This window comes from Mercenaria mercenaria, chromosome 8, assembly GCF_021730395.1.
Source record: "Mercenaria mercenaria strain notata chromosome 8, MADL_Memer_1, whole genome shotgun sequence".
NCBI classification, from domain to species: Eukaryota; Metazoa; Mollusca; class Bivalvia; order Venerida; family Veneridae; genus Mercenaria; species Mercenaria mercenaria.
The window spans coordinates 76,399,598-76,464,199 of NC_069368.1; the positions used below are offsets into that span (position 1 = coordinate 76,399,598).

At 33.8% G+C, this 64,602-nt stretch overlaps 1 long non-coding RNA gene across 2 annotated transcripts; it reads right to left on the reverse strand.

Annotated features, from left to right (window-relative positions):
- Positions 1–24,563: 24,563 nt before the first annotated feature.
- On the reverse strand, positions 24,564–36,658 carry LOC128559191 (uncharacterized). 2 transcript variants are annotated; one of them, XR_008372272.1, is made up of 6 exons: positions 36,441–36,658; positions 34,865–34,972; positions 30,917–31,137; positions 29,187–30,006; positions 27,829–27,977; positions 24,564–27,123 (listed from the first exon to the last, which is right to left on the reverse strand). It is a non-coding gene; the product is annotated as an uncharacterized LOC128559191 (long non-coding RNA). The 2 variants fall into 2 exon arrangements; XR_008372271.1 differs by having other exon boundaries at positions 29,187–31,137.
- Positions 36,659–64,602: the final 27,944 nt, after the last annotated feature.

The following is a 64,602-nucleotide window of genomic DNA, read 5'->3' on the forward strand; positions in this document are numbered from 1 at the left end:
ATATCAATAAACGCTTTTGAACGTTAGCAGTGACTTTGTTTACAACTTATCATTATATTACTTTTTTGAATATCGTACACTTGTATTAGAAATCAGTTTCATTAAAATCCATCTACGTGCTTTCGAAAGTTTTAAGTTCTACATAAATTATACCACCATATCATATCATCAGGTAAAACTCTTTACTTATCTGGAAAATGATTAGGTAGCAAATACACAACACATTTAGATGCTTGTCATTGACAATTTCAAAGGGTTCATCCACGTTGGCTGAATAAAGTAAACTATTTCGTATTTCAATTGTGATAGTTTACTACACACATAATTGACCAAAATCCTACACCTATCATGATAAAATCGTGTTACTTTTAAATACATTTAACAATGTTTAACGGAATATTCGTTTGATTGTTTCACATTTCGATGACTGCAAATAAGTAATCAAATCAAGTTAAGTTTTACCATAACTTCAATTCAAGGTATGTTTTATGTTTAAGAATTGTTATAAGTGTCAGGAACAGCAGTTTCATGCTAGAATTGTTATTATTACATAAAACCACATAATGAAATATGTTTCTTACATATGAAATAAAGTTGTAAGAAACTTTTGGAACTGTCATCCTCATGTTCAGTGATTACAATACACGATGGAATATAAAGTTAAAACACATTTAAATGAAAATTCATCAATCGTATTGTCAAGTAATATTATTGAACGTAGAATCCCTTACTTCATTCATTTCAAAGAAAAATAGTGTTATTTTGAATTTGGTAAATAAATAACGCCCTAAACATGTTTGCAATTTTACGGTTTCTTACTAACATTTTCTATATGATAAGAGTTTTAACTAAATGAAGCCTCTTAACAATTAAATTGGACACATTTGCGTTACCCTAAAATAAGGATTCACCCATTTTTATAATTGGCTGCTGTCTGCTATTTTGAAAGTAGACCAACCGCATGATAGAATGCTTAACAGCCAACATTATCTAGGCTGTCAGATTTGTATCAAGGAATAACCATGAGTTTTGCAGTGGATATATTACGTGACTTTATGACCGTGTGTTATAGTCCTAAGAGATGCATTCATTATGTGGTGTTTCTTTAGTTGTAACCTTATTGTAATTGTCGCAATGAAGTAAGGTTTTTATGTTAATTGAATTAGAACGATTACCTATTTTTCAGTTCAATTCCCAGTGGATTTTGTCCGATCAGGCACTAATGCCAACAAATATATCAGTGAAAAACAAATGCTTATTAAATGATTTTGATAGAAATTAGCAAAAACCACACGCCAGTGATATGTTTAAACGAAAGGAAATTTGTAGAAGACATATTTAATGTAATAGTGATTTTTTGTAATAGTACTATATGAAATTTGTCTAATGATAAGGTGCTTATCATATAATAATATTAGTACGTACTTGAAGTTAGCTATTGTGTCAATTATATAGTTTACAAATTTAAGGTTAAATGGAGTGTGAATGAATGATGCATTTCATACTACAAAAAGCTTTAGCAATTTGCATCAAGGTAACGATTTATAAAATGTGCGCAAGGTACACAAAATGTTTACAAACCATACAGAAACATTATACATATCGACATTTGTTTTATAGGTTGTATTCAATTATCATTGTTCACATATTTATTTTATAGGGTTATTCCTCACCCTTCCCTCACCCATACCCTAAACCTGGGTTGGTGATTAAATATCCATGTATTAAGATGTTTAAATTTATGTGCAGGACGATTTTATCGAAATTTGATTGCGTTAATTTACCATGTAAAATGTCGGTATAGATCAGGTTCTTATAATTAGCTTTGAGGATGGAAATAACATAAATAAATGACACGATCTTGTCCACACAGAATGCTGTTTTGATTTCAATTAATACGTGTTATATGCTATTTTTCCGTATGTGATGATTTTATTTTCTACTTTCGTTTTTGTTTGTTTACTTCCGTTTTTCATCGTACCTATGCACTGAAAGTACCAACGGGCTGTTAATCTATTAAAACACTACTATGTACTAATAAAGGGATCTACCTTGTCAAGAACATAGCCTAGATGCTTCAGCATCTAATAAATATCCTTCAAACGCTTTCCAAACGCTGTTATAAACGTTTTTCATTCAGGAATTACCCCAGCAACCGTAATTTGCTCTGAGCTTTATCCGGGGAATCACAAAGATCAAGAAACAATCAAAACAGTCTTTTCTAATTCTAAAGCTAATCAGAATTGTTCTTCCTAAAAGCAGTAATTCATTCAGTCTGGAGATGGCGCTTTCGTCATTTCAGAGAAGCTTTCATAATAGATTTTCAATACACATCAAGCGTCAACAAACCAAAACAGCCTTAGTAAATAATTATTCATGAAAGGTCACGAACTTTCCCAATAAATAGCTGAGTTCGCTGTTACTCCAGGTCTTTTTTGCTTAACACATCGGACGATCAACATCACACTAAAAATATGAAATATATATAACAAAGTACATTTCAAGCCAAAGAAAACCATCTTGTAGGCAGACCATTTTGTCCACCGGTCATTCTGTCTTAACAGATAGTCCATAGAGCATCTTATCATTGAACACTCTGTTCGTAGAGCATTCTGATGTAGCATTTTTGTCAAACACACATCCTACCTAAATGGTGTTTCATCTGACATTTTTTCATTAGACATTTTGTCCGGACACATTGTTAAACACTTGTCCATCATACATTTTGTCATTAGACAATTTGTCCGGACACATTGTTAAACATGTGTTCATCATACATTTTGTCATCAGACATTTGTTTGGACACATTGTTAAACATTTATCCATCATACGTTTTGTCATCAGACATTTGTCCTGACACATTGTTAAACATTTGTCCATCGTACATTTTGTCACCAGACATTTGTCCTGACACATTGTTAAACATTTGTCCATCATACATTTTGTCATCAGACATTTGTCCGGACACATTGTTAAACATTTGTCAATCATACGTTTTGTCATCAGAAATTTGTCCGGACACATTTCTAATCATTTGTCCATCATACATTTTGTCATCAGACATTTGTCTCAACATATTGTTCAAACATTTTGTTCATCATACATTTTGTCATCAGACATTTTGTCCAGACATATTGTTTGAACATTTGGTTCGTCAAACATTGCGTCAAAAGACATTTTGTCTAACATTCTGCTCATCAGCAGACATTTTCCCGGACACATTGTTCAAACATTTTGTTCAATAGAAATTTTATCTCACATATAGGCCGAAAGCTTTGATTTTGGGAACATTTTGTCGAAAGAGCATATTTCCTAATATCTTGATTCAACTTTGCGTTTGACACACATTTGTTGTTGAAGCAACATAATAGCCGAGCGGATTGTTCATTGAGCATCTTCTCCTGGAGAGTGCTCAAACGTCTTGTTCTGCAACATATAGTAGCATCGTTCAATTCATTCTTACACAAAGTATCATTTGCGACCCAACATGATGCAGCAGCTCGTATCCCTACATCTTGTATGCGGACTGTTAAAGCATCTTTAAAATAACTAATATCATCCTATCATTTATCTACAACTTACGTGTTCACAATCTGTGAATACACATCTGGTTTACCTGATAGGACTTCACATACAATCCGTTGTACTTTCATGCTTAGTCTCTGTTATTTACATAACTTAGTAAGTTGGCAGTACAACATCATCTTTCGGACAGATCCCTCATGTTCTGTAAGGCATAATCATTTCTAAAAGACATTCTGGTGTATGTTACAAGTCGTCACCTTTGCCTTCCTTCACCTCTCATACGCACCGACTCCCACATAGACTATCTTGCACAATGCAAAACCATTGTTGTACGCTCATTTGCATAGGCTACATATTTCTAGAGTACAAGTGTGCTCCTTAACAAGCCTAATAGTCCTCACAGCTTCGCTGCCGTGAAAACCGACACAGGTAAGCTAAATCCTGTGAGTACCAATCCCTAGGTGTGTTGCACCACGGTAAATAACATATACACTCGGAAAAAAGGAACGGAAGTGTCCATCTTCACAACAGTTAGCTTTCTGAAGATTTACTAAGTAACTACATTGATCATCTGAAAACTGATCCACTTACTGCTCAGTACCTCAGCAAGTTATCTGAGGCTTACCCACATAAAAGAAATAGCGCGCTTCCATTGTTTGTTTCATTGTATATATTTATACAACCATATGTTCATCACAGATCAATCATTATTTTAGAGTCATTACATACTCTGTCACAAATTGAGAAGTTGTTCTATTATTTTGTGTTAATTATATTAACTCTAGTTAGTACACCTTACCATAAACCTGCGACACGTTACACGTATAACGGATATTCATTTGTGTGCATTTAAAAGGTTCACTTCTTTATTTGCACAATTACCCAATACTAGACACACAACCATTGTTTTTGTATACCCTCATTCTATAAACTATACATTTGTTTTAAGGCAATCATTTGAAAAAAGTCCTCACTAGACTGGCAATGTTTGCCATTTTTATGTCAATAGTTTCTGTCCTACAACTATTATGTAACGCGTTTTTGCAACGTAAATGCATGGGTTGGCAGACTAGAATGTCGAGTGATGAAGTTTTAACTGTAATTTATATTTCCGTTGTTCCCTGATTTTTCATTTTGTCTCCTCTTTTACTGTCACCAATATAAAACGTAGATTGTGTAAAGCTTAAGATATGTATTAGTACATACTGCCTTAGAGTCCGCGAACAATTAACGCAGTATGATGGAGCGTATACATGAATTTGATAGCAAAGTTTAGACTTCAGCGATGTAGAAAATGTGAATCCCATTTTAAATACTTTGCTACATCTCATAGTGTACGTGCTTTAGCAACATGGATATACATTTTAGCATTTGACACTCTCTGAAGGACAATATGTATAGTATGTTAACTGAAAGTACAGACCTAGTTTTACGAACCTTATTTAAAAACAAAATTTTGAGTGGTCCTCAATTCAACTAACGGGCATAATGAAGATATAATTTAAATATCCTAGCACCGAACCAATGAAATTAAAATAAGCATTTCTATCTAATTCTAATCCCGGTATGAAAAATAAATGACATGCACTTACCTATTCGATTTCATCAAATGAACTATTAAACGCAGTTAAGGGTAAACAGTCCTAACCAGTATTAATTAATATGGTATATAGATTGATTTTAGCCGAAACATCGGGACCAGTTTGATATCAACATTTTCCCAACTTGAAAAAGAATAAAATATATATAGGTTTGGAAGTGATCAAATGAAAATCTTTGCATGGTTGAAATATTTTTTTTCAGTATTATTGTTGTGCTTTAAGCCGAAACTAATGAATCGTGTTTTATTTGTGTCTACGTATATAAATATTTCCTAATATATGTACTTGGCTTATATAACTCCTGTTCGCAAATGACAAATACATATATATACACATATAAGATTTCCAGACAGCGGAATCATTTACACACTCTATAGTACCATAGAGCGTGGTATATAAAGCATAAATTTTGATTTTTTAAATGGACTTTTAAAGCAAAACTGTAAATTTGACAAAGCATGTACTCAGTGCCTTTGCTAAACGGAGGGAAATCGTTTTATTTACGCTATACTGTACAATTTGCCGCCTTTCTCCCTTCCTTAAAGCGTTATGCAACATCTCGTTTCTATGGTGTTTTCTGGCATATTGTACTTAAACGCTTTTGTGAAATGTGGCAACCGAGTATCGAGGGCTTAGAGCGAAACTATTATATTTGCTTCTATTTCTATATACAGATAGTCCACGTTCGCTCTAAGTCCTCGATATAGTACGCTCAATGAAATATGCTAAGGGTAGAAGAAAAGTGATGTTATTTGCTTACGATCGTTTATCATTTATAATTGAATGATCCAGTTGAACGTCAAGGTCTTTCAGTTTAAAGAGAAATAAAGTGTTATTTTAATTTTTGTTTTTGCTATATTTGCATGTGTGCGTATTATTTGCACCTGTATGTATACAACGACCGTTTGATCTAAACGGGGATTTTTAATAATATCAATTGGTCTTCGATTAATTTTCCAGTGATGGTATTGTGGCAGCAAAATAAAGAGTCACATTCGTTTGCAATTTGCTACTGACTGCTTGCCGGAATGTAGTCCGTACGATTGAAGTATTTTATAGACAGTCTTAACAAGAATACGTCCTTCATCTGACTGACATGGTATAGTGCTTTACAAATGTACATCTAACAGTTATCAGATAAACTTTTGCGGCGAAGATATTTACGCGATTTTAAAGTAAATTTTTGTCTATTTTTTCGTAAATTTTTATTTTGGCTGATGTAATGGTCAACTCCTTAACAACCACCACAATTCGTGTTGTCCCATAACTGTTATTTATGTACACATTGATATGGCTAAAACACCAAATCAACCCGTTCTGTGTATATTAAAATCTTAATATACGTATTTCTATTTTATGATCAAATCATTGTAACTGTTTCCGTTACAAGAATCATTATAGTCATAACAGGTTGGGGCGGCGTAGAATGAGTAGTGATATTTCAATAACTTTCATGAACAGTCAATCAAACTTCGTCTGCTACAGTTTTCATTTGGTTGCGTTATATAGTCAATAAAATCATGTGCATACGTACATTAAATGGATAGGAAATTAAAGATGAAACAAAAATAAAATCATGCAGTCCAACAGAAAAAAAGGCTTTTAGTGAAAAGCTTTTCAATTTCTAAGTAAAGATATATTGAATAGAAAAACTAGGAAAACAACAGGTCGCTAAAGACGACACAAATAAACTTGCTGCAAGCTAGATGAATGAGCCTGTTCGAGGGCAGTAGGGGAAACGCAAGCTACCGTTCAGGCACTCTAGTCTCTACAAGACTTGACAAAACAGATCAAACATTAAGCTAATAGATCCGAATTCAGATAAAGCTGATAAAGGTCGGATGTTGAGGTCGGATGCAGAATATACTACTATTTCTACGTCTACTTTTCTCTACGGAATAAAACAAGTGAAAATTTCAAAGGTTATTCAACACAACAAGAAAGCAAATGTTGTAGACTCGGTTTGATTGAGCCTGTTCATGGACGGTAGTGTAAATGAATGCAACCGTCCACGCCCTCTGGCCCCGGTTTTAACAGAAATCAACAGTTGCACATGTACCAAAACACAATATAGAGATATCGTCAGATGAGTTTATACGGAGGTGCACATGCAATCTTCAATGATACACTATTTGGTGATACTGCAAATGAATTTCGCAGACTTTCATTGATTGAAATACGCGATGTATAGAACCGCATATTCCGTGAACGAGTTTCCCCTTTAGCGGGCCGTTCTTCATTAGAAACCAAACGGCGGACTTCCTTCAATTCAAACATTAATACATTGAATTATCCTTATTAGCGATGCTTTTATATCTACCAAAATTATTTTATACTTTAAATAAAATATATGAGCCGCGCCATGAGAAAACCAACATAATGCTTTTGCGACCAGCATGGATCCATACCAGCCTGCGCATACGCACAGTCTGGTCAGGATCCATGCTGTTCGCTTTCAAAGCGTATTGCAATTAGAGAAACCGTTATCGAACAATATGGTCCTGATCAAACTGCGCGGATGCGAAGGCTGGTCTGTATCCATGCTGGTCGCAAATTTGTCATTTTATAAATATCTTTAAAAATCAAAGCAGCATTAGTTAAGGTTTACTCCCATCAACTAATATTCACCAATTGATTTAAACAAATACTTGGCTTGTGTACAAATTGTGAATAGAACGACTGTTCACTTTAGTATTTGCAAAGTATTTGATCAGAGTAAATTACAATGTAAATTCTTATAGTAAATATGCTATATAATAAAATCCCCATTTTAATGTCAAAGCATGTGTTCCCAAAATCTTAATTTCTTGTACTATTACATATGCTTAAACTTTACTTCTACTTAAGAGATCTACAGTATGAATTCATCAGATATATAATTTTTTAAGAAAGAAACGATTTATTATAAGAAAATGCACACGCACCAAGCAGTTAAAATACTTGCAACCAAAAGTCTCTAACATACCCTTTAAATTAGTTTTAAACTTTAAGTTTGATCTGTATAAGAAAAATTGATTTTAATGTGTCGGCTTCTTTGGTGGTCCGTACATATTCATCGCCTTTTCGAGGGTATGTATTATTTTAAAAAAACTGTAGATTATTTAACACTATAGAAATACAAATTTAAGTTATGCTGAAAGAAACGGATGTCATTACGTGTCCTGTTATCCTTGTGTGTAATGACTACCGATTAAATGATGTTATTATTGAAGACGATTTCTTAAGTATTATTACGTTTGCCAGTTTTCAATTTTAGTTTCATTTCAGTTTGGCATTCTACTGTTTGTTATAATCAATTTCCATATATCTATTGTTCGAATATGGAATTTACTTGTACAAATTTAGATAAATGTCCGACTAGAGGATTTATGTACATTGATAAAAATAAAATTAAAACAATTACTAATTTTTCGTTATGCCTCTATTTGAACAAAACGGTTGGGGGTGTGGTTAAATTTTATAATAGTGTTGTAGACCAAAAGATAAGGATAAATATCAAACAGGCAATGCCATGTTCAAAGTACGCAGCCTCCTCAAAACGAAATTCAAAGGACGAAGTCTGATTAAGATCAGTCAGGATCGGTCAAGCTTTCAATGAAATAAAGTCATTTGAAGGTATTTCTATTTTAACGTTTAGTGGCCCGTAAAAAGCCAAACACACTTTTTTCAATACTTTGGAGAATGACCTTATATTGATGCTATCCATTCAGTTTGACCAATCTAGTGGTGTTCATGGGACAAAATTGTTTAAAGGTACATTTATTTTGTATATCCAGCAGATCAGAAAAGGATCAAATGTCATTCATTTTAACAAAATTGAAAAGTACCTTATTATGTTGCTACAGACCAAATCTAAGAAGGACGACGGACGGATGACGGACGAATGATGAGCAATCATAATAGCTCAACCTGCAAGGCCATTGGAAAATGCTTTTATCTAAATTGTTGAAATGCAAATTTAAATAATAATAATGCCATTTTATGAGAAGAGTGATCGTGATATTTCTTCTTATCGTAGACTTATTTCACTAATATTTTTTTGGACATAAATGGAACAAGTCAACGCCACATGATGTTTTAGTTTTAATTTGTCGTAGACCAATTCAAGTTAATTATTTTCTGGCTACTTTTCTGGCTCGTAGTTTTTCATCGCCTTTGGTACGTATCAATATAGATTTTTTATCGAGTAGAAATAAATAGAAATAACTTTGTTTAAATTCCAAACAAAACATAGTGATACGCTCACCGTACCCCCATCCCCACTAATAACCATGAAAATCATTCTAATAATACGGGTATAATACAGCTGTACTAGAGGAATACATGAACATAATATTGACCCTCCCTGAATGTATGTTATTTTCTGAATTTTATCTGCTGTCATGAGACGATTCCGCAGCTATTTGTGGAGCAGGAAGATCTCAGATGCCATCCCAGCATTATCTAGGTAACGGCCATGCATCTGTGATGACCCAACGACCTTCCGCAACTCACGTACGTGGATTCAGCGTTGATAGATGTTCTTGTCATTTTGGATCATGGATCCTATTCCGTGCTAGAAGGCGTGAAGAGTGTTGCACCTCTCAGTACCTCTCATGAACAAATTCAGTCATTTATTTTGTTTGTTTGAATTCGAATGGATATTCTTATTGATTTTATTTCTTACGTCATAGAAATTTTCAGCAAATTACAAGCGAGGATTTAAACGTACAACGGTGATGGACAAGTTATTTGAAGTCAGTGTCTTGAATTACTGGGATGTCTCTCATGGCCTCAGGAAAAACGTGAACTATACTGAAGTTCATCATTCTGAATGTCTGAACAATGCAGCCATTAGTTCCTGTGGACGTTGGTTTGTTTTGACGATGACAGTTCGAATGTTTGTTTCTTCTTATGATGTATCTGACTTATAGCAAAAACAATAATGGACAACAGTTTACAGCTTTGCAATAAGTCTTATAGAGTGTTAGAACCTAAAGCTATTTTTGCTGCTGTCTCTACAATCACTAAAAGTTGATACGTTTATACATGGACGATTATTTTGTAACTAAATTAAATGCACACATATTTGAACATACTTATAACATATGTAAATGTTGAGTTCTGCTCAACCAGGGGCTAGAGTGCGTAGGCGGTAGCTTGCATTCTCATTACCATCCATAAACAGGCTCAATCAAGCCGAGCCTGCAACATTTTCGTGTATGTCTTGTTGGACAATCTGTTGTTTTCCACATTTTTTATTTTGACATAAGTAGACAACTTTGTGATATTCAAAGAAGTGGACAGGCAAAGGACATTCTTTAATGCTGCAACAACTTGTTGCCTACCCGTTTTGCCCTTTTTGTATATGTTGAAAGTGTTTTTGTAACATCTTTACATCAAAGAGTAATAAGGTATAATTCAATAAAATGCAATCTTTAGGAAGTGAACTATCAGGCTATTTCATAGCCAGTAAATATTAGGTGAATAAATTAAATACTGTTTTATTATTATTATTATTATTATTATTATTATTATTATAAATATTATTATTGTTATTATTATTATTATTATTATGAAAAATTTATATTGCGCCCTTTTCATGATAAAAACGTTCAAAGGCGCTTTACATATAGCAAACACAACTACACAGGGCGCGAAATTCATCGTCTACCAGTACAGACACAGAGCGATTTGACCAGAAGGACAGATAGAGATAAAGCCCCCAGAACAGATAGAGAGGTATCGTTTTATTTAGATACATACTTGTCCGTCTAACTCATCCTAGCTTTTTGCGAATAGACAGTCTGGTTTTAAACGTGCCCTGTGTTTAGCACCAATACACGCGAAACCGTCTTTCCTAGAAAAAACCAGTACAGGCATCTAAGTTAGGTGGGAGACACTCAAGAGCATTTCAGAAATTTCCAGTGCCTGGACTGGGATTCGAGCCCCGGACCTCTGCATTGACAGTCAAGCGTGTTACCACTAGGACACCGGCCCACCATAAACACTAACATAGGTATTGAGGATGTGTCCAATAAAGAGAAAACAGTAATTAAATTTATTAAATAAATACACTTATCCTTTACTATTTTTATTATAACAATATCAATAGTGTACATATTTTACTTTACAAGAGTCGCTTACAGAACAACTAGTAAAGAGTCGACTGATTTGTGTACTTGCTAAGAAAAGAAACTAAAATAGAGGTTTTAAGTTTAATTTCCCTCCTTATTTAATGCGACTTTTGAAGTTAAATATATCATCGAGGAAGGACAGAAAACCATATAATAAAATGCATGAGAAATGTATGAAAGAAATAAATGATATTCTGGAAGACAGGTTATTTTCAAATTATTTTGAGGAATGCATGTCTGATCAAATACAGTCGAGCAGCAGAGGTAATAACTGTGATTATAATCGTTTGAAATTTGTAACAAGTTTGAAACATTGTAATCTCTACATTCAGTTTACCATGGAATTCAAATCCAATAAACAATTTGTTTAACAAATAAAATATGATATTGTCAATGGATTAAACATCTAATTTTCTATTCAACGAAGAAGCAAATTAGTATTATTTATTAGTCCACTTCTCGTTGAAAATTAGCTTTGGGGACTATATGATTGCGCTTTTTCGTCCGTCCGTCCGTCAGCAATTTCGCGTCCGGTCCATAACTCTGTCATTTATCAAGGGATTTTAATATTACTTGGCACAAATATTTTGCATGATGAGACCACGTGTCATGCGTAAAACCCGGACCCCTAAGTTTAAAGATCAAGGTCAAAATAGAATGTCAAATGTCAACGGTTTTTTTTCCTGTCCGGTCCATAGCTCTGTCATCCATGAATGGATTTTGATATTACTTGGGACAAATGTATTATAACAGGACGATTTATCATGCACAGTTTCAGATACTTACCTCAAAGGTCAAAGGTCAATAGGATCTATTTCCCTTTCTGGTCCATACCTCTGTCATCAATTAAGGGATTTTAATATTACTTTAACAAATGTTCTCCATAATCAGACAATGTGTCATGTGCAATACTTCTCGATGTACATATTTGAATATAGCTCATACATATTTTGAAGATAGATTCGTCATAACTTATACAATCATGGTATTAAGGTACTGACCTACTGGCGAGTTTTGCATAAGGCTGGAAGTATCAATAGGAATATTTAAGGCAGTTGTTACCGTACTTTGGGATATTTTCGTGCCGACAAATGTTCGCCCTTTTAACCCAAAATGTAGTGGTTTTATTTTGGCATATGTATTTTGCCCGAAAATTTCATCAAAATCCAACAACAGTACCGGCATTTTTGAAGAGTATCCAAGGGAGGTTACTTTTCTGCGATTATCCAACAACATAAACTGCGCACATTGGACTTTATTATATCTGGTATATACATACTGAAATTTATTGCAAACTGTATTAAAATATAAAAGCAATAAAATTCGTTAAATTTTTCACGAATATCTCGGGATAAAGTGTTGTACTTCCAACGTTGCGGCCGGGTGTTTCATTGTATATTTCTTGTGATTCCACAGTACATACTTGCGTAAATTACAGTCCTCCCTGCTTTTTTCTACTGGAAGAAGAATTTCTTTTTCGTTCGGTTGAAAATATTTGAGAATAGACATGTTTGTTTTCACACTGTGACAACCATGTACAGTGAGTGTATCAAAGTACTAACTGCCGATTATCAACTACACATATCAATAAAAATTGGTCAAGGTGAGAAAATCTTGGGTTTCACGTTTTTCTAACAATACAGGTTATACAAAAGCAATTATCATTTCATACCCGATGTCAGGTATTCTAGTGTTAACAATCATATGGTTTCAAATTTTGGACATAGGGATATTTTTGAGTGTTAAATTTTGGCCACTTCATAAGGGTGGCGAAATAAGCGAAACATTAACCATGACGAAAATATCTCAAAGTACGGTAATGCGCAACCTATTGTCGTTAAATTATTTTCAGATGGTATCAAACTCTTAATGGAAAGACATTTGGTGTGAACATGCTTTATTCGGTGAAAAGGGAATTGGCTGGTAGTTACCTAAAAGAACGGCAAAAGAGATGTCGTTTATCTAATGAAACAATGCTAAGTGAAGCAAAGTAGCTGTGATAGCAGTAACATTTAATTTATACTTCCTGTGTTTAAAGCCTGTTTAAATGGTCCATATGAAAGTGTGTAAATAACGACTTTTCTGAATCAAACACCCAAGGAATGAAACAATGTAGGCTGATAATACTCTCATGGTCCATGGCAAAATGAACCAATGCTTGAGAAATTTCGAAATATCGCAGAAAAAAGCACTGATGGTTTCTTTCTGATGCATATGATATAAGATACTTCTGCAGAAATAAAAAGAAAGCTTTCCGTTGAAAACGATGACAAAAATATACAGTTTCTGTTACATTTATAGTATATCCGAGAAATTTTCTAGAAATTAAAGGTACCATCTCTAACTTTACAATGTGAGATACAATCTGATTTAGTCGGTAGAGATACTGGCGTACACACAACGGTAACAAAGTGGTAGATCCATTGTTTGTGTGCAATATACACAGTGCATGTAATAAACATGGGACTTACTACAGATTTACCTTCGTGGAACATTTTTTCAATTGAAAAAAAAATACAATTTTTACCCAAATACTGCATTATGCGCTATGGAAATGAGCACACCCATTTTTCTGGTACGTATTAGTCGTCTCCGGTAGCCCGCCTACAAAACAGTATTGGTAATGGAGAACCCCAAAAATATAGTCTGCATTTGGCGGCTCAGGTAGTGCGTCGGTGTACGATAGCGGTATTCGAAAGGATATGTATATAGTGAAAACTTAAAAAATCTTATGTTAAACTGCTGGCCCGGTTTTAGAATAATTTTACACAAATATTCATTATGTCTACCGTAATTAAAATTATTGCCCTAGGTTCAAAAGTGTGTATGACATGTATGTAATATAGGTTAACAAAGAAGAAACCAAACTCTGTACTTATACAAGCACACTTGAAGCCTTATACACAGATGAGCACTTTGGGGTCAATGACCCTCTTGTTACACAGTATGTCTTTATAATTTGTAATGTTAATTTTACAAAGGCATGTCAGTACAATTTCAGTGTTGTACTGCCTTGTTGAGTCGATATTCATATTTGGATGGTATAACATTGTAATTTCTGTGTCGTTGTGTTGTACTGCCTTGTTGAGTCGATATTCATTTTTTGATGGTAAAACTATGTCGTGAATAGTACAAAGGCATGCCAGTATTCATTTTTTGAGCCAGTATTTATTTTTGAGTATATTATGTAATTATAACTTCTATGTCATAAATGTTACAAAGGCATGGCATTATTCAGTTTTTTAGTCAGTATTCATTTTTATACGCCTGTTTGTAAAACCTATTATGAGTTTTTGGTCTCCGAAAAGTAAAGTAGATACTAATACCTCTCAAATTACTGCCATGCATTTGCAAAACGGCTGCATTTTTTTATGTTGATTACGTCCTACGATGTTTATATACAGCTGTCTACTAGTAATGCAATTATAATTGAGCCGCGTCAAGCATTTTCATGTCTTATGGTAATTTTTTACCTTTTTTAGATTTTTACAGTTTCAAACTGCCCATTTCATTAGCTTTAAGAAAATGTAGACATCACAGGGTACAAAAATGTTAAAAAATAATATAATTTTGGCAGTAAGAATGCCTAGTGACGTTACGTGGAAGTACATGACGTCGTTTAAAACGTTAAACGTCTAGATTACGTTCTTACGACGTTATGTTTATCTTTGTTCAATTAAGTCCATTCAACACCATTTTGTCAAACTAAAACTATGTAAACCTTTTGTCTTTATTTAATTTGATGATCTAAATGCATCATTCATAGCGACATAAAATAACACATGTTTACTTAATTGTCATTTATAACTGTCATTTATAAAACTAAACTAAAACAATCCGAACACTTTACGACTCTTCTGGAGCAGGGCATAAATCATCCTGAAATGGTCGTCTGACTAGAGGACGCACGTGCCGGTACAGGTAACGCACACGTTCAGCAGAAAGACCGGGAGGAACTATCTGAGACGGGACGTCATCTCTGGCCATCTCCAACAGGTGCGTTTTGCAAATAACGAAGCGCACCTCGTTTTCATCAACAGCTGACTGCCTCATGTACACAACCCCTGGCTCCTCAGAACTAAAACGGAAGAAGTGATATTTTGCGACATTTGGCACTTTCTTAAATCTATCACCTATGAAAGATTTCCATGCCCTCCAAACCCATCCACTACCTCCGCCATATGTAACAGGCTGGTTACTATAGGAACTGTTGCTAACGACTTCAGCTATATGTTGTAATGTGTCACAATCCTTCCTACGGTACAGTGTCTTAATGTTCCCAAATCCTGCATCGATCAAACACCTTAAAGAAAAAATAAATAGCATTTTGCAACAACATACAGAAGCAACCAGCTTTGGTGTTCAAGACCGACATTGAAGGAATATGTAACTGAATTTCAGGAATTGATTCGTGACGTTAACGTTAATCGTGTGATTTATTGTTATATTCAAATATGTCTAGTCACGGCTCACTGCTTAGCATCGTTCTGATTATTGAATATATAACCACTGGGCTAACACCCTTACGCATTTGAACTCTTGACCCCGTTATACCCGACTATAAATAACCCGAATGCATTGATTATTTCACTAATTAATCAAAAATATTTTTAAAAAGGGTCAGCATGCTAATTACTTTGATTTAATCAGTTCCACATACAATCACTAAATTCGCCGACATCCGTTTCGATACTGTTACAACTCTGTCTTTAATCTAAAATTAAAGCTTACCGTGTGTGTCCAGGAAGTTGCATCATGAACGTGATTTTCTGGTGACGCTGCGTCATAATTCTCCAAGACAGGTAACCGAGGACGTAACGGTTCTTGTTTTGACCTGTAAAAAGGATAGCCATAAGCGATTAAATACATGTTTTGAATTAACTATTTAATACATATTTCATTCTCTGTCCGTTACAATTTGAAAGATCGAAACAGAGACACTATACGCTAATAACCTATAATTATAGCACTACTTTCGAATATAGGTAAAAAGAAGGCTTACAGCAAGCTTTTTCAATAAAATTGTTATTGAATAAAAACAGGACAACAAAGGAACCACATACCAAAGCAGTTGTCTGCATGCAAGCTACACTCATTTTCACCCAGACTATAGTTGGCAAATGCATGGTCTAACATAGATATTACAGCGTCAGGTCCATGTACCAATTGGCCATCACGTCCTGAAATATTATCAAAGCATAAATCAAGTCCACCTTCAAAGACTATTTAAGAATAAGTACACGTAATAGAATCCCACATACTTAAATTGTAACGTCAAGACTCGTTGTAACTAACGTAACTCTCATACACAACTGACATGAAGAATTTTGAAGAACAAGCCTAGTGATACAAATATGTCGAATGTATGCATTCCGTCTCTAATTTTGAGCTAAATGATGTCATGAAGGTAGTATATACTACCTTCATGACGACGCCACTCCTTTTCATATGTAATTTTAGAAGTCTCTGATCAAAACAGGCAACATTTTTAAATAACAAATATTTTGCATGAACATTATATTCAGAATGTTTTACACGTTTTTATGATAATATGTAACTCCGTCGGCAATTTATATTAAGGATAAAATGTTCAATACATTCAACTATTTTCAGCTAATCAGCAGCAAAGCTCATAGAGTAGGCTTGGATGTTTCCCTTTATGTAATATACTTAGACCTATCAGCAAAATATTTCCCTCATTAAGAAGTACCGTTCATTGTCGCCATGAAGCATATATAGTTTTCGTTTATTACCGTGTTAAAACGTATTTAAAGCACACTTAATCATTTCTTTGAGCATTAAGAATAACAAAACAATTTATTAATGTAAAGCATTTCGGCTAGACTTTAAATAAACATGTACTGTAAATTGGGAAAATTTCGCGCCGCCAACATTTCGCAAATTTGCTCGAATATAATTGCAGCATTATCGATTTCATTAATTCGCGAGCAGACGTCTTGAAGCAACAATTTGTTTTAAAATATGTCACTTTCTTAAATTCGCAATATATAAAAAAAAAATAAAAATCTCGCGAATAGTGTCCAATTTTCCGTACACTGAAAATATACTGCTGAGATAAGTAAAAGAAATACCTATTGTCTCATTCTCATCAATAAGGAAGATGTACTGTTTGTCTCCATCCACTCTGTATCCAAAGATCTGGATTTTTCTGGGTTGAATAAAGTATGTCGGGCCTTTTTCTCTGGTGTGGTGGGGTAATTTGACATATTGTGAGAAATCGAACGTGTAGTGTACGTCGTTGCATGAAAAGTTGTCTCCACTTCTTTCGTCTTGTCGCCTTAATCTCTCAAACATGTTTGTTTATCTTTCAACACACTCCCGGTATATTTCTCTTTCTTTCCTAGCTTGTAATACATGATTATGATATTTCTCTGTGGCAGACAGTTTTTCATCTTCTGTTCTTGCTAGCTGTATATCTTGGCGAAAATCCTCACAAGTTTTGCATACGTCATCTTTTGGATCAGCTATTTTAATGTGAGGAACACATCTTTTCCATAGATCTTTAAAAGTAGACAGGCCAACATATTGCTTTTCAATTTGACTGCATGCTGTAACATATTCTTGATGAATGGAAAGCTTGGTATGTTTTGAAGGAAGGTAGACTGGTGCTTTTTCTCCCCGGCCACGTGGAGCTGCTGGCTGTGGAAGCCCTTCCTCACTAGCATAATTCAGGAGAAACTGCACTGCATCTTTAATGGTTTCATGCGAAAACGCGTTAGGTGCTTTTCTACCAAACTTCCCATGAACTCGAGGTTGAACGCCTTTTTCTTTCATATGTTTCAGGAGAGCTCTAACTGTCCATAAACCTATGTCATAAATTACAAGAAAAGCATCTTGACATATCTTAATACCATTAAAGATGTATTCATAGCGTACACGTTTCCTTTCACCACTTCTGCATCTCTGGTCATTTCCGACTTTTTTTAATATTCCCATAATTAACAGCTCCTTTTCTGTTTTTGTCAATTCCCTCAAATTATATATGTTTGATCTAATTTCTTCGACAGAAAGCTGCAAGAAACAGTTATTAGAACACCCACAACCCTTGTCATAAATACTGTCCAGTTTATCTAAGCCAAACTGTGGATCATCATTTTCAGGATCTACTTGATAAGTCACAGATTCTTGTGATAAATACCTGCTAACGTGGGTGTCAATGTTATCTGTGGTCTCTATTTCATCTTCACTTTCCTCATGTGTATCATTAGCACGACACAAATGAGACTGTGTACTGTTTGTTGAAGATGGTTCAGTTAACCCAAACGCACCCAACAATGTATCTAATTCCTGAAAAATAAAAAATAAAAATGTTATTTTATTTAAAACTTAGAGTAAGTTAATACAGTATGTTAATAACGATTTTATCAAGGAATATAGAGAAGGGTATTGTACACATTGTTTTGCATTTATATTCATGCATTGAAACATAGTTTATTTCTTTAATTTTAAACATTTTTAAAAAAGATAAAAAAAAATAAATAAAGAAAGAAGCAATGGTCACACAAAAATGTTCTTCAAAAAAAAAAAAAAAAAAAAAAAAAATTGGCACCTTGAGAATTCGGTCTTCGGTACCCTTGCTCTCAAGTCAGGAGTGCTAACCTCTCGGCCATTCAGACCTTAGCGTACATGAAGTCACTACTTATATATAAACTGGATCTACAGCTTCCTTATACTTTGACTATTATGCCTCTCAAATTTCGATAAAATTGCGATTTAAAGCTTTAATATTCCTTAATAAAATCGAATGGAATCAATGAATAATAAGAATATCACCAAAATACTATATATACTTGGTTCGGTCGAATAACTACATCATTAGTCAAAGCTGGCCCTTTAGCGCAAAATTCTGCGAAACGGTCGTTAATATAGTTATCATATGATGATGATTATTATTATTATACCAGATTTATGATGTTACAGGACCACCAGACAAAGTTAACATTCTATATGCACACAAAAAGTACGTAAAATCCCACGGTGATTTCCATACTGCAAGCAAGCGCAATGTCAAATCAACACAAACTGTCTCGGAAATGTTAACTTATTTCTACAAATTCTAGCAGCCCGGAGAGATTGTGACTTCAGCATCATCTAAAATTAAAATGTGTTCATGATTTATAAAAGAAAATAGAACTCGTACTCACATCAAAAGTGTCCATTTCCTTTGTTTATTTTTCACGTGTAAATTTCAAGGGCGCCGCCATTTTATCTTCATCTCGCTCGACTTTGACGTCACTTTTCTTGCTTACGTCATAAATACCATAAGACATGAAATTGCTTGACGAGGCTTTATTTATGTCAACAGTAATAAATACTGCAAAGCCGAGATATTTTAACACAGTTTTATTTATGAAGTATTTGTCAAATTTAGAAACCACATAAATCATAACACTAGTACATTATCTGATTACACTAGTACATTATCTGAGTGATATTATCTACAACACATCAAAGAAAAGGTCACAAGGATCTGACTCCAGTACGTTGTTAATACTGTTTAAACAAGCCTAGATCATAGCTAACTCGTGCAATTATCTTAACAAGGAATTTTCATGCTATTTTCACGCGGATTTTGTTCAGCGATCGCCATGAATAGAAATTCATGTTACAAAAATGTTTCAACAAAGCATATGCTACGAAATGTGTTGTACATGTCCGAAATATTTGTAGTTTACGACGGTTCTAATAAAATGATAATGCTGCGGCACGGGTTTATTAACATTTGTCAAAATATGGAGATCGTGAGACATCAACTAAACACATGGAAAACAACAACAAAACAACTTTTAGCTTATATTCTAATGCAAAAGAAAAAAAACTTAATAAAATTAGATATGGCATACAATTATCTGCACATGATATTTGCTTCAACTTCTGGTCCGTAGAAAAACGTCGTTTTAAGAAATTTTGTTTGATGATCAGTTTTGTACATTCAATGATATATCATACCGTATGTATATTGCGGTAGCACTTAATGTGGTTTTTTTTTTTTTTTGGAAACGAAGATTGAAAATGATTGCTGATAGAACTGACAGTGCTAATGAAAAAGAAACAATAACAGTAATCTACAGATGAGTTCCCAAGGTGTCAGAAAATACAATATGTTATGCATTGAATGAATTCCGATATCTTCATAACTTATCACACATGTACTTATCGTTAATGGAAACTTGAAAACAGAAATTTTATTGCCGGGGCTGTGACAAAAAAAAAGATATTGAATAGAAGGCTTTCAAATACACAACGATATTATTCATTGTTATATATAAGATTATTTCATACTTTATTCATGTAACTGACCAACACAAAATAAGACATTTCCTTATTCGATGACACACTAACGCAGTATTTATTATGGGTGCAACTACATTTATTTTAGTTTTGACAGTGGCATACATATGCTTTACTGGTATTAATAGCATTGAAATACTTCCTTTTTCTGGGAATCACAAATATATCAAAATCATGAAAATACTTAGGACATAAAAGTTTAGATAAAACAAAAACAATATCAAATGCATTTAAAATACATATGATTGATTCATTTTACTCTTCCTTGATCAGAATGATTTTTACACAATTACTACATGAAAATGTTATATACGTCTGCATTTGATAGAAAATACTTATCTACTTTGTATTGCGGTAAATTCAGCTGTTTATTTCAAATTTAAAATATGAGGTGTAACATGTGTAACATTTTAACTATAAAAAACGCCTCTTCTTAGACACACGTAACATAAGTAACATCCACATAACATCCTTGTTACATCCTTGTTACATCTATATAACATTACTAAGGACGTTTTTCGGCCGAATTTAAGAAATGAGGTGTAACATGTGTAACATTTTGACTGCAAAAAGACGCCTCTTCTGAGACACGCGTAACATAAGTAACATCCACATAACATCCTTGTTACATCCTTGTTACATCTATATAACATTACTAAGGACGTTTTTCGGCCGAATATGAGGTGTAACATATGTAACATTTTAACTATAAAAGAACGCCTCTTCTTAGGCACAAGTAACATAAGTAGCATCCACGTTATATCCTTGTTACATCTCTACAACATTACTAAGGACGTTTTTCGACCGAATTGAAAATATGAGGTGTAACATGTGTAACATTTTAACTATGAAAAAACGCCTCTTCTGAGACACACGTAACATTAGTAACATCCACGTAACATCCTTGTAACATCCTTCTTACATCTATATAACATTACTAAGGACGCTTTGCGGCCGAATTTAAAATATTAGGTGTAACATGTGTAACATTTTAACTATAAAAAAAGCCTCTTCTTAAACACGCGTAACAAAAGTAACATCCATGTAACATCCTTGTTACATCTATGTAACACTACCAAAGACGTACTACGGCCGAATTTAAGAAATGAGGTGTAACATGTGTAACATTTTGGCAACAAAAAGACGCCTCTTCTCAGACACACGTAACATAAGTCAAAGACATGTAACATCCTTGTAACAATCTTGTTACATCTATTTAACACTACTAAAGCCGTATTTCGGCCGAATTTAAGAAATGAGGTGTAACATGTGTAACATTTTTGCTACAAAAGACGCCTTTTATCAGACACACGTAACATAAAAAACATCCATGTAACATCCTTGTAACATCCTTGTTACATCTATATAACACTACTTAAGACGTATTTCGGCCAAATTTAAGAAATGATGTGTAACATGCGTAACATTTTAACTATTAAAAGACGCCTCTTCTCAGACATAAGTAACATCCATTTAACATTCTTGTAACATCCTCGTTACATCTATATAACACTTACAATAATTGAATTCCGATTAAGCTGGTGTTAGTTGGGGCGTGAAGGGTGTTGCATATTACCTCTTATGAACAGACTCAGTCAAACCCAGTATGCTAATATTTTGCTTGTTTACGTTCTACGCTTGCAATGAATCTTTGTCGCCCAATTTTAAGACAAGTGGGTCATTATGACCCAGGATCGCTCACCTGAGTAATATGAGCTACATATATCAAATGTCAAACTGATGTTAAAATATTAAAACGTAGGTCAGTAGGTCACATTCATAGTCACTGAAAGTCAGCTTTAACATCAGTGTGCAAAACTGTACATGTCGCCCAAATTACAAGGCTGTATCTTAAAGAAAACAAGATAGCAGGGCCTCTTCTCACCCTAGGGGCATAATTCAAGTAGTCTTGTTAGAAATCAACTATGCAATGATACATACCAACTAGAGCTGCTTTTGAGAAAAGCGAATGTCTCCCACAACTGCCTAATCATCTAAATAGCAAGTCAGTCTTTATAAACTGTTCACTCACTACAATTCAATTGCCAGAACTCTAAAATGCCTGGACCGATTTGGCTCATTATCGCATTTGTCCGAGGTCTTGTGGTCAAACACAATTTGTTTAAATTTGGTGAAGATCGGATGAGAAATGTTCGACTTAAAGAGAAAAAAGTTCGATGTTTCGGTAATTCAAGGGCCGTAACTCCAAAATGCATGAGCCGATTTGGCTAGTGATTGAACTTAGCTGAGGTCTCATGGTCAAACACATTTTGTTCAAGTTTAGTGAAGATCAGATGAGAAATGTTTGACTTGAGTGCGGACAAGTGTAAAAAGGCCGATTTTGGTAATTCAAGGGCCGTAACTCAAATATACCTGGACCGATTTTGCTATTTATCGAACTTGGCAAAGGTCTTATGGTCAAACACATTTTGTTTAAGTTTGGTGAATATCAGATGAGAAATGTTCTACTTAGAGTGCGGACAAGCTTTGTGACAGGCAGACGGACAGACACACGCACACACACACAGACTGTAGTAAATCAATATGTCTCCCACGCCACTGTGTGGTGGGAGACATAAATATCAAAGGCCTTCAGCCTAGATGTTTCCTTATATAAGTCTATGTAAAACTTGGAGGACCACAGGGCAATGCAACATACCAAATATCAAAAGCCTATGCATTCCAGTTTCATAAAAGAAGATTTTTTAAAGTTTTTCTTATATAAATATAATCTTAAACTATGGACCCCCAGGGAAGGACCTCTTTTCACCACAGGGTAATAATCTGAACAATCTTGGTAGAGGACCATTAGGCAATGCTACATACAAAACATATGAGCTTTTTTCCCTATATAAGTCTATTTAAACCGGTCTGGGCGGGGCAACATTTGCTCCTAGGGGGAAAAATTGAACAAACTCGGTAAAGGACCAGTAGCTGATGCTACATATCAAATATCAAAGCCCTAGGCCCTGTGGTTTTGGACAAAAGATTTTCAAAGTTTTCCCTAAGTCTACAATAACCATGTGACCCCTGTGGCGGGGCCATATTTGACCCTAGGGGGATACTTTGAATAAACTTGGTGGAGGACTATTTGATGACGATACATACCAAATATCAAATCCCTAGTCTCTAAGGTTTTGGACAAGAAGATTTTCAAAGTTTTTCATATATAAGTATATGTAAACCATATGACCCCCAGGGTGGTGCCTTATTTGACCCTAGGGGGATAGTTTGAACTAACCTACCAAATATCAAAGCCCTAGCTACTGTGGTTTTGGACTAGGATATTTTTAAAGTTTTTCCTTTTGGTTGCCATAGCAAACAGAGTTCTGCATGGATTTCAATTCCTTGGGCAAATTGATAGGGAGCACCCAAGGAGCATTTCTGTGAAATTAAGTGTAAATCTGCCTAGTGGTTTTGAAATTTACAATAGGGTCACCAAGAGATCATTTCTACAAAATATTTTTTAAATCTGGCTAACAGTTTCTGACAAGGGATTTTCAAAACTTGCGCGGAATTAAATTCTTTGGGCACTTTTGAAAAGGGGCCACCCAAGCATCATTCCTGTGAAGTTTGGTGTAAATTTGCCCAATGGTTCTGATGAAGATTTTTTTAACAAATTGTTGACTCACGACAGACATCAAGTAGTCACAAAAGCTCATCTTGTCACTACGTGACAGGTGAGCTAAAAATGGTGCAAGGGGGGTGGGGGGAAGAGAGAGACATGCGTAAAATTTTGACTACAATTCGACGCCTTTCCTCAAACACAAGTAACATAAGTAATATCCATGTCATAGCATTGTATACAACCCTTAGCACAAATGAATGGCGAGAGACTTCCAATAGCTGATGTGTGAACCGAAGTATCTAGGTACTAGCTGTAAAAAGGAACAGTTGCCATGTTACTGCAAAACTGTGCCTACTACCATTTTTTCCATTTTGTCTTGTGTACTGTATTCTCCAAATTAAGACAGAAATGAGATAAAATGAATGCTGTCCTTTTTTTTATTCTATTATATTAGCATATGAACATCAAAAAATTACAGCAAAGATAAAACTTAAACAAATATTACATATCCGGAAACAAGATAAATCTATTGCAGGTAAAAACAAATGGGGAAGCTTGTGTGCATAGAAGACCGTGTGTGGTTCAAATTCAGGGTTCTTCGAAACAACAGTGGACATTTTTATACATTTTTATTTACAGAACCTTAACTTTGGTGAACCTAGTGAGAGACTGTTATTTTGCCAATTTAAAAAAAAAAATGGGCTCTTTTCAAAAAAGTACTCTAACAATCTTAAACAGCAATAAATATGTCAAATTGTTCAATTAACTTATATGAAACAAAAAATATAGAAATACTTAAAATTACAGTAACAAATATAAAATGTTTTTTTTTTTTTTTTTTTTTTGCTGGGTTTAACGCCGTTGTTCAACAGTATTTCAGTCATGTAACGGCGGGCAATTAACCTAACCAGTGTTCCTGGATTCTGTACCAGTACTAACCTGTTCTCCGCAAGTAACTGCCAACTGCCCCACATGAATTATCAGAGGTGGAGGACTAATTATTGCAGACACAATGTCGTTTATCAAATAGTCACGGAGAACATACGGCCCGCCCAGGGATCGAACTCACGACCCCGCGATCCGTAGACCGACGCTCTACCTACTGAGATAAGTGGGCGGGTTAAATATAAATTGATAAGAATTTTTTATAATTAACTAATTTGAACAAAAGCTGTGCGTAATACAGTACACTCCACTATTTGTTAATTCGACAATAAATGAGTCTGTCTCAATAAGAGACCTATACCAAAGTTAGGTGCAAAACACAAAGTCTGTTGATGATAACAAAGATGTATTTTGAAGTCATTATCTTGTATAGTACCAAAGTTATGTCCAGAAAAAAAACGAAGCTTGTCAAAACAATTAAGTATGAAAGGGACATAATTTGGTCAAACTTACAAATTCAGAGTAATTGCAATTGCAGAAGATAATGATAGAAGCATATTTTAAGTCTCAAGTCATTATCTGATACCATACTCAAGTTATTTTCAGAAGGCAAAGATTACCAAAAAAAAAAATATGAAAGGGGAATAATGCAAATGATGATTTTAAAGAAATATTTCCAATTTCAAGTCATAATCTTTTAAAGTACCAACTTTGTCTAGAAACATAGCTTTTGAAAAAAATTCAAAATGAAAATAATTCCAAACAACTTGGTGACCTTTACCTCGGGTATAATGGCATAGCTACTGCACATACTGTGTATGCTGGACAATGTTTATGTGAAATGACAGAAAGATATAAGCAATAGTAACAAAGATAAGACAGATAAACATTGCCAAAAACGTTAAAAATGACCAAAGTATAACACCTTAGTAATCTTGACAAGCACATACTTTCTTTGTATGCTTTACAATTTTTATGTGAAGTTACAGTAAGATTTAGGCAATAGTAAAAAAGATAAAACAGAAAAACAAAGGTAATCTTAAAAAAAACCAAAATATAACACCTTGGTTACCTTGACCTAAGAGGTAATGGGGTCCAGCCCCTGCACATTTTTTCACATGCTGAACAATGTTAACATGAAAACTCTGTAAGATATAAGCAATTGTAACTTAGCAAAACAAAGGTTGCCAAAAAACATTAACCCAGACAGCTCACTTCAACATCACTGCTGGGCACCCCTATTCTCCAAGTAGTGGAGCTAAAAAATGAAGAAACAAGGAAACGGCACAGTACTGATAAGAATTACCCATGAGTCCATGTCAGATACAAATGCAGATATGTTATTTTTTCACTCTGTTCTGTATTATGATAAATTTATAAGTTCTACAACAACAGCAAGTAAACTTTTAAGTCAAAATTTTCCTAGTCATTTTGGTTTTTCTCACACTGTTATTCCGCTGGCCAGATTACTATTGTCAATCATTTCATCGAATCATATCTTATATTTGTCTTAATTTTTGTTGTAACATAAAACGCACACTAATTTCTCCTGCTTCTGCTGCGTGTCTGTCTAAGGTTAGATCGTGAAGTTGGCATACGCCGTCTAAATACCCTTCTCTGAATTTGTAACTCTGGGGTCTGAATACATGTACATAGACAGAAACAACAGGCATTCAAATCTATAAGGTATCAATTTGCAAGCCTTTTTCATATGCATTTGTTATTATATATGTATATCAACAAATGCAAATGATATTCAGTGTTCCTGGATTCTCAACATTTTTCTCTGAAATTACAGGTGTATATCCTCAGCAGAAATGTTTACTTAATCCGATTGATAGGTCACTGTGCTTATCTATCTTAAATACACTAATTAAATCATTTTAAATTTTCTTTTAACATGTTTAACATATAAGTTGTAATTGTGTTTTTGAGGTCCTCTCTCAAGCTACTGATATCAAGTACAGTGGCTCTAACTAAAGATCCCTTCACTCTGACGACTTTAGAAGGTTGTTCAAATCTTTCTTTTCTCAGCCTGGCACACTCCACAGACTTCCACGAGGAATTACCTGATGACCCTGATCTCATCGCCTTTCAAGTCAGTGTTCTGGAAGATCTGAAAAGTAATGTATGTACATGTTATGTCATTGTACATAAACACGGAAATCCATTGACAGATATAAATCATAATTTTAAGAGTAGCAGTTTTAGCTCACAAGAAAGCTCTTTCATTATGTTACTTCTAAGGGGGTTACTTCTAACATCATCCATTATTACTAAATCTAAATTTATAATCCTATCCATTGGTCTAGATGTAGTCACATGATCAATGATAAAAAGTTGACTCGAAGGCACAGCCAAAAACACATATTGACCGTCAGCTGTGACGTCAACTTGGTTTGACGTCAAAACAATACGACGTAATACACAATTTACCACGAAAAATGACCAAATTTGTATGTAATGTTTATACTTATTAATAGTCTTGATTTAATAATAAAACAATTGGACATTGCCTTTTACATGGTCAATATGAGAATTTATAGACCTGATTAAAGCGATATCAACCTCAGGCTGCGCCCTCGGGCGATATCGCTTTTAACAGGTCGATAAATCCACATATCGACCTCACCAAAAGGCAATAATTGTATGTTATTTTACATATTTTTTTTCATTCAAGATTGAAAGAATTTATACACAGTACACATATTAAACAGGTTGCAAGTGAAATTAACTTTCACGTCTTTCCCCCACTCTCTCAACCCCCTATTCCATTTTGTTTGTAGTCCAGCTTAGTTCCCCATATTCATGTCTTGCTTACCTGGTCCTCATAGTTTAACATCTTCTCTATAATAAAGTTGGGCACACTGTCACTACCAGGCATGGTATCACTGATGTACGGGAACAGAACTTGCTCCAGGTACACTTGTACATCCGAAGTAATTCAGATCTTCCTGCTCTCTCAAGTATCTGAAATTTAAAATGTACCACTGAACATAAAATCTGTGAACCTATAATTATCAAAATGTTTATAAATGAAAGTATTGGTTTTAAGGTATTGGACCCCAAAAGGTTAGGTTTAAATATTGGCATTTGCTTAGTATATTCTTAAAGATAACTGTTTTTTGCACTGTGTTGCAAATTTTTAAACAACTTTTACTGTGCTGTTTTTTGTCAATTTGTATAATTCGTGATATTTCCTCAAGCTCAAGTAGAGACAAATTTCAAAGTGATGACCCTATCCAAAACGTTTGCAAATTCCTTTTTCCATTATTTCAATAAAAGAAACACCAAACTATTGGAAAAACTCAAAATAAAACTGTCAATATCGTTTTTTGGGGGTTGCCTCAAGTAAACAGATTAATGAGACAGAATTCTAACTCCAACGTAAAAAAGCAAGGTCTGTTTTGAATTTTGCTCACTTCATTCCAAAATAAGTACCTAAACATCATTAGCATTCAAAAATAACATTGGGACAGAAGTGAAACCGACCTACATTTCTTCCACAATAGGTAATCTTAAGACTGAAGGCAAAATAGAGAAGTTTTACTGCATGTTACTCAGTATTTTTAAAGATTTCACTCTTCCCCTTCCAAAATTCAATTTAAACAGCAAGAAATCGCTTATCAAATGAAAATTTTCTACTTCTGTACAATAAATGAATTATAAATATTGTAACAATTAAAAACTTACTACAAAAAGTAAAATAAGGGGAAAAAAATTTGGTCACAGTCAGGTTTGAACCAACGCCCCCCTGAACTTTTCAGTCCAAGTCGGTTTATGTTAGAAATTGAAATCTCTAAAAGGAGGTACTCTATTAAGGGTCTAAGACCTTAAAAAAGGTATATGATCACAAACATTACATCTGAACTAGACTATCTTACAAGTGCACCACATGCACCATAAACATTCAGAAGCGATCCAGGAACAAGTGACAGCTGAGATTAACAATTTCCATTGTTACACAACAGTCATAATTACTATATTTATTTTGATTAAACCACATCAATGTTTGATGCTTTTACGTATTTATTGTGACTAACAATTATTTTATCAGATAATAGTGATACAATTGGAAAACCGCTTGGATCATATTTTAATAACTGTCACATGAAATTCTTAAACATTTCTTTGTATTACAACCAACATTATTCCTATTAAATTACTATATTAAAGTACCTTCTTCGCGGCTGTCAGTGGCACTGACAGACCTTCCACCACACGGAGGTCACATGGCACGGTGTCCATTAATGTTCGTGTGGTTGCGTGTATCTCCCCTAGTGTCATTGTGTACACAGTCTGTAATAAAATGGGCAACGCAGCTGACGCAGACACTGCTAGGGCCTCTAATTCACCGGCTACCCCTGGTTGTTTAGGGCTAACTTTTGGGTTCATCTTCAAGATGCAGAGCCTGCTGCTATACCTGTATAAGACATACTTAATATATTGTACCAAATAACAACAATTGTGATCATGAATATGTCTAACAAGTGAAAATATTACAAACGCTTTTTTATGTCCAAAAAGCACCAGTCCTGTATTAAATCTTTTAATGTACTTAAATCAAACAGTACAGTAATTAAGTTTTTTGGCGCAGTCAGGCAGACATATGAGCATTTACTTACCAACATAATAATTGTTAATAGTTTATAAAAATGTGTTCTTAAAACTAAGATGAAAGAAATATTCTGAGCATCAGTCAGTTTTTACTACTTATTCAATTAAGGCCTAAAACATTATTTCAATATGTGTGACTTTTACATATAAACAATTAATACAATATACAAGTCAGGAGGTTATGCCTTCATAGTATCAGAGTATACCATGTTTAAGTCATAATATGTGCAGTTTTGCACTTCATTTCAGTCAGTTTCCCTCTCACTGCACCATTGCCAAGATCAACAGCCAGTTGTCCGACTTCTTCTTGATTGGTAGGGTCGTCCCAGATGAAGGCATGGATGCTGATATAAGCCTCTGTATGAAGAAGGGTAATGTGCATCTGGAGCAAATCAATTATTTTCTATGTATTTGAAGTTAGTAAATAATGTTATAGTAAATCATGGGCTGCAGTCTGCTAACAACTTTCACACAATTGTCTAATACACATAAAAGCTTTGCAAAAGTTGACAACAGAAAAAGTCAGAGATATGATACCTTGTTACGAATGGTTATTTTATGATGTCTATGTGTGTTAAGTTCGAAAGTATTCATTTACATGTATGTAGTTCTTAGAAGCCCGACTACATCCAATCAAAACAATTTGTGTTAAAATGGGACTGTCACATCTTTTGACAAAATATAAGCTTGACTTGTATAACTTTATACACACGCATTTATCAAAAGAATGTTTTGATATTTGTGTTACGGAGACTGTGTGATTACTGAAGGAAAATTTCAAAAGGATTAAAAATGACTATTGTTAAAAAAAGTTGTAACCATCTTGGCAGGATAAAATAATTTCTCTTTACAGACAAAAGTTCATTAGGACATGTTATCTGCATATTACCTGATGCAAGTACTAATAAAACGTAATAATATATATAAATTTGTTTGTATTAGTGCAACATATATTACACTGAGTGAACACCCTATGTACCTTCATGAGTGTCTGTTTGTTTTGTATTTAAGGCTGTTTTTCAACAGTACATGTATTTTAAGGTATGTTACATATCTAATTATCTTACCTTTAAAAAAATGACTTTACCTAAATGATACTCATTTATTTTAAGTAATGGTTTTATTACACTCAGCGACGTCAACAATGTGATAAATATCATTATATTTTATATGATTAATATCATCATATATATATAATCCTGGGTTTGCAGCTGTGGTTGTTCATATAGCACAAATGCAGCTGACAATACATTGATGAAATATAAACTTCTGCAAAATATTAGCCCAGTTACCTTGAAGACATTTGTGTCTCCTGGCATCCAGTTAGCCAAGCGCCACATGTAGCCACTAGCGTTTTCCCAACACTGGGAACCCCAAACAACATTGGTAGATTGAAGTGACGGATATGTTTCATTGTCCAAGAGTACCTAAACATCATTAGCATTGAGGTCCATGCTAGCAATGCTGGAGCGAAGTTGTTAGACAGTACATCTCTGGCTTTGTCAAGGAACACCTGTAACAAGTAACAAAATTGTTGTGGATACTTTAATTGACTAAACTATATATGTAAAGGGTAAAAGGAAATTTTTGCTGTCGACGAAAAAGAAAACCAGATTGTAACATGAAAAGCTTTTCAGTCACATTAAAATGCTAAATTATGAATATGTTTACTGATACCTAAATGTTTCAAATGATGTATTTGTAAATTATCATGAGAAAAATTCAGAACAGCAGTAATTCTAAAGTGCTTAGTTTTTTAACAGCTTTTCGTCATGTGTGCGCAAAAACTAGATAACTGACATTTTCATAATTTTTCAGGAGAGCCAAAAAACTAATAACTCCTTTTTTAATTTGTGTTCATTTTATAGTGTATAATTTTCCAACAGTTGAAAATACATGAATTTATACCAGTCAGGGGTGTAACTGTTTTAAGTTACCTATTTCAGTTATTCTTTTATCATTTTTGTGTGTGCAAAAAGTAGCTATGTGCACTTCCCTAATGCATAATTGCACAACCTAGCTCAAAAAAGCTTTGTATATGCTTTTAATAGATAATAAAAAGAGTAAATATCAAAACTGACACTCATGACCAGTGTGATCGGAGAGCATCTGCATGATTAAAGATACTATGTTGTGTAGTGGGGTGTGTTTTATTTTACTACATTCAGTTACAGTTGGTAGAGATAGTACCAAATTTTTTCAAAGCATAGATATGACGTTAAAAAGCTTTGAAATGAAGGAATGTACATATATTTCACAAAAATAGATATACTGACAATATTTTAACCAAATGCGTATAGTTATGAGCATTTAAGATTTTCATATAAAATAAAATTGTGATCAAGAGAATGTAACTCTTCTTGAACATGGAAAGCAGAAACATCAAAGAGACATAATATATTGAATATTTTCTATTTGGGTGCATTTAACATTCAGCTGTGATCTGAATTGTTCAATAATGATCCATGATACTGTTCTTAAAAATATAGAACCTCTGGAAACGTCTTATAACAGCAAAAACATGCGGAATCAGAATGCAAATATTTGAACTCTAACCGGGACTCGAACCCAGGACCTCTCACACCTAAGACAGGCACTCTACCACTTCCCTACAACAGCAGTAGCTATAGCTACGCAGTTTAAGTTCACCCCTATTCTCTTCCCCACTAGATTACGTGAACTGGAACAATTTTGTACAATAACATGTCCAGTGTAGTGTTTGGGCCGGTCTGGGCCGGGCCGGGTTATATTAATAACCTCCAGTGTACCCGGTTTATCTAATTTTACCAACAACTTAATAAGTCAAAGCTATCCAAATTTCTCTGACGTATTTCTTAGAGTATTAACTTAATAACTGGTAGTACCAGTGAAATTTACTTAAACTGAGTCTTAAATATTTGCCCTTTTAGCAGCTGGCAAATGGCAAAGACAGTGAGCTTTGTCAAAATATAAGCAATCATTTTACCAGTTTTGAGAGGATTTCAATTGATAGGAAATTACAGTTACAAACTAAATACCTTTCTGCAACACAAACGTCAATAGCATTTACTGTTAATTATTATCATACTTAAAAATAACAGAACTGATGAGCTGAAAAAAAACGAGAGCTGTCCGTAATTCAGCCAAGCTCGACTATTCGAAATATTGTCCCAGAAGCAGGAAAATATTACCCAAAATGTTAACTATCAAAAGAGTTTTAAGTTCAAAAGGGGGACGTAATTTGACCAAAATGCAAATCAGAGTTATGGGCCTTGATGCTATCAACTAGTTTTATAACCACGAACGCACATGTGAAGTTTCAATTCAATATCTGCATTAGTTTTGGAGATAGTAACTTGCATGTAAAACTTTAACCAGGATTTTCTAAGTCCAAAATGGGTGCATAATTTGCCCAAAATACATGTCAGAGTGGAACTTCACCCAGTGAGGTTGGTAATTGATCTAGAAAATGAAAATAAGTTTCAAATCTATATGCCTTTTAATAATAGCTGTATGTACTTGCACGCAAAAACTTAACCATGGTGTGATGCCGACACTGACGCCAGGGTGAATAGAATGAAACTCTATAGATATTTTAACATCAATGATAATATTTCTGCTTCTGGGGCAACAATTCGAATAGTAGAGCTTTAGCTGTCATACAAACAGCTCTTGTTAAGAAATGTTCTCAGACACACAGACTAAACAGATAGTGATGAACGGATTAAAAATCTTTGTGTAAAATTTCATTAACTCTAGAACTGTAAATTAAGAACTTTGTCATTTGTTGTCATTGAAAAATAATCGACAGACTTTGTGTCATCAAGAACTGGCCATAGCTGCAGACGTCTCACTGTCAAACAGAACAGATGCTTAGCACTCCAACATCACAAGCACCCTTCATTCTTTTGATTTTTTCTTTGTTTACAAAAAAAAAAAAATCATTTAAAATACAAACTTTCCTCCAGTGAAACAATTATCTTGTGAAACTTTTATTAATGAGTCTAATGACAGAAATGAGTTTCTCTTAAAAGTCAGAATAATGTAGAATTTGGTGTTTAAAATACAAACAAATATCTGGTTTTGGCTGGCTTTGTGCCTTTGGGCTAATATATCTTTTAGGTATCAATCATATAATTAATGTATATGAAAATTAAAGACCTTTTTTTTCAACATATTTCCTTAGAGAAGTTTGTTACTATCTCCTAAATCACAGAGATTTGCATTTAGCAATTTCATGTGTACTTTGGCAAATTAGTACAAGGCGCTTGTTAGCTTTGAATAACATAAGTATAATATTTTGAGACAAAAATCAATCTAAGATCATTAAGCAGTACAGATTGGTGTTCAAACTCACTTAATATTACAATTATAATAAAACTGAAAATTAACTATTTTGTTTGCCTATCTGTTGTATTGCCTTTTAACAAACCATAGCTGCAAAAACAAGTTCACTAGTCCTGTTTTTGCTCTTTGCAAACTTCGAAAAAAGGGGTTTTTAAATGAAAAATATGAACAAATAAATGGGGAAGGGGTATGTATGACATCATTTTGTACAACACTATGCAAAACAAGAGCTGTCCGTAAGACAGCTCGCTCGACTTTTCTCAGTGCTTGACTCTGAATTAGAGCTTTGCCAGTAAAAAGTTCCAATAGTGGAGCTAAAAATGTACTTTTGCATAAACTTGACATGGTGATGGTACACCAAGTTTGAAAGTTTTAAAGCTTTATCTCAATAATTATATTATGACAAAATGTGGAATGATACGAAAAGTTTAACCAAGTATTGCAGACGTTGTGGCGAGTAGGATAGCTCTACTTATTCTTCGGATTGTCAAGCTAATGAAAATTTTCTGAGAAGTGCATTACCTTCCCAAACCGCACTCCACCCCATACAGCTTCATTTGAATGGAAGTCATATATATGTGATATCTGGGTAAATTGTAAATTTTCCTATTGACTTCTTCGTGATATCATCTTTGAGCAAGGCTTCTGAGTGTTTGTGCATGATATATGTTGTGCAAAAAATTAATTAAAACACTGTGATGGATGGCAGTTGTAGACCACACATGAAGAAACCCTATTGGACTTTGATCTCAAAGGGTTACCTTGACCTTTGAATTCATTGACTCGCCCAACAGAAAAGTAAACATTATGTCTGTTAAGAAACAGTAGTAGCCAGACCTGTACATAGCCTATATAATTACCGATGTTAAAAGTCTTATTATTAGCTTTTTACTATTTATACTATGCCTACTTACCTTGATACTCTACAACCGCTAAGCCTACATTAGCTGTGGGATCTTTTGATAAAAGATCATTTGCAAAGTGCAATACCTTTTCCTCAACTGCCTTGTTGGTATCTGTAGCTGTTTAAACAAGAAAAAAATACATTACAGCTCTACATGTAGGAATACCTAAATTTTCAAAACAATTATATTCAGTGAACAGGTATTCCTGGTGAATGTGATAAAAGCTTCATCCTTAATACTTTAAAAAATCAGGTTTTATTACTTGGCTGCTAGGTTCATGCTGGGGTTTAAAATTTCCGAAACAATTCAAGGGTGAAAAACTCTAAGTTTTTAAGATATCCAGACAACTGTTGCCTGTGCACAATTTCTAGTTTACAGTATGTTTACAAATTGTATTGAATGAGAACAACTAAATTTTACTTCTGAAATAATCACAATGATATGTAATACAACACATGACTTTGCTGCAAGAAATATTATGCGCTGTCTGAAAACATTTCGCTTAAAAGATAATAATTTATTATGGTTTTCAGAAGTAATTTTTGTTTAAGTTTCAGGTCAAAGGCTTTGATAGTAATAGAGATACTACTAGTATTTGACTTTACCAAAAACTTTAACAAAAGACATTCATATTTAAAAAGAGGCATAACTCTGTCAAAATTCAAATTGGGAGTAATGGGGATCATTTTTCAGGTTTAGACTTTGATAGTAAATAACAATTTTAAGTTTCAAATCAAAGGAGTTGATAGTAACAGTGATATTTGACAGTAACAAACAGTGACGACAACCTTTGGCAAGTGCAATAGCTCTACCTGTTGTTTGAAAAAGTAAAAAAAGTTCTCAATTTAAATATTCATGACACATTTTTCATAAAGTGTATGATCCCCAGCAAAATCAGATTTTATTAATTGGCTGCTAGGTTCATGCTGGGGTTTAAAATTTTCAAAACAATTCAAGGGTGAAAAACTCAAAGTTTTTAAGATATCCAGACAACTGTGCACAATTTCTAGTTTACAGTATGTTTACAAATTGTATTGAATGAGAACAACTAAATTTTACATCTGAAATAATCAAAATGATATGTAATACACCAAATGACTTTGCTGCAAGAAATATTATGCGCTGTCTGAAAACATTTCGCTTAAAAGATAATAATTTATTATGGTTTTCAGAAGTAATTTTTAAGTTTCAGGTCAAAGGCTTTGATAGTAATAGAGATACTACTAGTATTCGACTTTACCAAAAACTTTAACAAAAGAAATTCATATTTAAAAAGAGGCATAACTCTGTCAAAATTCAAATTGGGAGTAATGGGGATCATTTTTCAGGTTTAGACTTTGATAGTAAATAAAAATTTTAAGTTTCAAATCAAAGGAGTTGATAGTAACAGTGATATTTGACAGTAAACAACAGTGACGACAACCTTTGGCAAGTGCAATAGCTCTACCTGTTGTTTGAAAAAGTAAAAAAGTTCTCAATTTAAATATTCATGACACATTTTTCATAAAGTGTATGATCCCCAGCTGTATTAAAAACCCATGCGGAAAAACTGCAATATGAAGCAAGAAATCAATGTATAATTCACCTGTACAGCCAACATGTTTAAGAAAGTTGTCTTTCTTCACTGGAATATTATGTCTGGTTAGAAGTTCATGGTGATCTCTGCATAATACTGATCCTGGCATGGCTTCTCTGATACATACATTAAGAAGAGACAACAGTGGTTAGCCATCAGCTTTTTGTGGAACTGCCATCATACAATGGAACATGTTCAATTTCCAGCAGGCATCAATACCTCGCAAGTTTTGCAACCTGAAATTAATATATTTTTCAACAAACCTACGCATGTAAGGGTATTGTTGGTAAATTTGAATACATCTAATTTTGAGCATGAACTTTCTGAAATTCACAAATATAGATCTATTACAGGTGTTCCAATGAATTACTGAAATATTACATTGAAATATCTCTGGTGTTTTTACAATAAAAATATCAGTATTTATTCAGACGCAAATGATCATCTTGTAAGTAGGGGGCTAAAATGCAGACTCAAACCTGTTAAGAATAACAGACATAAAGAGAAAATGTCTCAGAACAAACCTAAAACTCTAAATATGTATATAAGATATATGTACAGATCTACTTAAGTTATGTATATTTTCAATAAGATAGGAAGGACACCGCACCATGGGAAAAGCACAGCATTCTTGTAAATGAAGGAGAAATTTATAATATAATTGTCTAATGTCACTTCAGGGGGAAAATACAGAAAGGTTTGGATATAACATAGTTTGAGTGCTAAATGTTTGTATCTCAAATCTGACATGACAATCCTCACCAGAAGCTGACTGAAGTAAAAAAATGATCTGTTTAGGCAAACCATATGATGATGATTGAATGTTAGAAACATATACTGGCAAGTTTGTGTACTAGAGTGGTGGAACCTATGCTCGCGGTATTTTGTACATATATAATCTATTTAAGAAGCAAGAGAAACTTGCAATTTTGATTTGCCTATGCAAAAGCATAAAGTAATCATCCTTTTATAGAAACATGTTGTTGATGTGTGTCATCATTTGACTTAGTCGTCTTGTGAGCTATCGACACGGCAGAACGCACAAAATTGAAATTTCCCTCTGAAGGGGACTTATGCTGGTGATATGTTATATTTATTAAACTAAAGCCAAGAAAAAAAATAAAAAGGCTAAAGATGAACAAACTAGTACAGTGGCGCCTGCGAGTTTGTTCCCCGAGTTTGCGTGATAACGCGAGCAACTCGCGTGTTGAAGGCGAAACGTGAAACGTGTTGCACGGTTAGAAACGCGTGCATAAACGAGAAATAGTTATTGCGCATGCTCAGCGTGCAGCGTGCGCTGCCGCGCAAATAAATGTTCCCCTGCGCATGCCCAGCGTGCCAAACCGAGAAGGTTAAATGCGCATGCCCAGCGTGCAAAACCGAGCAGTTTAAATACGCATGCTCAGCGTGCAATGGATTTAAGTGTTCATCGGCTTACTGTTCTAGTTTGAAAGATATATGATATTTCTTTCAAATTTTATTTTTGATTTGAAATTTATCTTTTTGATCATTTCCGTAAAGATTTTTTTTTGTAAACAGTATACCCGGAAAGTAGTGTAGACAGGATATAGTAGATATTGTCTACGTCATAAAAAGACGGCAGTTCCACTGCTTATCAAAGCGGCGACCCTGAAATTCTATATCGTCAAGAATTTGAATTCGCATTCCATCAGTAAGTGTTGAAATGTAACTAAAGTTACGCTTGATTTTATTGAGCACTATGTACAGTATGATAAACACAGATATAAAATATAGCTTCAGTGAATCTCACATAATTTCGCGCATTTGAAAGATTTTTAATACAAGCGCGCAACTGTAATTACAATCAAATTGACTAACAGTGGTGACTTCCCTTTAATAATTTTACACCATTTGCTGTCAACAAAGGTGTTGTCATCAGCTGTTGAAAATGTGAAATATTCATGTTGGTTTTACTAGTTCTGCGGTAGGTACTGTACCTCATTTTACTTTTTAAGTGTATGTATTCCATTTTTCATGATGCTAAGCCTTCAAATAGTGATACCAGTGCAGGGGCGTAGATCTATATTACTCTAAACAGCTAAAGTGTCAACACTGGTCAAGGGAAGCTGTTTTACAGAACTTCACCCAGTAGAGCACACACAGTAGGCAGATCATATATAAAAAAGTGTAAATTACGCTTTGAAGTAATGCACAGGTGCTAGACACATAGCCAAATATTTTACTTATAGGCCTATATATATAAAATATTTGGTTATGTGTCTAGCACCTGTGGAAATAATGCATATATGCATGTCTGATAATTTTTAAGCATATAAAACGTAGATCTATATGAAATAACAGAAATGCACGCAATGACTTTTTATTGGCGTAAACAAAATCTGAATCGTCTGGATGCTTTATGTAACATGAGCACAGTCAGTATTATAATTATAATTCTCCCACATTGAACATAAACACGCATTGAATGGTACTCTATAAACCTAGGTTAAACTATTTTTTACAATCAATGTCTGTGTATACAAATAGTTGGGAATTAATACTGATGGTACGGTAGTGTATTTTAAAGTGGCGTTGATTTAAAATATCAACTTCCAGTGTGGAATAAACAAAAACGTCTCTTTCTAAGAATGTATAAGTGAACAATTCGGTAGTGAGTGTGAAGCCAAAGCAAGCCAAGGGAAAAAAAGAAGCAAATTAACTTAAATGATGAATTGAAACTAAACTGCAAACAAATGCATGGGTGTTACACCCAATAAATATGTTATAAAACTGATTTCTGTTTTTTTTTTCACATTTATAAATTTTTAAGAGTAAAATTACTTGTAGTCAATTTCAGATATTACCACTTTACTCATTCACAATAAAATATGTTGAGTAAATACTCATTGGCAAAAAAAATTATCTAGCGCTCTGGTTTAGAAAAAAATCACAGTCAAATCAGCACCTTTAAACACACATTTGGGGTTTATTTTTGATTACACCAGCACATAAATTTGTGAAGTTTCAATTTCGAACACTGCGAATTTTGCCTTTGGGGACATGTTTTCAAGAACTATACAAGTGACGTACTTTAGGGTTATAATATACCCCAAAAATAAGTCGACAATTCGTTTCTCTGCCTTTCTTTCAATTCACCGGAAGCATTTTGATGTTGACCGGAACTTTTCCATCATTTATTTTAACAAGCTGCATGCTAATGAAATTGAATGACCATATTGTAAACCAGTCAATCGTGACCTTCACCTCGGAAAAGAAAGGAGAAAAATTTCGACATTATTAGTTGAATAGTTATATTTTGACGTATTTATAGCATTTGAAACTGTTAAACATGCGTATGTCCCGTACGAAATAAGCAGGTGTCAACCGGTTGGTTTTCTGGCGTCAAAGTGGCGTTAAACGCCTGTTTATCTACTTTACGTGTCTTTAACCAGGCGTACTTTAGCAGGACACGTCAAAACTGCCAGGAAAAGGAGGCGTCAAATTTACTATTCACTGGCGTCATTTCAAAACTGGCGTGATTTTGGACTTAGTGAATTTTTCAACAGACTATAATTCTTCAAAAATATTCTAAGTTGCTTTTGACGCCTGGTTTTTGAAAGGCGTCGTTCGCACTTAGAATATTTTTGGCAATGACTTTTCTATAATAATTGCAATAGTCTCTAATGTCATAAGTTTTGTAATAAATAAAGGAAAACATTATTGCCATTTCATAATCAGTATTTTTTATTTTTCTACAAAATTAAAAAAAAATCTGATGATACAAATAAATATGAAAGTTTTGGCAGTATGTAAAAAGAAATTTAGTTACAATTAACTGCATTATACTATTAGATACAACAACCAAAATATTATGCAAGAAAGTCACATACAAAGGAATCTCAAATAATTAATACATATGGTTTCTTCACTCTGTTATTTAGTAAAGTATACATAAAACAGAGACAAAGTTATTACCCTATATTCTTTATCATTGCACATATTATTATACAACAAGAGACAGCACACTCAAATTTTCTCACTCTTGAGTCTGAAATACAGCTTTTCCTGTAAAAACTTTCATCAAATAATTAAGTTAACAAGAGCTGCCCATAAGACAGCACACTTGACTTTTCTCAGTGCCTGACTCTGAATTAGAACTTTGCCATTAGAAACTTTATAAAATTTTCAACAATAAAATTCTATGTCAAAAAGGGACATTACTCTAGCTGCTGTCAAAATTAAAATCAGAGTTAAGGATATTATTTCTCCTAGTGTAGACTTTGATAGTAAGTAATCATTTAAAGTTTCAAGTCAAAAGCTTTGAAAGTAGGATATCATATATTTGACTTTATTAAAAACTTTAACCAAAAAATTCAAAGTTTTAAGGGGCATAACTCTGTAAAAATTCAATACATGTACAGAGTTATGTGGATTGTTTCCCCTGGTGTAGACTTTGATAGTAAATAACTATTTAAAGTCAAAAGTTTTAATACCAGGCCTTTTTTTCATCAATTTGGGAATGCCACCGACACCGGTGGAATTGGGAAAATGCTCTCGGAAATTGTCTTAATTGGGACAATTTGCAAATTACCAAAAATCTACATAAATGCGTTTTTGTGTGAATTATTAATGAATTGCATTACAGTAATTGTTCAACAGTATTATAATTTACCTAAATATACATACAAATTAGCAAAACTATCTTAAAACAGCAAAAACCCTAAAAGGTATAATCATTTGGGAATTTTAAATACAACTTTGGGAAAAAACATACTTTTTTGAATTGGGATTACCTCCTTTTACCAGAGGTAGATTTATAGGGGGGAAAAGCCCTGAATACTAACAGAGATATTTAACTTTTTTAAGTTTGAAGTCAATAGCTTTGATAGTTACAGAGACATTTGACTTTATCAAAGACTTCACTTTTTCTTCGAAAAGCCAAGCTTAAAAGGGACATCACTTTGTCAAAATATAGATCAGAGTTAAGGAGAAATTGTTTCTCCTGGTGTAGACTTTGATAGTTAATAATTATCTCAAGTTTCAATTCAAAGCTTTGATAGTAACATAGATATTTGACTTCAAAAACTTTAACAAATGTCGATACAGATGCGAGCAAAATAGCCCATTTTTTCTCTCTGAAAAGCCAAACTTATAATTAACAGAGTATCATTAGTCACTCTCTTTTCTGTTTGGAAACTGACTGACAAATCCTTTGGAAGGAATGTTTGTGCTTATAAATAAACATCCACTTTTGATATTCTCCAACTTTATTACTCTAAGACAATCGGTCAGAGTGACGCTCAGAATTCCACTTCTGTTATTAAAATTGTTACATTTTAATTCTTCCAATAGTGCCACATACTCATTTGTAGTCAACTTAATGAAAAATTTAACTCTGCCAAAACAAATTTCCTCCCCTGCATGAAAACAAACAGCAGAATTATCCCGTTTTATCATTCTTTTGTATGCTAGGCCATACACAACAAAATCGTCTTTTTCAACCCTATTAAATGTTAAGAAAGTGTCACTTGTTGGGGCCTCTCCAATAAATTTCACTACTGCTGCAAGTTCTTTAAATGACAATTTTTTATTCTTTATACTACCCAATATATACACACCATTACCAATTTTTAAGTTTCTTTTTAGTTTGTATGGATTTTCAATCATTTCATACAGTTCTTCAACTTTACTTCCGGATTTAATACATTTTTGTTTTAATTCTGGTATTTTCTGAACAAATGAAATTCCTGTTGTAATTTGGTTGTCAATAGATTGTGTGCCTCTTATCATTTTTAATATCACCCCATTTTTATCTTCAAAAGAAAAACAACTGTGTGTGTACAATGGCCCAAGTTGACGGACACTATCAGGCAAATGTAAAAGCTGATGCACATTCAGTGTCATGAACTTTTCATGATAAAGCTCAGAAAAACGTTTGCAAAAATCAAACAACATCAATTCTGCATACTCAATATCTCCCTCACTAGAACCAGACTTTAATAAAATATGAATGGCTTGGACAAAGAGCAAATAATGTGAAAAGCGTTGATCATCTAAAATACCAGACATTACAATAGAACCATAATAAAGTAGAAATGAGCGAAACTCTGATGCTTTCCAATATTTCAAGTCATTTTGAATAGAGCGTGGAAGTCTTGTAATGTCTAAAGTAGGGCGAATCATTTTCAGTTTCTTATCAGCTGAAGTCACACTTTTGTTGAAACTAAATGGTTCTTGGGAAAACTGAGGTGTAAACCACAAACGAAGGAGAAGTTTTTGCACACCAAGTAAAACACCATGCATGTAATCAATTGCTATTCCGTCAATTATGTTAAAACGAGGGAAAAGTATTAACCATGATGTCCTTTAATGCCATGTGAAACAGTTTTTGACTTTCCTTCAAGTTTTCTGTTGACTGCTATTTCAGCATCACTTATAACTGATTCATTGGTTCTTACAGGGCCTTTAGGTGATGCATGATCAAAGGGGAATACGTGTGCATGACCTTTTCCACTTTTCGCTGTTATGCCTTGCTGGAGACATTTCCAGCAGCTGTGTGACCCATTGTATTGGTTTGAGTTACAGATTAAACTTCTGGCTGGCAAATCACATGTCAAGCACATCAAAAAACTCCTTGAAATGAAATATCCAACTTTTGGGGCATAAACCTGGATTCCCTTGGCCAGTTGCTTTAAAGAGTCAAGAACTGGTTTCAAAAATGTAGACATTATAGGCTTTTTGTTACCAAACCAAAGTGCTGCCAATATCATATTTTCCTTTTTCATTCTCATTTTGTATGGTAGCTCGTTAATGACAAAAAAAATTGGCCAAATTGATACATTGCTGCTTTTAAAAACAGGTGCCCCATCTGTATTTCCTAAGAATGATAAATTTTCTTGCTTATTTAAAGGTCCATCATTTTCAAAGTAAGACTTGTAAAGGGATCCATCATAGACATCTTCATAATGATTATTGCTAACACTGCATTCAAATCTGTGATTTAATGATTCAAAAAAATTATCTTGAGCAAACAGATTCTTTAATTGATTAATGATAGGCATTTTTAAAAAATAATTTCCGGTCGCAGAGTCAAAAGGTTTTCCACATTCTTCATTTACACAAAACTACAAATCACTCGGATCAATTGGAAAAAGACAATGTTTACAAAAAAAATGTTTTTGTAGTGGGTTTTTCAAGTTTTTGAAAAACATTTTGTATGCATGCAAACTAGTTGTCAAGTTGTGTCCAATGGGTAAAATAATAGATATTATATTTAATAACTGCTGTATGCCATCCCCAACAATGTTATGTTTAGTGCAAAATAAAGCAAGCAGTAACATAAATGCTCCAAGAGTTACATTGGCACCAGGATAAAGAAGTTCATTTTCTTTGTCAGTGTAAGTGTCCTCTCTACTTGAAACATTGGCGAAGATGTCATCTAAATCATCTCCAAACTCTTCATCATCATAGTCAGATAGATTTGCGCCATCTGATACAGAGTCAACATCGTTTTCATTACTGTCGGAACTATCATAGTTCAAATGTAAGAAATTTTGAAGCTTTTCTTTTGAGCTGAAGTGGTCCTTGGTAGCTTGACTACAACCAGGCACAGATGTATCAACTTCCGGGTTGTCAGGAACAATGTCACATACAGAGTTAAAAGCCGGGGTTGTTAGCTGAACATTTTCATCTTCACTGTCTTCTGAACTGCTCTGTAAAAAATAATATACAATTAATAAACCAATAAGGAAGATTTTACTGTCTGAATGAAATTCTGTCAATATAATATTTAACAAGAGCTGTCTAATTATTTCCGAAATAAGTACATGTATAAAAACAAAGAAAGTAAAATTTGCAAGCTTTCATAAGGTGTTCCTGTGTATACAGTTTATCACTCACAGTAATCGCGAAGAAGTGGGCATCCTAGAGTTTGTGTTATGAGTTTGCTACTTAAGACACACCTATATTCACGCTCAATAATTGCGCAATATGATAAAGCTGCAATAAAAAAAATCAAAGATTTCTATAAATATATTATATAAAGGCATCTCGGGGTGTTCCGTGGTATCCCCCTGGGTAGTCAAACTAATCCGATGGCCATACAGTTTGTTTTATATAGTGACGGTCAAACTGCGGTGACTGCAGAAGTCTGAAATGAAAAAGCAGCCACTTAGCGACAGTAAGCTTGTCTACACCAGCGTGTCTTGGGGTGTTTACACTAGCTGCAGAAAACCGTTTAGATTCACATTTTAGGTGAATATTGATAAAATCTTACTTGATATTTCATATTGGTAGTGGCTTGTGAACTGTCATCCTAGCAGCAGACCAGAGGTCTAAAAGAGACTCTAGTGCACCGTCACTGGTGCAGCAGACCCAATGTATAGTGCACTGTCATTTTTGTTATATATAAAATATAGCCTTTATGTCAAGTTTAATTCAAAGATATTTGCACCAGTAATATGCAAGAACATAATTAAAAGAATGAAGAGAAGATAAACCTTGATTTACCTGTTAATTCACCATTTTATCTTAAAGGGCTGATCTTTGTTCTTTGGCAACAGTAGTATCTGTCATTTATTAAGTTATTTCCAAATGACAGAATGAATTTCATTGAAAAAATTTCTCAGTTTAAGTTGAATATACAAAATTAATCATTGCCTGTATATTTGGATATACAAATGTATATGTATGTATATCAAAACTGAAATTTGATCTTAATTTCAGATTTATTATGTCAGTGAAAATTGGGGTTTAATTTTTCTGGAAGTTCGAAAGTGATTACAAGCAAATTTTTTATAAGATGATGTATGTGAAACTGTTTTGTTTCAATATTTGAAAGTTCTATAATATTTTTAAATTAGTTTTAATATATCTCACAAAATCTTTATAAAAATTAGAAACGTAAAGTTTAAAATTAAACAAGAATGAAGTCTAAAAATTGAGTTGCGGGTTTTTGCTTGTTAAAATTTTTTAAAGGGGCTGGATTGGGCTGTTTTTCTTTTGTGTTGACAGCAGCGGTTTGGCAGTTATCATGAGATAGTGAATCAAAATCAATTTGGTTTCAATTTGTGTAAACAGTAAGACAATAAAGTATTATGAAATTAAAAATTAAAAATTTTCTTTCAATGAAAATCTTGTAAAAACTGAAAGCTCCATATCATTCTGCAAATAATAAACTTTCTATTAACAGATTTGCCGATAGGACCGTTTTTTTTAAAATATCAGAAAAATGTTTGTTTTTTTGGGTTAGACAGTTTTTCAGTGTGTAAGGGAACGTTTACTAACCATGTTCCGGGATTCTGTACAGTATAAACCCTTTTTTCCAAGTAACTGCCACCTTTCCTCCATAAACACGGTGGGGGGATTATATATGATTTCAGACGAATTTCTTTTATCAAATGTCACAAAGAACATAGTTCCCGAGATCAAACTCAGTCTGTCAACCCGCAATCCGTAACCCACCCTACCTAAAAGTAAGGGGGCGGTTATTTTGAAAATGGGGGATATACTATTGCTGAAAAATGAAGTAACCCGTTGGGGTAAAAACCCCTTGGGTAAATCATAAAAAAAAGGCAAGTCGGGGTTTAAAAGGCTTTTTTTATATTAAAAAAAATGACGGTCACGTAAAAAGTGAGACCCATTAGGCTCTTAGCTGCCCCGTGCGGGAAATAGACGGTAGCCCTTTGGGTCTGCTGCACTGAGGGCACACTACCATAGACAAGCTTCTGTCACGAGTGGCTGCTTTTTAATTTCTGTTTTTGCAGCCCCCGCGACGTTAAGTTTGACCGTAAACATAAAAAAACAAATGTATACATCGGATTTTCGACTAACTACCATGTTCATTTTAACAGTTTTTGTCTATCCTTTAAACGTATTTTACCATACCCTAAAATAATTCTACCCCCAAAAGGGGGAATTTTTAACATTTCCTCCGAAAACAAACTTTTCTTATTTGTGCGGGGTGAAGTTATAGCAAAATCTGATGGTCATTTCAACAGCTTTCATATATTCGATCAAAAATTTATGCATTCCCCCGTTTTTTTACAAAGCAAAATTTTGGTGTCAAATTGAGGGTCAAATCGACGAAAACCCAATTTTGGTCGGGCCAAATTCTGTAATTTATTTTGACTTTTAGTTTTCCCATCGGGACATTTTCCCAAAAAACATTACGTTTAATGTCAGTTAAAGGGAAAATATTAGAAACGTTGAGAGCCTATGAGAAAAAATTTATGCAAATTACCTTTTTCGGGGCACTTTGGGGCGTTTATTTACATTAACCCTTTTTGACGTTTTTTTGATGTCTTGGGCTTTTCCTGTATTCATTTAAATCGGTAACTCGGTTAAATCCGGAAGAAACAAACGTAAATCGGGGTTTCTGTAATCGGGAAATTTTTCCGATGAAGGTTTTAATCCCATTTTTTGGTTGCACACCAATTTTTTTTAAATTCCCGGGTGCCCCTCTTTTGTAAGGATCTAATAAAAATTTGGTTTTAAACTTTTAAAAAAATAAAAAAAAATTGAAAAAAAGAAATTTAAAATTACCAGCATTAGAATTTTCTAAATTCAATAAAGTCCATACTTGGTCATTCAACGTTCTGCTGTTCTTTGCCTTTTCCGTACGGCCAATTTTTCGTCTTTTTAATTCCGCCATTCGTTTTTATTAGATCAGGAAAAATTAAAATTATCTTTTTATGGCGTTAACAAAAAAAACATAGTGACAGCTGCGATTTAGTGATTCTGACCCTACTCTCTTTGTGTAATAAAGCACGATACTGAGCCCGGATCAGGGGGGGTTTTCGGGGAAAATAGACTTCTGAAGCAGCGTTCACAGAAATTTTAAAATTTTCGTAGCATCTTCCCCCTTGTTGAGCCCTCGGGTTTTATAAAAAGCCACGAGGGGGCTTTTTTTTTGAGCGATTTTCCCTTTTGAAAATAATATGGGTGAAGCAATTAAATTTTTTTTGCGTGTTGTCATAAAATTATTTCTGTATATCCCTATAGCAATGAATTTTTACAAAACCAAATTTTTATAAAAAAAAAAAAACTTTCCCGTAGGAATAATGTTCTTTGTAAGAAAAAAGGGAGACCATTACCTAAATCCCTCGATTCTGTTTAAACTGAAATAGTTCTTCCAAATTTATCATCGGTAATCATGCCGGGAATAGTATTTTTTAAAAATTTTCTAAAAGGGGGCTTTAAGATTAAAAAATCGTTTGTTTTGTTTTCCTGCTTTTTTTTGCTAAAGTGCGGCTGGTGTTTTTGGTGCAATGACAAAAATTTGGCAGTTGGTGATTTCCCCCACAGAAAAAGTAAAATGAAGTGGGGGAAAAAAGTTTAAGGACTTATTTAAAATGGGAGGTAAATACTTTTTGTTTTTTTTGTTGTTGTTTTTTTCATTTTCCCTGTTTTTTTTAAAACAGTAACTGCTGTTAACTTTTAGGTCTAGATAGGTATTAACGCTGTTTTTCAATTTATTTGTTTGGGGCAAGTTGTTTTCAATTTCGTGAAAAGCCCTTTTTTTTTTTTAATTTAATAGTTTCTAACTATGTGGGCATAGTACGTTTTTATAAAATTTGAAATTTATGTCCAGTGATTTTTTTTTTTGCTAATTTTGCCATTGAGTATTTTTTTCATTCGTTTCGACCTTTCCGTAAATTTACGAAATCTCCGAGTTGTTTGGATCATGCCCTTTTTAAAATGGTGCTATTTAAAAAGCCCCTTGAAATTCATCCGGATAAAAAAAATTTTTTTGAAATTTATGGGGTTTATCAAACTTTATTTTAATTTTTAAAAAATAAAATAAAATTTTTAGAAAAAAAAAACCTGTAATATGATTTATTTCGAATAGATTATTTCGTGCTTAAAGTTAAATTGCAGTGTTTCCTTTCCGCGATTGCATTTTTTTTCTCGTTGATTCGAGGTTCTCTCGATTGGGTTTGTGCTTTAGTAAAATTCATGCTCAGTAGATGGACTTATTTCCCATTCAAAACTTTGTCATTTACTTTTTTTAAAGTTCCTAAAAACCGTTAAATTTGGTTGCAAAATTTAAAATTTAAAATAGCTCCTCAATTATTTTGCCTGTTGTAAACAGTAAAACAAGAAGAGAAATTTTGGAAATATGAGAGTCATAATAATTTAACCTATTAGATTTTTTTTCCAGGGAAATTTGCCATATGAAAAAAAAAAATTTTAAATATTTTTTGGGGGTTTGGCACAAATTATTGTCCAATTTTAAATTTTTTAAAGCCAAAATATTGAAATTTTTTTGTATAGGTCAATGGTTAGACCTATCAAAAAAAATATCTAAAACCCTTTTTACTCAAATTTTTTGGGACAAAAATTTAGTTAAACTAAAAAAATCTGACTGCAAACATTAAACTTACTTACTACAAAACATTAAAGAGCCCAAATCAATGAAAAGTTTAAAATGTAGGGGTTTTTCCCCTTTCAGTCTTATCAAAGAATAAAATTATTTAAACTTAAAAGGCAATAACATTGCATCCGGTACGGATTGGCACTTTAGGGGAAAAAAAGTGTCGGGCGTCGGTAGGGCATCCCCTTGTAACACGGGGCCCTGATTTTCAAGCCAGACTGTCGCGACATTTCTTCCCCCGGTGACAGTTTTTTAAAAATTCTTAAATCCCCGTTTTAAAGCAAATTTATATTTTTGTAAAGTCGCTAAAAACAAAAAAAATTAATTAACAACTTAAGAAAAGCAACCCAAAAAGATTTACGATTTTCGTTTCAAGGAGGGAAACAACTGCTTTTTTTACAGTCCCAAAATAATTTTTTACCGGGGAAAAAATGAAACATACTGTATTCAATTTAAAAGCTTGAATTTTGGGCTTAGCTTTAATGTTTTGGGTTATCGGGTTTTTTTATAATAGGATTTTTTTATGAAAACTTTACCCGCAGGGCGGCAAATTAAAGTCCGTTTTGCCGGGGGGGGGGGGGTTTCCCAAAGCTTTTAGGGACAAGTAAATTTGCCCAAAAAATTTATATGTAACTAAATTTGGGACAAGTAAAAAATAAAATGAAAAAAATGACAACCAAGTAAAAATTAAATTTTTCCCGCCCCTGATCCCTTTGTGAGGAGCGCAACAGTAAAGTTATAGTACCCAAAAAACTCCTTTTGGGACTACTGAAAGGTTGGACAGGTGCGTGTATTAAAGACCTCTCCATTTGGGTTTTTAACCTTAAATTTGTCACTAAAAAAGACAGAACCAAAAAAACCCCAAATTGTGCTTTTTCCCACCACTTTTTCGGGTTTGCTGCCAACGCAGCCGGGCAAAAGATAAAAAAAAATTTGGGGCCAGCTTTCACAGGTCAAATGCGTCTTTAAAAAAAATTTAAGGGTGATCAGTTTCCAAACTTCTTGTGCATACCCCTGGAAAAACATGTTGCTTCACAACAAAAAACCCACAGATGAAGAGCCATAAAAAAAAACACTTATAAAGCTTTAAAAATTTGTCAACAATGGGGACAGATTTCGGAAAACTTTACGAATGGTCTAAAAAGCTTAGTGGTACATAATGAAAAAACTTTATCATAGGGTGAAATTATTTTTTTGGACAAAAAGACCCTTTCCTTAAATTTATTGTCTTTTTCCAAATATTAAAAATCTTAATTTCTAAAAAATTTTTCAGACAGTAAAGAGGCACTGGGCGATCCAAAGGCACATAAGGGTCTTTGACTTTGGGGAAGCCGTCGACCCTCCCGAGATCTTGTTTGACTTGGTTTAGGCAAGTTCCAAGTCTGGTGATGAAAAGAGACCCAAGAAAACCAAAGATTTGGGGAAAGTAACATTTGGAACAAAAAGTTCCGCCAAGAAAGAAAAAAGGGTTGAATCACCAGTTTAGTCCAAAGAAAAAGAAAATGAAGATTTATAGACAGGGTCAAGCCCCCCCCGGAAATTTGGCCCCAAAAAGAAAAAGGAAAAAACCAAGGGTACAGAAAACAAGAAGGATGCCAAAGAACAAACCCCAATCAAGCCTCGTTTAACAGATTTGCCATCAAACCTCAAAAACCCCACCCATTTAATGAGTGACATTTTTTAACCAGTTCAGGCCCAAATACAAGCACAGCACTGAAAAAAGCCCTGGTGAAGAAAAGGCCTTACTAACCCCCTCATATACTGAATGTTGGGAGAAAAGCATCCCCATAAAGCTAACAGAGACAGGAGTTATGTAAAATGCAGATAAAAGATTCAGTTTCAAACAACTGTTCCAGACATTCAACCCGCATTTGGGCTTAAAAGTGCTAAGTATTTGCATGAAGACTAGCTCCTTACAGTATATTTTTAAAAAAATTTAAATTATTTTAAAGTGTGAATTGGCCCGTCTGTTTTCTATCCCCAAAAATTCATACTAAATTTTTAAAATTTATTTTTCTAACAGTAATAATGTAGACTAATGGCTTTTTTCTCTTAAAAGAATTTACACAAAAAAAAAAACGTAGGAAAGTCTCAATTTTTAGTCTAAGGGGCCCGTCGTTTGTTTTTAATTTAAAAGGGAAAAAAATCTCTTGCATTGAATTATGCACACATTGAAAAGTCCCTAATAAATCGTGTTACACCTACAAGTAACCCCGCCTTTTGTCATTTAATATTGAATTGAAACCCCCTATTTTATGTAACTTTAATAAACTCATTTAAATTTTTTATTAAATATAAAAAAAAAAACCTAAAAAAAAATTATACTCAGCAAAACTTCTTAAAAACTTGAAAACAGTTTGGTGTTTCTTTATTTATTTTTCTTTATTAAATTTAATATTTTTCAGCCAATGAAGTTTCATGGGCCTTCCTCCCCCTTTATGGGGAAGCCCGAGGTTCAACGTAGCAAGTGATGTTGAGATTTTTTCCAAATTTTGGGAACTAATTTTAACTTATAAATCCCGGTAAATTCTTAAACTTTTAATACTCGGCTTATTTTTATCATTTTTTGGGGTTTAATTGCAAAAACACAGTTTTTTTGATACTATTTTTTGGCATTTTGAGACAGTCTCTTCCAAAATAGGGTCTCGTAAAATCCCCTGATTGAACAAAACCTGAGTCAATATATTGTAAAGGGGCTGGTATGTCCTTTTTTATGAATAATTTCAAATTTTTAGCATAATGTTAGTACGGTTTAGTAACAATTTACATTTTATTTCCGAATAGTAAACAACCAATGTGTGTCCAGAATAGTAGACAACCCCTAGTGAGCCCGAAAAGTCAACAATCTTAATGTTCCGAATAGTACAACAACCCTAATGATGCTGGGCCCCAATGTTAACAGGGGTAAACAGTTTTATATCTTATAATTTGTAAGTAATTTTTTTATGTTGTTGTGTGATTGACAGTTTTCATTACTTTATGATCATATTGTTGCCATACGAAAAATTTTCAACGAAAACCTCACTTGTGTTAAATTTCCAAATATGAAAATGATTTGGGCAAAAATGGTTTTTTTTTCAAAAAACGAAGAAATTATTCCCATTTTTCCGGGATACGTCATTAAAAAGTGACTCTTACGATATACGTTTTAAGGGGCCCCTTTTTTTTTTAAAATAAATTTCCAAAAAAAAGGAAAAAGAAATAATCAAGGATAAATGAATAATAGGGTTTGTGCCTGAGGGGGGAAAGTTTATCTGGCTCGGCTCCCGGGTGTTATCAGGGTTTGCCCCGGCCACCCGAAACCCCCTCCCCTTCGCCAATAAACTTTTTATCACTGCATAACCTATTATTCTTTTTATTTAAAAACCAATTTTAATTTTGTTGTTTTACAATCTCTGAGTTACGGACACATGGTTTGCCGTCAGTAGTCAATTATTAATTACCATTAAAAAAAAAAGAAAGTGCTGAGGGGAAATAGTTTTTTTGTGTTGATCGAAAACCTTTAAACTTGGGGGGAGTTTGGGAAATGGCCGCACATTTAACACTGTTTATCGGTGTGAAAAACAAAAATTTTTCATCGTTTTTTTTAGGAAACGAATTCTAATTTTGTGTTTTGATTTCAGAGTCAGTCAATGTCACTTTTACTGGTAACCTGATAGTATCCAGATTTAGTCAAACCAAATTTACCATAACCCCCAATCACTTAGAACAGTTTGGTAGGGGGAAATTAAAGCTTAGGATTTTTTCTTTCCCCAAGTTTTGAAATTCTCATTTTAAAACAGTGCTAAGTTGAATAGCAATTCAGTGTTTTAAAAAATGAAAGTTTCATGCAATTTCAGTTTGTCTTTAAAATCTTAATATTTCCCTTCTTTGTAAATTTTTAAACCAAAAGTTTACATTTTGTGACATGAAACCAAAAATATTACCGGACATGTTTTTTGGGTATTTGAAAAGACTTCAAAGTACTTATTTTTTCATTCAGTGTTCCAACAAACGTGACAAGGAGCGAAGAAATCCCAAGAAAAAGACAGTGAAGACACTTTTTGGAGAAAAGTAAGAGCATTCATAGTGTTTTGTATTTTTTTTTTTAAAAAAAAAACAACAAAAAAGCAGGTTCTTTAATGACCGCATAATTAATGGACAAAAGGGCCAAGACCCCCTAAATTTATCACCCGGGTTTCCAGATGTTGCGGTTAAAAAAATCCCAAAAATTCTTTTCTTTATATTTAAATTTTTCAAAATGGGGAGCACTTGACCTGTTTTTTTTTTATTTCCAATATGATTCTCTTTCTACAGATTCAAGGTTTTTAAATTAAACAAATTTATGATGATGTTTGATCAAAAACAGTACATCAAAAAGGGTAATCAATAAAATAGTCTTTAACTGAAAAACCCAAAATGAAAAAAAATAATTACTGAGAATCAAAGAAATAAATCATTTTTAATAAAAAATAAAAATGTTTTCCATAAGAATAAATTGGATTTGTTGGGAAAAATAAATCTTATAATATTTCAGGATGAAACAAGGAAAAAAGTCCCCGAAAGATATCCTGTGTGAAAACAGACTACATTGTTGTCCAAGTTGTTTGCAGCGGCAAAAGCTACAAAGTCAGGATCAAGCGTGTTTCTGTATTTGAGCGGTTTTCCACCACAGGGCTTGCGCAGCCGGGGCCAAGGGTTCAAAAGGGCCAAAAAAGGGGGTTTTTGGCGCCGCTTGACAAGTTTAAAAAAGGGGGCAATCAAAGGTTTTTCGTTTTTATTTGAAATTGTGGCATAAAAAGGGGCAACAAGGGGGGGGACAGAGTTGTTAAAAACTCCATTCGCAAAATTCTGTCCAAAAATTATAACCTTTAAATTAAGCCAATATGCTACTTTGCTTAAATTTTATCTTTGAACGGCTGATGGATTGTCACAAATTGATCGTTTATATTGCCTTAACCATTTGTTGAAATGGCCCTTTTGGGAATTTTTTTAGTTGAATTAACTTGGGCCAGCAGGCTCTCGTTTTATGTCTTTTCTTTGAATGTAGTAAATTGTCAGATCCTTTTGAAAAAAAAAGCTCCAGTAAAAAAAGGTGCTGGTACAAAAGGGTTTTTTTTTTCAGATCAGGTTTATTGCTGGAAAAAATTATCTTATTGAGGGTGCCCTTTTTGAAAATAAATTTTATCAAACATTAAGGAAGACAACTTATATGCCCGACTTTTTGGATTTTTACTTTTTAAAAAAAGAATATCTATAGGAAAAGGTTAAATAGGAAATTATTTTTTCAGGTTGGTTTTTTTTTTTAATTTTAAAAAAAGATGGGCAAAAAAAATGGAAAAAAAACCCTTAGAGGCAGAGTGAATAAAGCGTTCGAGCAATGTCTTTTAGAGAAACGCTTAAAATTAAATATTAAAAACAAAAACAAAAAATCTTTGACATGCATGCAAAAAAAAAAAGTGTTTTCATTGTGAAAATGTTGTAAGACATTCTTTTTTATAATTTAGTTTGTGTTGTGGCCAGGACTCCAAAAGTCACTATGTTGCCCGAAAGGGAAAAAATTGCTGTCAGTATTTTAGCACTTTGAAATCAATAAAGTTTTAAAGTTATTATAGATTTTGTATTATGTTTTCCTCAATTCCTTTTATCTCCATTTTTTGTTAAATGTCATGTGATCAATGTGATTTACTCAATTTTTTGGTTTTTATATCAATGGCGGTTGCTATTTGCTGCAATATTGTGCACTGTAAAATTTATGTAATAAGATGTTTTCTAATTCTGAAGTTTTAGTGCAATTACATATTAAGCATTTAAGACATTAATGAAGAAATCATCTGATTTGCTCAAACAATTGCTGTTGAAAATGACGCCTGGTTGAAAATGACGCTTGGTTGAAAATGACGCCTGGTTGAAAATTACACCTTGATAAAACCTTGCCTGGTCTAAAATTGACGCCTGGTTCAAAATGACGCCTGGTTTAAAATGACGCCTGGTTGAAAAAAACAGCTCATTTGCATAAAGTTGATATATACGCTTGGTTTACGCCTTATTGACGCCTGGTTGACGCCTGTTTACACCTTACTCAACAGTTGCAAAACCAGCTGGTTTTTTTATTACTTGACGCCTGGTTTCCTGCTTCAAAACCAGGCGGTATATTTCATACAGGGTGGTTTAATACAGATTTGCTTAAATGCAGTTTTACAAACACGTCATGGGGCTATTGGGCCATACCCTTTCCGCAGCCTTTAACGTAATAAAACATATTAGCGTCTGATGACCTTTCAGCTTCCATAGAATCAACATTTATTACAAAAAAATTTAATTTTGAAAATATTTCTGAAATGTCTAGGTCTGCAGTTCTAAAATTTTGTTTATATTTTAAATCCAAGGCATACATGTATACAGACACTCTCAGACAACATCAAAAACAACCTTTGAATGATTGATGAAGTTCTAAAATTTTTCAGTGTACCTTTGGTCCATGACGGACCCATTTGGGATTTGTGGGTATCTGAGCTCAACTAATCATTTTGTAGATGAAAAGCTGACATGCCGACTAAAGCCCAGGTAATTTTAGTTTTCATTTGTAATCTTTGAGCATCCAGATGGGGTGACCCTGCGCGTGCCCCCTGAATTTCTACGAATCAATATGGCTTTCGTTTTAAAAGCTTAGCATTTCTACTTTCATTTTCTTTTCTTCCGCAAAAAGCTTAAGGTTAAGTGACTCATTTTTTGTGTTGTCAAAAACATATATATATATGCCTGGCGAGTTTGCATAAATATGTGTGGTTTGTCCAAAGGTTTTATGAAAAAAATATCTCAATATTTCCTAGGATCCATCAAATTGGAGTACCCCGGTCTCTACTCTAGACTGAATTTCCCGGGTATTGTATGTTATGGTATAGGATTGAATATTAAAACAGCAAGAAGAATGTAGACGGGCCGTGTAGCCTTCAGTAGAGCATCAGAACAGATTATGAGGCCCCAGGTTTGAGTCCTGGTCTGGCTGCACATTTTTCTCCCCCTTTGACTTTTGGCGCAGCTTTGGACGGTGATGGTATTACATGGTAATCTCTATGCCGGGTAATTGCTTATATATACTTAAGTACCTGCTGAAAAAAAATTTAAGGACAAATTTCAAAATGGTGGGAAATATGTCACGGTATGGGACTTGAATATTTAAACGGGGAGAAAGTGTGTGGGCGCAGGGTAGCTCGTTGTAGAATATCTGAAGGTATTCGAGGCCCTGGGTTCGAATCCCGGTCTGACTGCACTTTATTACTAAACTTGTAAATGTGTTCATAACCCAGTGTTTTAAGTAATTGCTTACTAGTATAGTTATGACTAGTTGTCATAGGATTGGTCATTACGGGTTGTTTTTGTAAATATTTCATCTAACATTAGCTCTTGTGATGTTTAAAGTAATTTAAATATGTAATTTTTATCTGAAAAAAAGTCTAGTTGAATTAAGAGAAAAAAGTCTCTCAGTGAAAAATGAAAAAATTTTGTTTAAAGCCTTACTTGATTACAGGCTGATAAATAAAATCATAACTCAGTGAAAAGTTCTGTAACTACAATTTATTGTCATGAGTACATTAGATTTGTTTTGAGTATATTAACATTTGGTATTGACTAAAAAGTTTATTATCAGCTTTGTGGGTTGAATTTATATTTGATGCATTTTTTTTGTTACAGATGTGGGGTGCAATTCCAATCTGAGCACTGAAAGGGTTTGGCAGCAAAATAAAGATATATTCAAATGGATCTTGTCTTTTGTCTCACTTCTGACATCATACTAGAAAGGGTATAATCATATTTTTGTTAATTTTGCTTATCTGCTTATTTTTACTGTAACTTCACATAAACATTGTCCAGCATACAAGCAAAGTAAAGTATGTGCAGGGGCAGGGACCATTAACTAAGGCCCAAGGTCACCAAGGTGTTTATTTAGGTTATTTTTAAGGCTAAAGTTTTCGACAATCTTTGTTTTTCTGTCATATCTTTGTTACTATTGCATAATCTTACTGAAACTTCACATAAACATTGCCCAGCACACAAGCAAATATGTGCAGGGGCTGGGCCGGTTAACATAAGGAAAAAGTCACCAAGGTTTTTATACTTGGATTATTTTTAAGATTAAATTTTTTCTGCAACCATTGTTTTTGTGTCATTCTTTGTAACTATTGCTTACATCTTACTGTAACTTCATATAATCATTGTCCAGCATAAAGCAAATATGTGCAGGTAATGGACCCATTATATTAAGGTCAAGGTCACCAAGGTGTTTACTTAGGTTATTTTTAAGGTTAAATGTTTTGACAGCCTTTGTTTCCTGTCATATCTTTGTTACTGTTACTTATATCTTACTGTTCTTCCATAACATATGCATAGCACACAGCATACAAACAGCTGCGCTTTTTACCCAAAGTCAAGGTCACCAAGGTGTTTATACTTAGTATTTTTAAGGTTAAAGGTTTCGGCAACTTTTGTATTTTCTGTCATGTATTTGTTACTGTAACTTATATCTTACTGTAATTTTCATATTAACATTGTCCAGCATACAAACAAAGACTGTGCATGGGGCGGGTCCCATTATCCCCAAGGTCAAGGTAAAAAAGTTGTTGACATGGAATTATTTTCCAGTTATTATTTTTAAAAGCTTCGTTTTATATAGACATATCTTAGCTGCTTAAAATTAAAATATTTCTTTATTATTATCCCCTGCAGTGTAGTTACATTCCTCATAGCTCTGATTGTTTTTTTTACAGAAATATGCCCCTTTCATTCTTAAAGATTTTTTGCAGTCTTCGCTCTGTGGATATAACTTACTACAACATAAGATAAAGATTGAAACTTAAGATGTATCTTTACATCATCATATGCATGTGTGAAAAACAATCCCCATAACTCGGATTTGTATTTTTGACAAAATTATGCCCCTTTCATCCCTTTAAATTTTTTTTGACCAAATTTTGTTTTCTGGGCATAACATTGGTACTTTATAAGATAATGACTTGAAACTCAAAATTATCTTTACCATGGGTCATCTGCTGTCTGGTAACAATCCAAATAAATCTTATTTGTATTCTTGACAGAATTTTTACCTTAGTGTATCTTCCTTTTAAAGTTGAGTATATATTAATTTTACTGTCAGATCCCCGAATAGTGGAGCGTGCGTCTTACGGACAGCTCTTGTTTAAAATTCTATTTTAAATGTAATACTTTGTCACAAGCAAGATCAAATTTAGGTCAAATTTGCTTCAGTTGAGCGAACTAGGCCCATTTGGGCCTCTTGTTTTCTGAAGTCTTGTTTTTTAAAACTACTGAATGATTTCAGTCAATAGTCGGTAACAAACAACAGGTACAGTAAACAGGTAAATTTTAACTTCTAAAAATTCTTACGCGTAATTTGGGGCGACGGGTACACAGGATTCGCGTGTAAAACATTTATTAATGCATAGATTATCTCCAAAATTTCAGAATCGCTAAAGAACTATATAGCTATAGGGCCAGAGCATTTTTAGTAAGATAATATAATTAAAATAAGCAAAATCACATAGAAAGGGTTTCGTTTTTTGATAAAACCACCGCATAATTTCATACAGCGCGATCGTAAATATATTTTCTATACAATACGTAAAGAAATTTAAATATTGATATAATAATTAAACTTAGACTTTGGACTATAAGTGCAAAAAAACAGATCTGAAAAACATAAAAAAAATGACAAAATGACAGCCATAGAGTAAAACGGTATCAGTAAAGTACATTCAAGTTTTACGGTATATAGAATAAGCATATTTCGAAAATGACACATTTATGCAGTGGGCGTGGCGTTTACTGATAATAAAATAAAGTAGTAGAGTGTGGTCAGTGGCAGTTCATCTCAGGCGTTTCAGGAGTGTAAGAAATTGTACTCGCGGCTCTTACCTGGATGAAAAATTTAATAAATTAAATATATATCTCATAATCTATTTATTATTTGGAAATTTTTAGACACAATTTAGGGGATTAACTTTTTAAAACTTACATAAACAATAAATACTCCAGCAAGACCCAGACATGTTCCAAAAAACACCCGGCCTTGAATTAAGGCTCCTTTTTATTTATCGTATAAATCAATATTTTGGAAATAATCCAGACACCGACCTGTATCTGGCAAGGGTCTCAAATTCAATCTCATGGGCTACGTTTGATTAGTTTGACTGGAAACAGTCTTTAATAGGGCAGCGCAGCGTAAACAAATAAAAATGTTTAAAACAAAAAAAAACAATCCAGTCAATATCTAAAGCTGTGATCTTTCAGTGCAGACGCGGGCAAAAACTTTTGCACATGATCTTAAAACTGACTTTCAGTGCCCATGAACGTGATTTACTGACCAACTTTCTAATCTTAGCATCAGTTTGCCTAAACTGTGGTCATATTACTTATGTGAGCGATTCGAGTCGTTTGACATGTTACGACAATTATTACGACATTTATTGTTCTTTTTACAGGTCATGTAAATTAACAAAAAGTCATGCAAATGGGACATCAAAGTTGATACAGATCGGTATTTGAGACTTAAATATTCAGGATATAACTTCATAAAACTGGCGGATAACCAAACTGCGAAGGTGCTTTCGAATGGAAAGTAAAACAGTTGTGTCTCTTCGTAGGAACGATGATACAATATTTTACGTATGCATTCAAATGATGCAGTTCAAGGTAAAAATCAAATGATGCTTTTCAAGGTAACAAGAAGAAGTTAACATTTGGCAGTGTGAGAAAGGAAATTTACTTCTGCATGACGGGAAATGTTTATTTGCATGCAATTTTATCGGAGGCAGCTGCAAAACCACCAACAGGAAACTCTTTTTGATATTATGTGTGATAGATATTTGACTGTTTTCGGCCCGCTTTGGCGAGACGATATTACGATAGTTTTATACGAAAATCTGCGATAAAGTCCGGAAATCTCGTTTGTGGAGAGAAGAAACTCGATTATGATGTTCCCGCAAAGGAAAAAAAAATCTTGCGTCGAACCAGAAGCTGTGTGAAATACATCCCGAGAAGAAAGTCACTAAGTCGGCCAGCTGCAGTTTTTACCATCATCTGAAGATAGTATCTTTCAGGAATAAAGGCTTTTGGCTGGACCAGTACTCTCCCTAACTGTGACCCCATTTTCTCTGTCTCTCCTTCGGTGGTGCTCAAATTCCGGAGCTCTCGATCCATAGGCAGACGCATACGACTGAGCTACATGGCACACGATTCCGTTAACAGTGCTGTGATTGTGTCTAATTGTAGAGCGAGGGTTTAAAAATTTTTAAAATAATTATTACGACGTTAAGTCAGAAACAGCAACATACTAGCGTTTTATAAAGTTTAAGCTTGTTTTACAATTAATGTGCGAAGCCACGGGCTGCAGACGACAATTTATATTGGAAGCGAGACAAAAAACAGACGAATACAATACAATCACTTCGCGCTAAGGTAACCACGTAGACAGTTTTTTGAGGTATTGACTCATTAAAGCTATTTTGACCTTGTCGCCAATGCAGCTTTTTTATGATTTTACTCAAAACTAAACTTGCGCCCACTTGTAACACCACAAGATCTTGGTTCCATTCTTGAATGGGCAGATTCATCAGGGATTCTATAGAGTCATGCCCCCCCCCCAAAGGTCCAAAATTGGTTTGTGGCCTTTGAAACCCAAAAGAGATTTCTTTTATGGTTTGACTTGATACGAACTTCCAAAATAGCTTCAACAGCAATAAATCTTGGATTCCATGATTTTATTTTATATCTGATTACCTGCCCTGATTGTCATCAAAATGGATTTATATCAGTAAATACTTATAGGACTTATTTGAAATTTCATTATTGTCTTACTGGCTTACGGAAGGTCGGTGTTCTCCCCAGGTGCCCGCTCCTGATGAAATAGTGCACGGAGGGGAACCTGGGGTCTTCCTCCACCATTAAAGCTGGAAAGTCGCCATATGACCTAAAATTGTGTCGGCGCGATGTTAAACCCAACAAAATAAAAAAATAAAATCATTATTGTATTAGTTGGATTGAGACAATCAGGGTAGGTAATATGGACTGATTTCAAATTACCTCCCTTTATTTGAATTAAAATGGATTATCTTCCGTAACCCAAACGAAGATAATGATTTGAAATTGCTTTATGTCAACAGACAGACTTGGACAATCACTAAAGATACATTTTGGGGAAATTTATGACAAATTACCCCCCTTATTTTTATCTAAATGGGGACACCTTGCATCTTCAAATGAGATTTGTTTGAAACGTTATTTATGTCTTTCATGGTAAGAAATAATCGTATTATGTAACTTTTGATAGAACATTTATCGATATAAATACTTTACTAATATATTGTTGTATAGGCTTGTACTGTGTATCTTCTACATGCATATACAATGCTTTCATTACCTCCCCTGTTTTTAATAAAAATGGATGTTGATAGAACTAATTTGGAATGTCATTATTGTTTTGTTGACTCAGGCAACCAGGGTAGTTTGTGTGGATTTTTTATGTCAAATTACCTCCCTTTGTAGCCGCCCGCTTAGCTCAGTAGGTAAGAGCGTTGGTCTACGGATCTCGGGGTCGCGAGTTCGATCTCGGGCGGGCCGTTATTCTCAGTGACTATTTGAAAAACGATATTGTGTCTGAAATCATTAGTCCCCACCTCTGATTCATGGGGGGGAATTTGGCAGTTACTTGCGGAGAACAGGTTTTGTATGGTACAGAACCCAGGAATACTGGTTACGTTTAACTGCCCGCCGTTACATGACTGAAATACTTTGAAAAAAACGGCGTTAAACCCAACAAACAAACAAAACCTCCCTTTGTTTAAAATTAAAATGGTTGTATCTCAGTAACAATGAAGACACTGATTTGAAATGTCATTTGTGCCTTCAGATGGACTCGAAAAATCAGGGTAGATAATTTTGACTGAATTTTTGACAAATTCCTCCCTTTATTATTTGTAAACGATATTATAAGTAGGTAAGAATTTTCGTGTTAGTAAAAAAATGCAGCATTTGAGCCTAGGACCTCTATGTCAAAACTTGATCAAAATCATTTTGAGCAATGGTATCCGGTGAGCGATACAGGGCCATCATGGCTCTCTGGTTATTTTTGTAATTGAAAACGCACCACGTGAGGTTTGCTTATTACGAAAATGATATTTGTTTTAAAAGATATTTCTTTAAAATATTTTGTGTTTTTAGGATAGATGATACATTTTTTTTATCACATGACGTGTTTAAAAACAGTAAAGTTTGTGTTCCTGTTTTATTTGCTTCTTTCTGTATTTTCTTTCGATATAAATAATATTTTTTTTGTATCAGTAAAGTTGATGTTTCATGTTGAGACTTTAGTATTTATATCGCTTTGTCTGTCCGTTCGACCCTTTTCTCACTTTTGCTATTGATGCATTTCCAACTTTTAGAAACATCTCTAAACCAATAAAGCGGGACAGCTCTATCTATCAAGACATCAATAATTTCCCCAAAATCAGCGCTACCAGATGTTATTCGTCGATTTCCCTATTAATGTTGTTGTTGTAGTAACACGGGGAAGGGGGTCGATATTAACAGCTTTGATCATTTTCTGATGCATTTTCTAGGGGCGGGTTTTCGAAAATTGAATGGAGTTTGATAATATTAAAGTGTCGAAAATTTATATTATACTTTATCAGTTGTCAAATAAATGTGTTTTTTAAGAATACGAAAATCAAAAGGTTATCTATTAAAAATTTAGAAATTGTTACTTTTATACATCAAACACATAAATTTACGTTCTTTTCAATACATGAAACATCATGTTAAACTAAATTTTTATGTACAAAAAAGAGAAATGTTTACACACAAAAAAACAGTCTGTAAAAAAAATAAATATTCAAGAATTTATAGGCCATCTAAAGAATTTTAAAGCGTAACATTCTTTAAAAAAATCTAACACATAAATTTACGATCAGTGTAGATCCGTGCAGACTGATCATGATCTGCACTGTTTGCCATTCAGCCAGTAACTTTTTGGTATGCACCTCGTTTCATAATTTATGGTACTGTCCAAATTGAAGATAGACACTTCAAAAAGAATTAGCATGGTAAGGATTAATTTTCTAAATTTTCGTGCTAAATTTGAAATATCATATTTGCGTGCTTGAATAAGTACTGCTGACAAATACTAACTACCATAGATATTTTAACTATAAATAATTAAAAAAATCAGCATTAAATAACAATAACTTAGTAAATATTTACGGAACAAATCTATTAACGATTTATGGTATAATCTAAATTCATAGATGGACAAGTATAATATATTGCTGTGAATTCTAATTTCCTACTGTCATACGATTAATAAGATAAGGGTAAAAATCGTAAAAATAACTCCCCAAGGAAAGGGAAAAGGGCTATAGAAACGACAGAAGAAAGTGAAATTTTATACATATCAACACAAAAACCATACATAACCTAACAGTATCACTTAAGGTAATTGGGGTGACGTATTTTTATGACCCGATTTGAACAACACTGACCGGATATTGTTTACCCCTAGGCAATATTGTAATCACTCATCCTCAGAGGGCCGTCAAAATCCCGAGACGTTTATCCGGGAAACCACGATATACCTCTGGCATGCGAGAATGCATTGTAATACACAGTAAATATCAAACGGTAGTTTTAAAACATATGTTACAATTAAATTATATTATGCTAATATGTGCAATCTTGGGCTAAAAAGATAATAGATAAAAGCAATTTGTAAACGAATAATTAAAAAAAAGTATCAAAAATTTCGCATTAATTTAAGAATACAGAATAAAATATAGTTATATAGGCAATTTATCGGTTTTCCCACAGATCGATGTTGCAAAAAGTTCGTAATGGACAGCCGACATTTCATTGAAACTAAAGATGCACATAGATATCGTTGAAACGAAGTGCATCTAAAAAGAACTGATGTCTGTGTTGAAAGTACTCGGATTATATTTCCCTTTATGTAGCTAATATTTTCTTGTCCAAAAGTACTAAGAACATCTCGGACAGTTTAACTTACATGAGATGCCGAGCATTTCACAAGAAACAGTTTTTTACGTTGAATGCATTTAAAATTATCTCCATTTTGTACTTAATTTTTTCCGGTCAAAGCGTCATTTTCGAAAATGGTAAGTTGAAATGTGAGGAACAAGTAAATTGCACGAGAATCTTTAATCAATTTAGGTCATATCTGAAACTGTTTCCTTTTTGCCAAAAGCGGAAGAAATTTTTTTTGTGTTGCCCGTCCCGGGTGTCAGTCTGGGTGTTTAAATACTGATTGTATTTAAGCTAGAATCGCCACATTTTACATCACGTATTATCCAAATTGACCAGGTAAATGCCCGTTTATGCCTTGTTTTTTTTTAATAACATGAAATAGTATTCAAGTTAAAATCACCCGGGTGTCATATAAGTGATAATTAGCATAGTGCAACTACACATTGGTTGATCATGATGTGGTGCAGGGGCGGGGGTGGTGGGCCCTTTTGGGCCCAGTGGTTCGTGTCGTTGAAGTCAACAATATGCGCGTGCGTTACAATTGTATGCTATTTCAGGGTACGCCCTCGAAAGAGATGGATCAAAGAACTATAAAAATACATTTATTTTATAGCTCTTTGGATAGATATATTAGTGGTGCAAACCGACGTACATATCATCTGATTGAGCCTTCACTTTTTTCACAATATCATCTTTGAAGTCTGTAAATTCTAATGAAAACTCAAAGAAAATGAACTATATAATCGAACCTTCGTTACTGGAGAAATTTCTCGTTCTGCCGCCAAACACGACCAAATACACAGAACTATG